General features: G+C 38.2%; 1 non-coding gene across 1 annotated transcript; it reads left to right on the forward strand.

The window, feature by feature from the left end:
- The first annotated feature begins 18,137 nt into the window (after positions 1–18,137).
- Positions 18,138–18,244, forward strand: LOC111753355 (U6 spliceosomal RNA). Its single transcript, XR_002788162.1, has one exon. It is a non-coding gene; the product is annotated as a U6 spliceosomal RNA (small nuclear RNA).
- Positions 18,245–72,089: the final 53,845 nt, after the last annotated feature.

Raw genomic sequence — 72,089 nt, forward strand, 5'->3', positions numbered from 1 at the left:
TTTTGTTGTGCCTAAAGGTATGGGTGCTTATTTTGAAGATACCAAGAAATAATATGGCAGCCATTGTAATTTCCTCTTATCTTGGTTTGAAGTCCTGCATCATACTCATTGTTTTGTTTTGATTATTTCTATTCTTTTATTTTGTTTGGTTTTATTCTCTTCAAAATAAATAAATAAATAAAAACACCAATCCCATGGGGTCCACCCTACTCCTGCATGACCTCGTCTTAGCTAATTAAACTTCAATGACCCTATTTCCAAATCAGTTCACATTCAGAAGAATGGGAGATTAGCACTTCAACACAAATTTTGGAAACATGGAATTCAACCCATAATAGGACATCACTAAACTACAAGTCTTTTGTTCTCTGCTCCACTGACTTGTGCACTGATTATCCTCCCTCCCCTCTCTTCCAGGCCCTGAAGGAGAGAGAACAATGCTGTATGTGACACGGAACATCTTAGTTGTGATTCAATTTAGGGCAGCTCAGAATTTACTCTCATAATAACAAATAGGTTAGTGACAACACCAAGGTATACCCTAGAGATGGCATGAAGTTCCACACTCCCAATGTGTCTTCCATGTGACTCTTCCTGAGTTTCTACAGTAAAAGTGTCAACATAAGCAAAAGATTTTCTCATGTTAAATGAACTGTGTAGAAAATTATGGACTAGGAGGGGCCAGTGGCCTGATTTGTAGCCAGTTGATCAGAAGTACAGGGGGCCTGGACTTGCAATTGCTATCCAAAGTGAGGACAGTCTTCTGGGACTGGCTCCTTAACTCATGAGATCTGATGGTAATGCAAGGTAGGTAATATGAGAAATGAATTGACGCTTAGGATGCCAACTGGTACCTGAAGAATTGAACTGATGTAAAGAAAATCATACTCGATTTACTGTCAGAAATATTATTTGAGTAGAACTCTATTACAGTAGTTAGAAGAGATATAAAGGCCTTGAGTACTGTGAAGGACCAGAGAAGATCATTGTAGGGGAAAAGCCTCTGCTTCCTTATGCTCTTCTAGGTTGTTTGGTTGGCTTATGAGTTAAATTTTCCTAAGATTAACAAGAGAAAATATTTTAGGTTGGGAGCATAGCTCACTATGATTAGTTGAAGTTCTTGCCTAATATGTGTGAGGTCCTGGCTTCAGTCCCTATGACTGAAAAAATGTGTACACATACACAAGAATCCTACAAAAGTAGGAGAAGGGGCCAGGTGATTGAGACTTATATACAATGCTGAGTCATAGAAGAAATAAAGGGTTAGGGCTTCTGGGAGGTAGTAGAGGCAAATGAGAGGGCGAGGCAAAGGGTTAGTTAAGATGAGATCATCAGGAAAAGGTTCATTGCACAAAGAATTTGTTATGCAGATTCAAGCTGACTCTTTCTCTATTTATTAAGAGTATCTAGAGTTTAGATGTAAATATTTTAAAAAACAGTATCTTTTACAGAGCTTCTGTGTCTGTGGGTTCCCCAAAATAAACCATACACAAAAGATGCATTTTATCTGACATTTTCTAGTCTCCTAGAGTTATATTTTGGGGTTGTATGTCCTGAATCCTAACACTATCTACTCTGACCTGAATGCTGATGTTCCCCAAAATTCATATGTTAAAACTTAATTCTGAATGCAAAAGTGTTAAGATGTGGATCCTTAGCACTCGGGATATAGGTCAGAGGGCATTTGTCTAATACATGTGAGGTCGTGAATTCAGTTTCTTAAACCAAGCAAACAAATAACCATAGCCAAGTATGGTAGCATGTGCATGTAGTCCCAGTTATACTGAAGGCAGGAGAATCTCACTGAGCCTGCAAGTTGAGACCAACCTAGATAATAGAGGGAGACTCTAGATAATCTACAAGCTGAATGACTTCTGAATAATTAATCATTTACAATTGTTCCCTAAAATAAAGTACCATGCAGGAGATTGTATTTTCACATCAATGCTGCAGGCATCAATTCTGCAGGAGGACCGATTACCATTTATAAGTACATCACTTCCATTTGTTTTTCTTGTTTGAGATTTCTTTTCAAAAGAAAAAAGTGGGGCATTTATGAGGTGATGAAGTCATGAAATAAGATTCATGTTCTAATAAAACAGACGAGAGCTGTTTACTTCTTCCACTATGTGAGGGTGCAGCAACGGTTACTGTTTTGAAGCAAACAGTAAGTCTTTATGGGACAGTAAATCTGCTGGAGCTTTGATCTTGGACTTCCCAGTCTCTAGAACAGTGAAAAATACATTTGTGTAGTTTAAAATGACCTAATCAAAGGTAATCTAGTCATACCAGCAGGAAACAGGCTAAGACACTGTCTGTCCTTCAAATACCAGCAAAAACCTGGAGAACACTCAAATTAGAATTGTTGAGCTGTGTTTACATTATCAGAGTCCACTTAAAAAAACGGCACTCAGGCCAGGTAGTATGGGGTATTTATTGTGGAAACAAGTTAAAAAAATGTCGGAAGAATGAGCAGTGGGGAATGTGAGGAGACACTGAGGTTAACAAAAACAAGAAACCACAATCACTCGTAGCCTTACACAGCATTCAAAGGCAATGTTCAACCAATTCTCAGTATTCTCTAAAGTATTAGGTTGCATGTAACAAGAAAAAAAATATGTAGTGGGTGTGGTGGGTATGCCTATAATCCCAGCACTCCAGAGGCTGAGGCAGGAGACCTGCCAGGAGTTTGAGGCCAACCTGGATTACACAGTGGGTTTAAGGCCAGCCTGAAGTACATACCAAGATCCTGTCACAAACAGACAAACAAACAAACAAACAAACAAACAAACAAAAAAAAAAAACTAAGAAAGGCAAGAGAAAGAAAAAGTGAGTGGAAGTATGTGAGGAAAAAATGAATTGTAGGCTCTGGCCTAATTGTTTGGATGTTAATAGTAGCTGGCAGGAACATGGCAGCAGCCAAGGAGGCGTGGCTCTGGGGAGGCTGCTCCGTTTGCTCAGTGTGGGAGGACTCTGGCTACCTTTGGTCTCCACCCTCTGAGGAGTGAGAATTTGGACTTTACTCACTGGGCTTAGCTGGAGTGTGAGGGAGAGTTAGCTGTGGTAATTCACATTGCCAGGGCAGCAGGCTCTCTGGGAGGCCATGCTGCTGTTCAAACCTCTGAAGGGCTGGTAGCAGCCTTTCTGGCTCTCTGGGTGGTGCTGGTAATTCATATCCTTCTAAGATCCCAGAGGGGATCAGTGAGGCTGTGATTGAGGCAGGGTGTGAAATAGTTTTGAGGAAAAAAATCTCACTGGGCTCCAGAGAATTCAATGTTTAGTTACTGGGAGTGATTATTTCAAGAAGCAATGCTGGACTCTAAGAACATGTTCTAATTCCCTTGACAACGTAATCTAACTTCATAGAAAGGACAAGATGGATCACAGTAAATGTCTTATGTGATTTGGGGGGAAACTTTTCTATCACTCTATTTGCAGTTCTGAGCTACAAGAAATAAACGGGGAAAATTTCAGATAAGAGAAACAAATGAAAGTGATGTACTATAAATGGTAATAGGTACTCCTACAGAATTGATGTGAAAACACAATCTCCTGCATGGCATTTAATTTTAGGGAAAAATTGTAAGTAATTATTCAGAAATCATTCAGCTCACAGATTATCTAGGCCATTTGAGGTCTCCCTTTCTCTACACATTTCCTATTCCATTAATCTCTCCACCAGTATTGGCACAATGATAACACTCTTGGGGAATGGTATTACATATCTGTACCACTGACCGGTTTTCTGCCTCAGTGTTATCTTCGATAAAATATCTGAAGTAGGACAAGTTGAACAGAATAACAAAAAGTAAGATCTAATTTTGTCATTCCAAATATGTCCTATTCTTCTCTAAACATCCATAACCAAACTAGGAATAATTCTCAGTTTCTATAGTTAAATTACTTCTATAATTTAACAATTTTTTACCTGAAGAAAAATGGGCTTTTATCACATGTTTCCACTTTAACAAAGAAAAAAGAGGGAGATAGTGATGTAGCTCAGTGGAAGGATACTTGAAATATATATTTATATACATACTTATGTATGTATTATATATATTTTTTTACATATACAGTGATATCTTTGTTCATGAATACTCCTGTTCATGAACAATTCAGTACAAAAGCAGAAAAGTTTGGTAAAATTTTGCTTCCATTCACAAAAGCATCAGGAAAGGAGCACAAATGTGACTATCTTCTACATAAACATGAACCGGCCATCTTCCCCAGAATCATGGAATGAATTAAGTTGGTGAGCCAAAGTACCACCGTATATATATGACTGAAGAAACAGATTAAAATTATTTAAATTTTTTTAAGATGACACTTGTGTTTGGTGCATCTTCTCAGAGTCAGAACGATGGTACAGCCACACATTAATGTCTCTTGGGGTAGTTTTGTCCTTGTGCAAGCATCAGAGAGGACTTACAAAGACCTAGACATCCTGGGGTCAATAATTCCGGAGATGTGGCCTTTTAATACAACCAGGAAACACGGCAAACAAAAGATACATGAACCCTTGGTGGCATAACATGGCATATAGCTTCATAGTAAACCTTTTTTTATTAGAAGTAGTATAGTATAAAATGATAATAGACAGTACAGTTTAGTAAATTTTCAAGTACAGTAATACCTTGGTTCATGAATGCTTTTATTGGCAAACAATTCAGTTCAAAGACAAAAGTGTTCAGCAAAATTTGCCTATGTACTGTACATAGTTGTACATGCTATATTTTTTATGGCTGGTGGAGCAGTAGGTTTGCTGTAAGCAGCATCACAGGAACATGTAAGGTGTTATACTGCAATGTGACAGTGGCAACCAGGTCACAAGGCCACCAGAAAGTTTAAGCTATTATCATCTTACATTTGGATACATGGCCCATCATCCACTGAAATGATACATTGCACATGACCATATAGGTAAAAGGTCTCTGATAAAAGGACTTTTAGCTAATAAAAACCTTCTTCCTAGAGAGGAAGCCATATAGAGGAATGAACACTTTGTCTGTTGGGTCAATAAGATCTCCACAGTCAGCCTAAATGCAATAGTGTAGGAGGTCCTGATTCTAAATCTGTCCTTGCTCTGGATTTCTTTTCCTATACAAGAATATCTTGTATTGATTCGCTGCCTGAAATTCTGCCAATTTGTTCTTCATTTGTATTAATATGCCTTATAACAGAAATTTCTGCGTGTGGGTTAACCAGTCACTACCAACTAAGAATTTTATTTTTATTTTATTTTTTTGGTGGTACTAGAGATTGCACCTAGGGCCTCTTTACTGAGCTACATTTCCAGTCTTTTTAAAATTTATTATTTATTTTGAAACAGAGCATCTCTAAATTGTTAGGTTGTGTAGGGAGGAATCAGACTCAAAATCTTCCTGCCTCAACCTCCCAAGTGCTGGTACTTCAGGCATGCACAACCACACTCAGCTCTAAAAGTTGATTTAATTGATCTCTGTCTAGACACTCTAAGGCTTCCTGGAGATTGTGATACAGAATAACAAAGGAGAGCATTTCCTGAGCTTTTGTGGAGGCAGGAAAGTACGAAAATACATGCAAGTGGCATGGAAGCACAAGGGCCAAGCTGGCCTTTGGAAGTTTTGTCCAGAGGTATGCAGTTACTGATTCAACTTCACTTCTAGGAACTTCACTTCTAGGAATAATAACCCCACTTTTGCAGAGAAGATAAAACATTTTTGAACCCTATTTCCAAATAACTAAATGAACATTAAGCTATAACTAAAGGCTAAAGATTGAGTAAAGTGGTTTTGGTGTTTATTGAGCACCTATTATGTGACATAGTTTGGCATCCATTATTTACTTGATCTTCTCATTAACCTACTTTTAAATGATGAAACCTAAATGAAGAAAAATGAAGTCACTAGGTAGGGAGGGGCAGAGCTGGGATTCAGATCTGGCTCTATATGGCCCCCATGTGCCCTGTTCTTGAAAGAAGTGTCCCTAGAATTGAAAATAAGGCCAATTAAGACTCTTTAACTAAATTTCTCATAATTTTGATATTTGACACCCCATTTCTGAGATTTTATTTGATTTGTCTAGAATAGAGCTAATATTGTTCTGTAATGGGGTCAGCTTTCTACAGAACACACAGCATTAAAAATAAGTAATCACATGATGGGGGAAACGCCAAAGCAGATCTGATGTCAGCTTCTGTGTGCATCCCTCGGGTAAAATTATCTTCTATAATAAGGTCAAGAGAATTTTTTAGATGCAAATAACATGCAGACTGGATGTGAGAAATTGCAGAACTCATAACTGATGCTCAGACAGACACTCTGCTATTTAATAACACTGAGGGGCATTTTGTTAAAATGATGAAGAGCAATTTTTTTCCCACAAACAAATATATTTAATGAAGATACACACATTAAGTGGATTATGAAGAGCCCATATTTCAGAATGAGTCTGACAGAAGACTAATACTTTCATGTAATTGAAGTAATTTTTTATTTTTTCCCATGATAACCTTTACATGCTAATGCACAATATGAGTAGCCTTGTTCCCTAATAATTGGAATGCATAATTCTGAAAGAGGCGTAGATCATCTTAATTAGAAATAAGGTTTATGATGTTGAGACAATGGACCTCTGTTTGGGAATTTGGAGCAAGTTCTTTTCAAATGGGAAATAGCAACCTATCCAGGACTGCATCTCCCGCTTCTAGTGCAGGTCTGGTAGCTCATATGGTTTGTTTGTATTCTGAGTGCAAGGCAGCTGTGTGTGGAGGAGATTGAATACTTGGGCCAGGGCTTCACTCCCTGAAGGCAGTGGTTGCATGACTGATACCTCAGCTTTGCCCTTTTTCAGCTATGGTCCATCTCATCTGCTTCCCCAGTGGTGAGGGCTCTAAAGGAATCCGGAGCCTTTCAGCCACTGGGGTATCTTCTGAGATGCTCCAGGAAGAAAGGCACTTACTGCCAAACCCTGCTGTCCGTCCTTTTTTCCCCTCTTTCTCCTTTTCCTCTTGTCTACTCTACTTAAACTCTTTTCCACCCAGACAGGCTACTTCCCCTAGTTAGAAGGAAAAGACTGTATCATGTCTGATTACCAGTCAGGGAACCAAAGATGTCATGTCTAGGGTAAATGTACCATTGCTCCACTGCGGAGATCACCTTACTGGGATTTCTGAACTTCAATATCAGTAAAGCATTAAAGATACAAAGTTTAAGGAAAGGAAAATACAAAAATATGCTAAAATATAAAAAATAGAAAATACAAAAATACTAAATATACTAAAATACAAAATATACTATTTTTTTTTATATTCTTCATTGGAAGTTTTCCTTCTTTTTTCTATGCCCTTCTATTCTTCCATCTGTGTCTTTAGAGGTGCTTAGCAATTCTTTTATTATGTTTCTTATATCTTCCTTTACCCATAATAGTATTTCTGTTCTAAGTTCTTTTATAGCTTCATGAAGTTGTTTCTTTATTTCAGTTGCTGTTGCTTCAAGAACTGCAGGTGTGTGTCTCCCGATCTCTTCTGTGTTTACACCTCCTGGACCAGTACTGCTTGGGTTAGAGGCCAGAGATGGCCTTTTGCTTCTTCCTCTTGTCATGTTCCTGGTTTCTTCTGGACAAGTGGGTAGTGGGGTCCCCAGCACTTCCTGTATTGGTTATAATTACTCTGAAGCATGTTGGCCAGGGATTTCTGCTGTTTGCCTGTTTCTCTGTCTGCTGGTGACTACTGGAGTGTAAGCAGGGGCGGGGCAGGCTGGTCCCTCCCTTCAGGGCTGGCAGGAAGTCTTCACCACGCTAGTGTGTGCCAGGTGGGCTGGGATAGCTTTAGGGAAACCTTGGCAGTGGCTACTGGACCACGCACAGCAGTGGGACTCAGTCTAAGTAATTTCCACAGTCTACTGTGGTCTAGGAGTGGCTGAATGAAGCCGGCTGCAGTTCTGGTTCTGGGCTTATCCTGACTGATTCCAAAATAGCATGTGGCCAGTCGCCCACTGTCTAGGGAGGACTGAATCCCCCACACTCACAGCCAACAAGTGCAGTTCTCTGGTCCACTGCTCCCCTCCGCCACCATGTCTCCCCATGGAGGCCTTCGGGCTTGCCAGCCACCAACTTCACTGTGTCTCCGGATCCCAGTGGTTCTCCTCGCACAGTGGGACCGGCTCTGGTGAAAGTGCTGTCAGTTACTGCCTTCCGTTTCTCTTTCTTTCTTTCTTTCTTTCTTTCTTTCTTTCTTTCTTTCTTTTCTTTTCTTTTCTTTTCTTTTCTTTTCTTTTCTTTTCTTTTCTTTTCTTTTCTTTTCTTTTCTTTCTTCCTTCCTTCCCTCCCTTCCTCCCTCCCTCCCTTCTTCCTTCCTTCCTTCCTTCCTTCCTTCCTTCCTTCCTTCCTCTTTTTCTCTGTCTCTCTCTTTTCTTTCTTCACTCCTTCATTTCTTCTGTCTCTCTCTTTTTTTCTCTCAGTGGGCTTCCATTCTAACTTTAGTTTCTCCTGGGTCCAGGGGACCCACTTCCTTCCTTCTTGTCTTCCCCACAATGCTATATTCCAGCATCTGGACTGTTCCTCTCAGAGGGGCTTTTACTCTGCTGCTTACTGTTCCACCATCTTCCCAGACTCCACAAGAAGGTGGTTCTTGAATCACTTTCCTCTTCAAGAACCTACACCAAGTTAACGACAGTCTTCATCAGAACATCACAGGCCTTCGAGCTCCACTCTCCCAGGGGAGGATAAAAGGGTAGCAAGCCATCAATACCTGAGGCAAAACCAGGAGTCTACATCTTTCAGCCACAGAATGCAGATGTGGACCAAAGAGCTAGAGAGCAAGAAAACTTTTTTGGAAAGGAAAATAAAGGAGAATGTAGAGTGCTACTCTGTTAAGAACCAGAGTAAGAGGCTCCAGAGATCAAGAGGGTATGTGGGCTCTTCATTCCTTACTGCTTTTATAAGGGGGTCAAAAACTCTCACACCCAGATGGAACTTGCTACAATTCAATTGGCTTCAGGGCACCTCTGACTATGTCACCTCTTCCAGTGTTCTATGTGGAGCATCTTTCTGTCTGTTTGTTTACATGTTCTTGACCTACTTTTCAGGGTCTTATCTTTGGGATGGGCATTGAATTGGCAAGGGGTGCATTATTCATGGTTAGTTTAGTGTTATACTAACACTAAATGGGGGCATGTGAATGTCTATTGTAGTCTATGATTACAGGATGAATTTAATGACTCTAGAGTGGATGATAGAGTGACTCTAAAGTGAATAAATGTGTTTAGATAAAATCTACCAAAAAATGTACATTCCCTTTAGCAGTTCACCATACTAATAAATGTCTAATAGCCACCACTTTGAGTAACATTTGTAATTGTGGAAGACAAAAGTACCTTGTATTCATCTCATGATGTCTCAGTGAAAGTAGTACTAGTATTTATATATTTTCCTTTTCCTGATGTATACATTTTTTTTTAAAAACTCCTATAAATGTCTGTGTTAGTACATGTGTGTGAGTACATATTTGTATGAGCGCTTTCCCCAAAGTATTGCATTGGAGGTGGAGAGGTACAGTTATCTCAACTCAGTTTTGTGTACATGGTTCTCACTGTGATCTGTATGTCAGCTCTCTCATGGTTCTCACTGTGATCTGTATGTCAGCTCTCTCTCTACGGTCTCTTGGTCTAAGTCCTAATGACATGTTTTTAAATTTGTTTTTCTCCTCTCTCTATCCCCATCCTTGATCTATTTCCTGGGGTGCGAATTGAGGGAATGTGTTATTAAAGTTTTAACTCCTAACAAGGATTAGCCACAAGACCAACGAGGTCCCTATTCTGTTCTTTTCCCTGTTTACAGACCATTCCATAGAGCATGATGAGATCTAGAACCACAGAGGGGAGAGGAAATTTTTAGAGTGACTGAGGTTGTGAGCTTTACCCACCACATGCTGCCATTTCTTCTCCTGGGGCTGCCAGCTGGTGCACCCTAGAGCTTTGTACATCTACCTTTTATACATCCATCCACCTGGAGACAGTTCCTTTCTGTTTTACACAAAGAAACCAAGGATCCTGGCCACTTGTCCCACAGATGAGATGAAACACTAGTAAGTGGGAGCATAGCTGAGAAAGGGAAGCTCAGGAAGGTTCTGTTTTGGTCATTGCAGTTATTGTAGTTCTGCAAAGCTTTTGCCTTAGTTTATCTTTGGAATACTCTTTACCTCATTTGAAAATTACAGTAGCCCACAATTTAAGACACATCAAGGATTATTTATCTCTTTTGTGCAGATAAAGAGTGTGAGGTTCCTATGGAGATTCACACTTTTCATAAGGTACTAATCCTTGACCTTGAATCTTCTTCTTATGACTTTGCATCTACTACCTTTCTACTCGCTCTGTGTTGAAATCTGTTCATACTGGAATGTGAATGATACTATTTTTAAAACTTTGTTATGGAACTGTATATGTGTATACAAAAATATAAGGAGTAGGATAATTAACTTATATATCTATTATACAGATTCAATTGTTATCAGATTATGTCCTATTACATATTTTAGCTTTTATATTCTAAGCAACAAGAATCTGTAGATTTCATTCATTGTGATAGCTAAATTAAATTGTCAACTTGATTGGCTCAAGAGCTGCCTCTGCAGTTAGTAAAGCATACTTCCCAGTGTGTCTGAGTGGGCCATGCGAGGGTGACCTTGAGTATTTATTTGGTCCCTGTTCCCTTCTCTGGTGTTGTTACCCTGCTGCTTCTCTGCCACCATGAAGTAAACAGTAGTGCCCCACTATCCCCTTCTACCATGTATCTGCCTTGGAGCTGAGTGATCATGCACTGAATTCTCTGAAGATATGAGCCAAATTAAATCTCCTTTTTAAGTTATGAGTGTCAGGCATCATGTCCCTGTGATGCAAATCTAATATGTTTTGCTTTTCTAGTGCATTATTTGCAAACCTCCAATCTCCCAAGTTATGCCAGAATACAACAAATGATTAATGGCAAAAATCAAATTTAGATCTGGATCTCTAAGGTCTAAATCAATATTCCAGATGTGTCTGAACACCCAAAGGCTTGTCAGATTTACTCTTGGATCAATCAGTCATTGTCCTCTTAGCTAATTTATTTATTGCCAAATATCTCAAGGGAAGGAGTCTGATCACTATAGCATCTCACCTGTGAAGTAGTTACCGCCTTGGATCTTTTTTTTTTAATTCTGGTACTAGGAATTGAATTTATACTGAGCTACACCCCAAGGTGTTTTTAAATTTTTATTTAAAGAGAGGGTCTCACTAAATTGCCAAGGTTGGGCTTGAACTTGCAATCTTTCTGCAAGTTTGACCTCTCAGAAAGCTAGGATTACAGGTATGCACCACTGTGCCTGATGTGGATTTTTGAATTTATGTAGTCATTATTATCTCCAGAGATCTCTGATTCTGAGATATGATGTTTTACAATTTTTTTCTTATATTCTCATATATTTCACATTTGGAATAAACATCAACATTTTCATATTACTGTGTACTTACTTGCTTACAAAACCTAAAAGATAACATCAGAAATAAATTCCTATATGAACTACAATGAAAACACTAATAGAACTCTACCACAAAAATAAGCTTTGCTACAACATCCACACCCAAGACAGTTTTCACACATGACAACTACATGTCTCATACATATTTTTTGTTTACTTTGATAGCCTGTATATTTCATTTTCCCATACTTTCTTGTAGGGAACAGTTAGCATCATTTCTGGTTTCCTATTGTCATAGTAAGTCTTCGTGATGCTGCACCTGCTTGTTCACCTGTCAGGTCACTAGTGTGCTCTACAATTTTTTCTTTCTTTCTTTCTCTTTCTTGTTCCAGTTCATAGGAATTTTGGTTCACATGGGCAATGTCAAAGTCATCACCATCATTATATACCAACACCAATCTTCTGTTATGAAAGCATGTATTTTACCATAATGGATCCTCTTCATCATCCATGCATCAGTAATCTGATGATTCACTGTTGATCTCCTCCAAAACTTGCAAATCTGGTTTTTCATGTGCCATAGTACTGAATTGGGCTACCGCTACCAGAAAAATCAAAAGAAAACTTTTTTTTAAACAAATCTTAGAGTGGTGGTATGGGTCTATTGGACAGCTTGTGATGCTTGGGTAAACACATGCAATGCAATGCAAAGTTACAAGGAGCACAGGGTGGGTAAAAATCTTGTTTGCCACTTTTGGGTCCATGCACACACTTTGCATCCATTGTACCAAGTGAGTAAACACATAGATTGCTTCCTGTATCCCTCATAGAAACATACTGAAACACACAGTCAGCTACTATTAAGCTAAAGTACAAATTTACAGTAGAAAAGTAAGGAATGGGCCTGCTGGACACAGTCTTATGTACCTGTTAAGGATGCTGATCTGGTGGTCAAGGAGCCACAAACTCAACTCAACCTCATGATGATGTGTATCCGAAAAGGCAATATACTTGTTTGTATTCTGTAAATTTTTTATTAGCCCACAAATAAATGTTTAAAACTTAAATATTTTACTAGGGAATACGCATGAAAATATCCTTGTTTAATCTGAAAGTGAGTCTAAAAAAATGCTCTAGTCTAAACTCAGCAGACTGTATGTCATAAAAAAAATACAGAGTTAAATCAAATTGCATCCAATTTCAAAGGTGTGATTTTTATAAGTATTTTTATTTCTAAAGGAATTCTCTAGTAACTTTCTATCAGATTTTAAATACAACAGGAAAAAAAAGGAAAACCTTGAAGAAATTCATTTTGTGCTAATTTAGCTTAATTTTTTTTTTTTTTTTTTTTGTATTGAAGATTGAACACAGGGCTTTGGTACTGAGCTACATCCCCAGTCCTTTTTAAAAGTTTTAATTTTTAAGTTGGGTGTGATGGCTGCATGTCTGTGATCCCAGCACTCAGGAGACTAAAGTAGGGGGATCACCATGGGTTTGAGGTCAGTCAAGGCTATGTAGTGAGTTCAAGGTCAGTTTGAATTACATAATGAGACCCTATTGCAAAAAAATTTTTTAAAAAAAGTGTTATCATTTTGAGATGGCCTTAACTTGCCTAGACTGGACTTGGACTTGATTCTCCTGCTTCAACCTCTCATAGTGCTGGTACTAAAGGCAAGCACCAACTTGTCTGACTAGTTTTTTTTTTTTTAAATATTCTATTAAAAAGTCTCTTTATTGAGGTATTATTTGAACTTACAAAATAGCATTCATTTATGCTTATATTATGCTTATATTTTAAGGAGGCTTTGATAAATATGTATGACTACATAACCAGCCTCACAATATAGAAAATTTCCATAAATGCTTTGAAGAAACCCACTTGGGCATCCAACTCAGACCTTTTACAACACTCTATAACAGCTAGTTACTTTCTTCCTTTCTTCTGCTCACAAGTCACAGGTTTCTGATTCAAGCATTTATATAAAGTATGTGACCACTACTATCTCTGAAATAGAGCATTGTAACGCAAACCTTGAAGACTTTCCTGATGGACTTCTTCACTTTCTGTTCCTTTTTCCATGGAGCCCTCTAATCTAAATGCAGAGGGACTGCTTTATTCTGGACATGTTGCTCTGTTGCTCTGTAAATCTGTTCTCTTCTTGATTCATATTTCTGAATGACTTCCTGAGAATTAAGGGTCTTCTATTTCTTTTTTTTTCTTTTTTAAATTTTTTGTCCTTTTCATTTTTATCGGTACCAGGGATTGAATTCACGACTGCCTGCTTGCAAGGCAGGCGCTTATGCCGCTGTGCTAAATCCCCAGCCCCAGGGTCTTCTATTTCTTTTGAACCCCTCAGAGTATCCTTTATAATATTTGTTCCATAATGTGCTCTTACTTTGCAAAGTAAATGAACTTCACTTTCTAAAGTCCTAGACCGAGATTTACTCCAAGCAACCTCTGCAGAACTCATTCTGTGCTGAGTTCTGAACATAAGCTCAGGGCACACATGGTGCCATTAGCTCATTCGGCCCTCAATATAATTTCATACCTGACTAGTAGGAGATTGTCTTTTACAAAGGCAGTGACCCATAGCACTGGCAGTATCTGTCTGTTAGTGTGTTCAGTATTAAATTGGATTTTTAAAGCCAATAATTAGCTAGAATAATATCTCCCTTGGACAGAAGCCATTTCATTCTCTCCTATGAAATATAATATTATTTGAGTGACTATCAGGGTCGTCATGAAAATAGAGGGAAAACTTTTGCTATTACAATGTTTTAGAAAAAAAGAAATTCAGGGTTCATAAAATATTTCTTAAAAATAATGATTATGCTGAAATAGCATTACAGTAGTTAACCCAAAATGATCCCACAGTTGAAATGCTATCAAACTTCCTCCTATTTTTAATCTAATGAGTCTGGGAAAAAACAATACCTGTCCTTATATGCATATTGCTAATACAGACATGGATAAGTTTTTGATATGATTCCAGGAAATCTAGAGAAATGTAATTAAAATTTTTGTTTAAACCCAATATCAACAATTTTATTTCATAATATGCTGTGGAAATGCTTGGTAAATCCCCACTTTGATTTCCCTTTTGGTCAGGGGTGACTGTAAACAACTGTGGAAATTAAAAAAAAAATCATGCAGAAAGTGGGAAAAGTAAAGATTTATGTAACCTTTGACCAATATAATTAATTGATAGTCAAGATTTGATAGGGATCAGGGTAGGAAATAAAGTAAGACATGAAAATTTATGAAGCACACACTAGCACTAGGTGATTTCCCATGTGGTATCTCATTTAATTCATTACTACTCTATGTACACATATTTTTATCCTATACTAAACATTATTTTAGAGATACGCAAACCTACCACTCAAAGCAGTTTAAATGACTATATAAGGGCAAAAAGAGTGAGTCAAAGCCCATATACTGTGACTCGAAGATTCAGGTAACCACAATTCACACTTAGGTCTTGATTTTTATCATAGAACAGGGGACAGCAAAACAAATTTTGCTTTTTATGTAGTGACTCTGCCAAAATATGGGTAAGATGTTCTATTACTGACAAATACAGATATGGTAGCCCTACTTTTGTATACTTCCTTTTGCTTGACAATGTAGCTTACCCAAAAGACTTCTTGACTGACTCCCACAGACTGCATAACACTTGGTGCTCTGAAAGTAAATGCCAGCCTGTTCCTTGAGGAGACGCCTTTCTGTCTTCCTGGCTGGGTTGCTGTTGACCTTTAGGAAGCTTCCTCCTCACATGAGTATTAAGATTACAGGGCTCATTTCTGGTTCCAGATTGACCGTGATAGACTTTGTAGTGATGGAAACCCAGTTAATAAACCAGATACACAGAAACGGTTTCTAAGCATTGAAAACAGGACCAAGTATTGATGACAAAGACAAATGGGGCTGGTTTGCCCTTCGGTTGTCAGGTTTGCCCTGTACTGATGGCTTCCTTCTCACAGCAACACTGTCTGTTTCCTTTCCTTTTTTTTTTAAAGCAGCGCTATTTGAATTCATAAGTGAGAGACAATTTTACAGGCTAGGACATGTCAGGAATATAAAGCTGTGGAGGTGGAATGTGTGTAGATGAGTTTTACCTTTTTTAAAAATAGCTTACGTGAAATAATGGTGGCAGTCATGTAAGTGATGACTTAAATCTGTAGGTCAATGTGAAATTAAGAATGTTGGATGTGTTATAAAAAACATCTGCTAGTATTGTTTAATAGTTGCAAGAATAATAGGAGTTGATATTTGTGAGTACTTAATATGTGCAAGGCACTGTGTGAAAAATGTTAATTATCATACCTTCTTTATGAGATACATACAATCGCATCCATTTTAAAAGTAAAGAAACTAACATTTGGAGAGGTCATGTAATCTGAAGTCACTCAGCTACTGAGAGGTAGAGCTGGGGCTGAAAGCCAGTTTGTCTGACATGGAAATCTTTATCTTCAAGGGAAAAAGAAGCACACACACATACACACACATGCACACACACACGTACACACACAGAAAGGAAAGTTAAGATAATTATATTACTAATTTCCCTTAGTTCATTGAAAATAAAGGTTTGTGCTGATAGTTTGACCAATTTCTCATGCCTATGTCTTGTACTCTGAGCAATATGCAATGTATTAACCTTGTTACTCTCCTATAATCTTATTTTTAAATTTTGTTTCATTGTTTTTATTGGTCTTTATCTATAAAATATAAACAAATAAATAAATAAATAAAAACAAGGAATCCTTTCCTTCAAATACTTTGTCATTTTATGGTACAAGGAAAGTGTAAATTGAAGTCCTTAAAACCTCTCAGTTGTTTATTTTCTCTGTCCAGGATCATTGACAGAACAAAAAATAGAATCCAGATTTAGCCTTGAACCACTGAAAGCTGATTGACTGGTTTGACTTTTTTTGGAATCAACTCGCTTTTTCACTGTTTAAGAAAATAAGATTTGACATAAAATATATGCCAATGGAATTAGCTTTAAAAACTGGACACAAAATGAAAATTGTGTTTGGTGGCTTTATCATTTACTCTGGTGAACAGAAATGCAGAATGCTCCAGCTCAGAACTGTGCCCCTTAATAGCCCATATGCATCTAGTATCAACATGGTATCAGCACACAGAGGGTGGATCAGAGTCCGAGACATCTCCCTATCGATGAGTATCGATTTGACCACAAAGATAAACCACAGTAGGAGTTCAAGCCATATCCAGTTCCACAGCACCCCATCTGCCTTCCTAATATTTTTCCTCATTCTTTTCTGATTTTCCTGCTTGCTTCTCCTTGCAAAGCCAGTCCATGTTACATGCATTAAATAGTTTTACTGCAGAGCTAGAGGGAGCTCAGTGGTATGGGATGTGGTTAGCACGCATGAAGCTCTGGGTTCACTGCTCAGCAGCAACAAAAAAAGTGTGTTACTGTTGGAGTAGCAGTAGCTCTTTCAAACTGCACTTAGGAATTACATTGAAACATATTTAAGCAGTATTAATTTGTCATCATGCTTGTTAAAAATGGTTCCCAATGACTGAAGGAAGTAAACCAAATATTTCTTAGAGTATCCTATGACTAATGATTTGTATTTCTGACTAAATTTACTAAATTTCCATTGCAAGAACTTATCAAATATTGCATACTTCTTGAAATTTTTATAAGATATTTGAATTTTTCAATATTCAATATTCCTGGGTTACTTCTAAAACTGTATTTCTTCACCATAAAAAGTGAAGTTTAACCTGTGAGTTAACACCATTAACAGCATTTAAAAATGTTTGCCTCACAAAGATGATTGTTTTATGTTAAATGGACAAACATTTTTCTTACTCAGTGATTTTCCTATATTTTAACAGCGTGGAAATGCCAGAAACACTTCACACACCCAACTCAAAATGACCTTATAAAGTAGTAAGTGTGGATTTGTACTTCGGAACAAATATAGGCTTTTAAAATCCATTTCTACATCCTAGTAAAACAGGGTGAAAAGATGAATAAGTAAGTCAAAGACCGTTTGTATAAGAAAGCCAAATCATGCATAGGATTTGGAAAGCTGGTGATTGGGACCTTTTTAGTAGTTAGGGAATCTTATTAGTTACCTGGTGCTAGGGTAAAAAATTGCTATCACAGCACCTTAAAACAATGTGCATTTATTTTCTTCTAGTTTATAGGTTGCAAGTTTGGGAATCTTAGTTTTTGGGTCACACAGGGCTGAAATCAAGAGCAAGCAAGGCTGCATTCCTTCCATGAGGTTCCTCTGAAATAATTCTGTAAATTATACATTCTTCCCTTCAACTACAGAACTGAGGCCTTCATTTTCTGTCAATAAGGGTGTTCTGCAGCTCTCAGAGGCTCACATTCCCTGTCTCCAGGTTCCCTTTTTCCATCTGCAAACCCACAGCGATGATCAGGTGCTTATCTCGCTTCATGTCTCTCTGACCCTCCTTCCTTCCCACCCCACATTTCTTCATATCTGCTGCTGCTGAATCTGCCTGATTGCAACCAGAATTGTGTATCTGCTTTAAAGGTGTGAATGATTAGACTGGGCACATCCCAGATAATCCAGATTAATCTCTTTTAAGATCCATAATCTTAATTGCATCTGCAAGATTTCTTTTCCATGTTTCCTAGCTTCCTTTCTGGCAAATAATTTTGGAGAAATCTTTTAAGAATCTTATTTGATGCTTGCTTCGGCAGCACATATACTAAAATTGGAACGATACAGAGGAGATTAGCATGGCCCCTGCGCAAGGATGACACGCAAATTTGGGAAGCATTCCATATTTTTTTGTATCTTGTTGGATTTTATTGTATGTGATAGTACAAACAAAAACTTTTATAGACAATGAGATAATATAGAAACCATTGTTCGTTTTCTGTTAGTTGGTTCTAAATACTCTGTAGTACTTTCATTCTCTTGAATGGTTTTACATTGTCTCAATATGTTTGATGCTACAGTATACTAAGTTATACTCAAAGATTTCAAGGAAAGAGACACTATGGTAACTACCTTTATCTTGGGATATCTTGTGGTGAAACATTATGTTACTTAAATTGTTATGTTCTGACCTGTGCTGTTTTGTTGTTATGTCCTCTTTTATCTCAAGCTCCTTTTTTAATTATTTATTTATTTTTATCTTTTTAATTAAGGGAAAAAATAAATAAAAAATAGCAGGATATATTATAGTAACCCACTTTGATTTCCTATTAACTTTATTTGAAACCCTGTATTGCTCTCACCATCTTGATTTGGCTGATTTTACTATATTCTGTTTTGCTTGATAGTACCACATTTGAGAGTATAGATAACAAATGTGAAGACAGTACGATTCATTATGATGCCCATTCTGGTTTGACTACTACATTCTTTTGAAGTCCTGTAATGTCTCCAATGTTTTGGTTTTATTGGTTTTGTTCTTTACTATTTTGTTCAATTTTATTATAACTGATGATATAGGCAACTCTTTTTAAGATAGCAAGAGGCATTATGGTAACCATTGTTGATCATCTTGTATTCTGTTTTTACACCATGTACTATGTCCATCCTTTTGATTTGACTGACTCTGTTTTGTTATGTCACATTTGGTTTTATTCTCTTCAAAAAAATAATAATAACTATGAGAATAATAAAACCCAAAATGTGTAATTGTCATTGTAAAAAAGGGAGAAAAAGAAAGTGCTCTAAAGGATATAACTGCATGTATATTAAAGCGTATAAGATAGATAACCATATTACTGAGTTTTGGTTGGATCATTGAACAGAACTGTTTGCAGTCTCACTGTTTGAATGTCCACTTTATATGCTTTAATTTTGTAACTTGAACAACTATTTCTAAGATGACAATATGTAATCTATTAACTATTGATTTCCTACTGTTTATTTTTTTTAATTCTGTATTAATTGTACCCTTTTTCTTTTTTTTTCTTTTTCTCCTTAAATAAAATTTTAAAAAAGAATCATGTTTGACTCAGATATGATTATAGCAGAGGCCATCAATACGTGCTTTTTGGCTAGAGGATGGTGGGCAGTGAAGTTTGATTCAGAATGCCGTAACATTGCTGCCTCCAGTATCACTAATTTGTGAGATGACCATTATCTCATCAGCAAATGGCATAGCTAGCTCACTGAAACAGATTTTGATACAGTACACAAATGAAATTTATGTACTTACTAACATGAAGAATCATTTTCATGTTTGTATAGTCATTATATGGTAATGATATCCTACATCCCACTACCCACAAGGATCAGTGTTATCTGATCTTTCTAAAACCTGCTTTCATTATCTGGCTTAGTTCACATTGTGTTTGAAGATGCTTCATCAGGACACTTATCTGGGGCAGTGGGATTGAGAAATTAAGGACCCAGACCTAAAGTTTCCTAGCAAATAGAAGTTCAACCTCTAGAAAGATGAACCATACAGAGTTCCTATAGCCAGACAAGTTTTTCTGGGTTCAGCAAAGGACAATAGAAAGGGGATCATGTGTCTTGAATGCTTCCTTGAACTCCTAATACAATGAAAATATAAAACTTTCAATTACCCCTGCCTGACTAATGCAACAAGGCCCTAAGATATACTCATTCTATACAAAAAATATAAAAACCAAGATAAGGTTGACTTCACCCAGCTACACAGTACTTCTCAAGTCTGTAAACACATCCTATGAGCCAGATAAATCTGGCTGTGCCCAGATGCACTGTCTGTACTTCCTGGGTTTAAAAACACATCCTGTCTCCAGCAACCTGTTCCAAGAGTAACTTTCTTTGTAACTGATGACTAATGCTTTTGTCTTATACTCCCATGCTCTCTGCCTTTGTACCTTCTGCTAAAAAACCCTGTATAAACCCTAGCCTGGCTGCAGTTTGGGGCTGATGCTTTGGGAATGATCTCTGTCAACTCACTTGTGTAATAAATTGCTGCCTTCCTACTCTTTAGTGTGCAATATCTTCCTTTCAGATCGGTATCAGTTCTGCAACATTCTTGGCTCCTTGAAGAGAAAGATGCTGCACTGACCATTTGAGTGACTGGTGGAGGCCTGTTGGTTGCAGTGGAGACTTCTACAGCCCACAGACGAGAAGGCATGCCCTCCAAATTTCTTTTCAGAATTTTCTCAGTGGTTTACTCTGGGAGTCCCTGCTCAACAGCAGAAACTTCATCAGAACAAATAGAGGAGATGGAATGCAACCTCCCATGGGTCTTTGGACAAGGTGGGACTACCCTGGGAATCCTAATAGTCAGTCTGTCAAAAATCAGTCCCTTAATGTGTGGAGGAGGGCCTGATCAACCTTCACTAGTGCCAGTAAGAAACTTCTCTGAGGTTGGAGATTGGAATATATTAACGTCCGTGCCTGTGTGTGAATGTGTGGACTGAATGACTGGAAAACATAAGCAATAGGTTGTTTTAGTTGATGAAAGTCCCCCACGGGGTCTCAGACCTACAGAGCTAAACTGGGCCATAACTGGCAATTCTGTGGATGCATCTAGCCAGGCAACCCTGGCAAACTCTCCTTAGACAGGACAAAACAGAGGCTTGAGAGAACAAAACAGAGAACTTACCATCACTTCTCCTATATCCAGTGAGTTCCAGTGCTGAAAATAGGAAAACAGCTAGGTGAGTGTCTGTGTGGTCTCTCCTTTGGGAGGGGAACCCACCCTTGTCGGTTGCAACACCATTTGACGGTTCACCACACACACGATAGGTAGTCAGAATGGGTGCAAGCCTGAGTAAAATCACCCCCATTGATTGCATGTTGCAAAATTTCAAGAAGGGATTTTTTGTTGGAGACCACTACGAAGTGGCTCTGAGCAGGAATTAAATTTTACTAATTGGCTTTCTATGTTTATCTGTGAGTCTGTCCTAGGCCTCGGCCCCTTGCCTGGTGATGGGAGCTGATTCATAGTAAGTGAACTTCTATGAATCACTGGTCATGGATGACAACTATAGTGGCCTGTGAGGTCAGAGATACTTCAAAGGGCTACATAAGGCTGCAACTTGAAGACACCTTGGTTCCAACACTAATTAAGTAAGTAGAGACTGCAGCTGTAAGCATTTCACTCCTGAAGTCTCAATCCTACCATAAATGTTATCGTGGAGATAAGATGGTTGTCCTAAATTGGATAAATTTACTACTTGGAGAAGTCTTTGAAGTGACTCCCAAGGTCTTGCTCATTTCCTGTGCTTTCGTCAGTTTCCTCTCCTTTTGTTTTAGTCCTAATAAAAGTGGACTAATCCAGAGAAAGCTTTGTCATAGCCCTTAGAGTTGTGAGCTCAACTAAAGGGCTTTGATTCTCCTGGAGCCCTAAAAAATCATACAGTTTGTCTCTTTTTATTTAACCTCTGTCATAAACTCGTTTGAAAGATCAAGGATCTAGGTCAGGACCCGGTACTTTTTGGTTAACTACAGAGTAAAATAAAACTCCAATTCTGCACTTTCTGTGAAGTTGATTGACCACAACTTTGTCCTGTTTGACTACCTGAAGGAACCCTGAATATAAAAGCAGACCACCAGGTCTAAAATCAAGTGCATGAACCTGGTTGGAAGGACTACACTGGTCAGGTCCCCTACATCAATGCTTTACTAAATCTATGTCAGAGTTTTGCACTCTAGCTTTGTGCCTGTTGCCTCTCAAGAGACATGAACTCTCCTAGTCATAAAAGTCAACTGACAAAAATCACAAACCCCCTACAAAGAGGGCCCCAGAGACTAAAAAGATTTATCCTGTTCTGCCTGGTGATCCTGATGATGACTTCTTTACCTGATATGTGGCCAACTACCCAGATCCTCCAGGACCACCACAGTCACCACCCGAGGAGGCAACTCCCAACCACCAGTCATTTCCCCAGATTCTTCTGCTTAATCCCCACCACCACTGATTGTACTACGCTTGATGCCATCCAGTTCTCAGGAGACACCCAAACCAAGCCCAGTCAGCCACTGATTCTACTTGACACGGTTCCAGATGCCTCTCCAGGGATATCATGATGATCAATGAGAACCAAACTAGTTTCTACCATCAGCTTTCAGCTCCACTGATCTCCTCAACTGGAAACATCATACTTTGTCATACTTGGAAAAGCACCAAGCCATGATTGATTTTCTAACCTTGACTTTTCAAACACTCAGCCAATCAGGGACAATTGCAGCAAATCCTTCTGACTCTTTGCAGCACTAAAGAGTGTGCCAGTATTTTCAAAGAACAGGTACATAGTTTAGGGGAAATAAACTCCCCTGAGATCTTTTCAACTTGAAACTCAGTTTGATTGTTTTTAAATTCATTATGGAGGAACTCACAGCCAACAGCTCTTGCTTCAGGCACAAAGAAAACAAAAACATTCCCAACAGAGATCCCTCCCCCAAGACAGAGCCTCTGTGGGAAAAGCTGACTCCCCAGGCACCAGAGCTGTCAGTAGCCACTGCTTGCAGGTGTTTGCAGGGCAGGGGAGACAAATTCAATCTAAAGGATAAAAAAAGTTTGCAGCACAAATCTATCTAGATACTTACAGATTCTTAAAGGAGTCACCACAAGCCAAGAGTGTGTGAGTGGCCCACTGTGAGAAAAACACTCAGAAAGTCAGAACTTTGGGGATAATCTATAAGAGGAGGAGCCAACAATTCCATGCCAGGATGGAAACTGGGAAAGAGGAGATGTCTGAGTGTGTGTAAAATAAAGTGCATGAGTTCAAGGTCAGTCACCTGGACTCAACTGGGAACTCAGAGAGGGAAGTGGTCTAATCAGTCTGAAAATAAAAGTAATCAAAAATGGTTTGCATTGTAGTGGTCAAGGATATACAGGTGACGTGACACAGGAAGGCTGAGAGAAAGAGAGAGAGAGAGAGAGAGAGAGAGAGAGAGAGAGAGAGAGAGAGAGAAAGAGAACCTGGTGGCAAGGCTATAACAGAGAAACAAGATCAAGATGCTAAGACCCAGCCATGTATTCCAAGATTGGAAGGGGAAGATGGGGGTTGACTTTTCATTTCAAAGTGAGCAAGGGCACAAGACCGAGTCCAAGCTCTCCTTCCAGTTTCAGAAGCCACAAGCCCAGCCCTTGCTTGATGTCACCAGCTTGGTGCAGCCTGCAGGCATCAAAAGCTGGAGCAGCTCCAATCTGGGGTGAAGACATCAAAGTCCTTGTGAGCATGAGAAAATTTTACAAGAGAAATCAAATTACAAATTTTAACTAATTGGTAAACATTTGGTTTTCAGTTTGAGTTGATGTGCATAAAACATTTCTTGTACATTATAAAGTTTTGAATTTTCAGGGTTAACTTGCTCTTTATTCTGTTGTTTTAAATGAAAACACTGCTTCAAGGTACTCAGGTCTTTTGAAAGTTGGTCAACTTTACTATCCGAGGGAAAAATGGGGCACTTTAAAATTCCAGTGGCTATATACAAGTTTGTTGTAGAAAGTTATAGTAAATGAGAGAGAAAAATATTAAGAAGGGTATAAATGTAAGAGATGTTAGAGGATTCTGTATGATGAAAGTCTTTTTTCCTGCTAAAGAGATAAAGAGAGATAATGGCAAGACTAGAAAGTTTACGTATGTTGAAGAAAGCTTGTGAAAATGATTGATTGATAACATAACTATGTTGATTACAGACCAGTGTTTGACATGGCTCCACTTTAAGATTTTAAGTAACTCCAAATGGAAAGTGTATGTAAAAGAAGATATTCTGGAGATTAACAATAGCTGGTTCTTTGCTTATAAGGTGGCAGAGACCTCTATCATGAATTTAAATAGAGAACCCTCCTACACTTTAGTGTTTGCCTTTTGTATTTCTTGCTTAATGCTAATATTCACTAGCATGTCCAAGTCCATATGCCTTATGTTTGTCAGTATAAATTTAAAAAACAAGAAACAAACATGACACATAGGAAACAAACATAAGGCAGTATTTTACACCAGAAACAAGGTCAAAACAGAAGAGGAAATCTTTGGATTGCCATTATTATATAGAACCATATAGTAATGGCCATTATAATCTGTTGAACAGATAGTATGTGCTAGGTGATATGTTTTGATATATGAGTTACCTTTTAATATAGATGTGAGCAATTTCCATCTGAAAATCCAAAATAAAACAATGCTCTAAAATCAAAAATTGGAGCATCCTGATTTTCAGATTTTTGGATCTATACTGGAATCTATATGATATTGTAAAACCCAGAAAAATATGTGAAATCTGAAACACATGTGGCACAAGCATTTTGGATAATTCTCAACCCAGAAATAAACTTCATTTAATTCTCATTTGATAGATGAGGAACATAGAGATTGGAGAGTTTAAACAATGGATATAGGATTCTGGTGATGGTGGGGGCTGTGCATTGAAGTTGGTCCCAACAGACAGTATATTTTAAAAATCTAGACCCTCATCTATTGTGCAATATTAGAGAAGTTATATGATCTCTCTATATATCTGTTTCCTCATCTTTAAAAATAGGTGTAAAAATAGCTGTTCCTACCAACTTTGAGGTCAAGGACCCAAAAATACATCAGCTAAATCAACATCCCAGTGAATGTATTCTTGATCAGTTCATCTGGGGCCAAATAAAAGCCTCTGCTGAGAGTGCAAATAATGGATTTTGTCTGCAATTTGGACACCTCAGCTGTTGCCTGTTGCTATTGTGCCTCCAGATTTCAGTATTTTTTGTTATTGTTGTGTTAATCTATACTTTTATCTGAGCCGTCTGTTTCTGTCAGAATTTCAATTGTAATACAATGAGGCTTTACCTAGCAGACTATGCTGGACAAATTAATACTGGAGTTTAATTTTTTCTTTTACTTAAAAGTGGTTATATTTGGAGTTTTAACTATATCTTACCTAAAAGAAATTGAGCAAACTATCATATGATTTTCTGTTAAAGACTGTTTATTTTTCAAATGTGCATAAGTAATATAGTAATATGGTCTGCTGTCAGAAGATTCTTAAACACAGAAGTGTGTAAACAAAAAGTGATATTTCCTCTTGAATTCCTTTTAATGTTACCTGCAGCAGCCAGGTCTGTAAGTAATCCAGAGACTAGCTTTTGTTCACCATTCCAGATTGTTTGCTGGGTAATTTATGTAGACATATATGCAGGTGTGTCTATTTTTCATGTTTAAACATAATATTTGACATAATTTAATGTTTTTATTTTAATGCCTCCACTGCCAAATGAAATGCAAGCTCATCTTTGTGTCAATAAAGTGTCTTCATTATGTTTTAATGATAATGATAATAAATATTTTATTGTTACCCTTTCTTCGCATTATCCTGATACCCCAATGATCCTTCTTTAGAAAAAGCTCCTGTATCTTCTGAATGAGACTTGGTCACAACCACTTATATAGATTTACTTTTGAGGGCTTTTAGTGTAGAATATGCAGTATGATCAACAAATACAATGGGTGTTTATATTTAAAAAGTTATTACAGTAACTATAACAGTCATTTATTCCCTTTGAGACATTCTGTCTTACTTCCCCACACATTTATCTCATTCCTCTTGCCAATTCCTGCAGCAGTTCTGTACGTCCTCTTTTGTAACTGTCTTTAGGCATGCAGTCCTGGATATCCATATATCCTGAGTCAGTTCAAAATACTCACATTTCACATTTTGACTTTGGGGAAGATCCAAAAATTGCAGGATGCCAGATCTGGTGAATAAGGTAGATAAGGACACACTGTAATATAGCCTGCCTTTCTGCTGGATGGCACTCGGCTGCAGCACTCAGTACTCCAGAACATGACAAGAATGATGAGATAAATGTGTTCAAAGCAACAGAGAGGACTTTGATTGTTGTATTCTAAGAAATAGCTTCATTATATGCATATTATAGCAAACCTGCAACGTGGCTTACTAAATGTGCTTTTTATCCTTTTTCCCTAACTGATATGTTAAGTGACCTAATTGATATGTTGAGCAATACTCTCCTCTGTAAAGAATTGCAAGAATCTCACCTAATTGATATGTTAACCATTGTTGCCCTCTACAAACTACAGAAGTTGTGCTAAAACAAGCTAACAAGGGTTGCTAATCACTGTTAGGCGCTTCTATTCTCCATTAAAGAGCTGAAGAAAACTAGAATGGCCCACTAATTTACACTTGTTTGAAGTAACTTGCTTGTGTGCAGGGAGATTTGCATATGAGTTTAACCCTTTACCAGACCTTGATTCCTTTCCCAGAAAGAAAAAAAAAAAAAAAAACATAACCGCCGTTTTCTGTTCTGTATGGCACCTTATTGCCTCCCTCTCCCCTTACCTATCTATCTAGGCTAGGCCATAAAAAATTTGGGTTTCTGGTGACCTCTTCCTGACCCGGTGATGATCTGTCATAAAATGAGCATGCCCCAATTTTAAGAACTGTTTAGCTTCAAAGAAATTACTGGGAAATACTATGGCCCAAACACCAATCAGTGCTTTCCTTTTGTTCTGTATGCATCAAATGAGTTAGATATCAGATCTTTGTAAAACTTAAGTTTCAGCTTCTTATAAATCTTGACCCCTTCGCACCCACTAGCGAAAATGAGCTGTCCTGGGATAATTAACTCTCTACTTTCTTCTCCAAATATTGCTACAGATGTGCCACTCCGAGATAATGTCAGTCTGTAGGAAGGGAGTAATTTGAAAAACACCAGGAACTCCCGAGATTGTCAGAACTAAATGGACAGCTATACAGTTTCCAGATTTGGGTCAACAAGTTTGATGGCTCTGCAGGTTTCTTTGTCCCCCCCCTTTTCCTCCAGCCTCTTTTTAAAGCCCTCCCTTCAGTCTCTAGCACGCAGTCTCCAAATTGGCTCCCGGAGACTCGTCGCCAGGCCTGGAAATAAAGCCTTTGCTACCTAAAATTTTCGGTCTCTTGCTTCCTTGGATTTTATACTGGGGCCTGAGTTATAACATTGATTGGGGTTAATGGCTAAATGTCTTTGTAATAGTCTTAAAATTTAATCATTCACCATGTATTTTGTTCACACAGTGTACCTTCCTGTTTTCTCTCCCTTTCCAATGTTAACCCACTATGTAAGGGCCAACCAGATCCTCTTTTCTCTAGGACCTTCCTAGGTCTTCTAACCTGCTTGATGTGAGTATTTTGTATTCTATTTAAGACTCCCAGGGCAGCTGTATGGCATTGTTATTTGTGTGTATTTTGTCTCCATAGTGGAATTCTGTCTTTAGTTTGAAGAGTATTTCTTAAACCACTTTATGCTCTTTCTGTGGTCATTGGAATTGATAACAGCCATCAAGGCATACTTGAAGACTTAAATTGCTTTAAAGGAGGGTAGATTGTAGAGCTGTTACCAAATAGCGTAGCTCCTTATCAGCAATGAAATACAGACACAGACATCAGAGATGCTACCCCACAGACAGGTTGCCCTGGACAAGAGACACGCCTCATATGTGTGTGGGTTCTTCCTGGTTTCCTGAACTTCTTGGCTTTTCATTTCAAAGAATATGTCACTTTGTTCCTTTGAATAACCGTTTGTTTTCTTTCCTCTTGAATCACCCAAAAGTATAACTGCCTGCTTGTTACCTAGCTGGTGGCCACTTCAAAGTCCTAAAGGCTCCCTGCCTTAGTATATTCCCGAGCTCCATAGTCAGGCCACTGGGATGCAAGTCCATGTCTGTATTTTGCTATTTGGCCTTGAGCAAATGAATTAATTTACTTTAATGGCCTATTTGTTCCATGCCTCAGAGGGTACTTGAATATTATGCCTGTGGTTCAAGATAATTAACAATTGTGCTTTAAGCAGCTTTTAATATATTCATTGTAGGAAATGTTGAGGGAGAAGTGCCTTCCTGAATGGACATTCCTAGGATGTCCATGTTGCAGGGGATGTGCATGTGTATGTGTGTGTGTCACCAGAGAGTTATGTAGTGAACTGAAATAATCCCTACATCTGTGAGTTCTGCATCTCAGGATTCAACTAACTCTGAATCAAAAATGTTCCAGAAAAAGAACTACATCTATGCTTCACATGTAGTGACTTTTTTCTAGCTATTTTTCTTATTGTTCCCTAAGCAATATAGTGTAACAACTATTTAAATAGCATTTCCATTGTGTCAGGGAAAGTAACCTAGATTTGATTTAAGCTATATGGGACAATATGTATAGATAATATGTAAATACTATACCATTTTATATAAAGAACTTGGGCTTCCACCAACTTTGGTGTCTTTAAGATCAATTCCCCTCCTATAGTGAAGAACAACTATATATATTTTCAATATTTCTCTGTAAATATCAAGTACTTTTCACTTTCACATATTTCTTTAGTGAGGACACATTGCCCACATAAACACTGAAATGAAACTGAATTTGGTGATTACAGCAAACAAATTGTTTGTTCAAGTATCAATCATCATTTGTGACTGAGAAGAAATGTGTCAGTCTCAGTGACCTTATCATTACAAACAAGGTTGTATAACTAAATCAGTGAAGATTAGCTGGGACCATGCTGAACTAATGTAATCATGGCAAATGAGTAAATTATTCAAAATGATTCTTAATTTTTATTTCTATTACACTATTTTTAGTATTTGAATGCTAGCTTAACCTGCCAATTTTCATAAATTACTGGTGACACTGAAATTTGAGATTGTTTCAGATAATAGTTACTTAAGGAAACATGTTTGATTTGATATGTTTACTAAAGATAAACCTTCCAGCAAGTATACTAAAGAGTTGGTTATTTTTAAACAAAAGCTATGTTCTGCTAATCCTATTATCAAGGTGGTGGGAAAGTCTTTGGACTAGAGTTTAGAATTTTTTTTTAGAGTTTAGATTGTAATTACTTACTTTATATGTGCCACTGGGGCCTGCACCCAGGGGCTCTGCACTGAGCTACATTCCAGCCCTTTTCATTTCTTATTCTGAGGCAGTGCCTTGCTAAGTTGCTGACTGAACTCAAACTTAGGATCCTCCTTTCTCAGCCTCCTAAATGCTAGAATTACAAATGTGTGTCATCATGCCTGGCTTTGACTGGAATTTAGATTTTAAAATATGAATAGTAAAGAAAAGTTTAGAGCATCTTTTTTCTAATCAAAATTTTGAATTTATGTAATTTTAAACATTTCTTTGTAGAATACCTAGAGTATTTTCCCATCTGGCATTGCTTTTTGCAGTTGGTACATGTAATTTTTTTCAGAAACTACTTATGTTCTTTTATATATTCCTCAATAATTAGAAATTTCTACATTAACTTCTCACATTTATTATTGGGAAGTTGTAAACTAGTATTCCATTATAAAAATAATTAGTGATTGATGAATGGGAGCTTCATAACCAGAATGCTGTAGAAACACATCATAAATTTTTCTCATTTATTTTAAAAAGCATTAAAATAAATGACAAAGAACTTACTAAATGTTTATGACTTTGGTTTATGCATGTGGGCTAATGGGATGAAAGGCTAATCTATTAGTTGCTCTTATGGTATTTAATTAGCCTGGATCACTTTCTGCTATTTTGGAAGTAATTTACCTATATTGTCTCTGCTCTAAAACAAAGTAAAATTAACAATACTGGGAAGTAGTTACCTGAAATTTAGTGTAATGGAGAGAAACGTAAGTTTATCATAGGAACCAAAGAAAGCAGTCCCCCACCTAGTTTTTGGATTACATTTTCTTCCTGTGGCATTGTTGCCCATTTATCTGTGACATTTATCAGAGATGCCCTTATAAACTAGAGAGAGATGATAAACTAGCATAAAACCCACTGGTTCATGTTCTTGTTTATAGAGCATAACTTTGTAGTGCTTTTATTTATAAATTATGCAGCATTTTATATTTTAAAATACTTTACAATCATTATCAGTTGTTTCTGTTGCAAATTTGACAATCAAAATATTGTACGTGAATATAAACTTTGCAGACTAACTGTGCCGTTTTTCAACATAAGAAACCCTACCAGGATGGTGGTGTTTTATAAGAAGCATATTAATTAGTTGCTGTATCAGATTTTGTGATATAAAGTGAAACCTATCTTGGGCAATAAACGATATTGTTTTGGATCCAGGTTTGTTTCCAGGATTCTGCTGCAGAAAGAGAACCAGGCTTTGAGAGGAAGTGGTTTGGTGCTATAGATACCTGGGTTCTGCTGCTGGGTGAGCAGCTGTCCAATTGTGCCAATTTTAGAAGGTAGTTTAACCTCTCCAGGGTTCATCTTTCTCGATGATAAGACAAGAGGTTCTTTCAGGATGAGTGGCTTTCAAGGAGTCCTTAGTAAAGATTCAACAGGCTCTTGTCCTCCTTCATGCCCCAGGAGATCCTGGGCTGGAGGCCAGAACAAGAGCAAGAAGAAGGGGGAGACAAGAAAGAAATGAGTCTCAAGACCTGCCGGGGGGCAAGAACACCTGCTTCTCTTATTTATTTATTAGGCTCCTTTTTATATTTTTCTTTTTTCCTTTGTGTGTGTGTGTGTGTGTGTGTGTGTGTGTGTGTGTGTGTATAGCAGAGAATTCTCTACTTAGGAGTAAAAAAAATAAAATAAGAGTTGACAAAACTATCCAAAATGAAACAAATCTAGGTTTCCTTCCAGTCTTTTAATTTTATAAAATTTTATACTTTGAACCTATGTAAAAACTTGCAACTTGAATAAAAAATATTTGTAATTTAAAAAATAAATGTCTTTAGAGAAACAGTAATTATGTCCATTTGTGTCTTCACATTTACAGATGACTGTGATTGATGGGCTATACTGCAGAGTGGGAGAAGGCAATTTTATAGTTAATAGTTAATTGGCATCCTCCTGGCTAATTGCTACATATGATATTTATCTCTGTGACTAACAAAGCCAAACAAGTTGCACTTGAAGTGACTCATATTGCATTTGGTGCATATAAACAGTTTTCTCAGTTCTAATGGCTATATCTTGAATCAATTTAACTATCTAATTTCATCGGGAAGATTTGGTTTTGGCAATTACAATTATCAATACATACTGATTTCTTCCTTTAAATTTTAAGATTTTAAATTTTTGTAGATATATTTAAAAGACGAAATGTCTTTTTAAAAATCTCAAAGTTTATAGAAATGGTAAGGGACTGAGAAAGAAAAATGAAGATGGCAAAAGAAAATTTAGAGTATATCTGCCGTAGAGCTGCTTGGTACCTAAGTCAGTGTGTGCTTAAAGATTGTCTGAGATGGGAGCAGGTTTGCACGAGCCAGCCTGACAGTTACTTACCTGGTTTGGAAAACTGATTCTGTGCCCTAGATTTGGAGAAGATAGTTACCAAAGGGAGGGTGTAAGAACAGAGAAGTTTGATGTCATTTTCCCATGATTTTACATCTTGCTGCCTGCCTTCTCCCACTGCAGGCTTCCCAGGGCCCCACTCTCCCTGGACTTTTCTGCTTTGATTTCTCTGACAGGTGGCAGGGCCAGCCTGTGTGTTTTTGTCAGCATGCTGTCCTAATGCCCTCACTCTCTTCTAAGAAACCTTTTCCTGTAAACTTGTTAATTCTTTGCCCCAGAAACTTGCTCCGTAGTTAAAGGAAGGACACCAAGGTCAAGATTTTCTGTGCTCAAGTTTAGAGGAGTCTCTACAGCTGACAATTGGGAAGTGTCGTTGCTGCTAAACAGGAACACTGCTGGACTCTCCCTCACGTGGAACAAGAGCAGGCCCAAATTGTAAATAAAGTCCTGTCACATAGCAGCACATGTCTTCAGGCGGGATAGTAAAAGCTCACAGAAATGACCAGTCACACATGTCCTATTCCTACTCCTATGGTCCTAGATTTCATTAATTAATTTTAGTATGGCAAATCATCCATATTTGTTGGACATGAACATTTTCATGCTGTGTGAAGATCCCCCAGGATGAAGTGGAGAAGATAAGAGGGGCTCCAGAGGTCTGAATTTTGTTTAAAAAGAATAATCCCAGAAACCCTTGAAGGGAAGAAGATTTTGATTTAGTACCTGTCTGTGTTGAATGGAATATAAGATAGCAATGATGCTTCCTTGGGAGTATAAAAAATCCTTAGAAAATTTTGTAACAAATCTTTGAGGATGCTATAAATGGGAAAATCTCCAACATGTTACAATAGATTTCATTTAAGTTTATTTATCCTAACAGTCCAGGGGTTATGGAGTCAAAAACCTACAGCCCTAATTCTGATCCTTCAGCCAGTTGGTAAGTATTTATGAAACTATCAGGCTGTAAAAATATACAGATGAATGAACTTCACTGCCGCAAAGAAGCTACAGACTACCTGGAGGAAGAGATATAAAAGCCCACGATTAAAACATAAATCCCAAGTGTTATAACCGTGTTTTCCCCAAAAGCCAATAAGAACACAGAAGAGAAAGCACCAGCTCCCTGTGAGACTTTGGGAAGACTCCAAAGTCTCCCAAGGAAGTAGTCCTTGCACAGAGAATGGGTGGTTTTCTTTCAGGAAAAAGAAAAAGGCAAGAAAAACATATTAGAAGAAGTTAAAAAAAACATGATAGAGGAAAGGCTGTGTGCAAAGACACAAATATAAAGAATGCTGCCTAGATGAGTAAAAGTGAGGATTTCAATATGGTGGGAGCTTAAGGCATAAATTGGGAAGTGGCAGAAAATGACACTTGAAAGGTCAAATGGTTCAGTGAAGCAGATTTGTCCATCCAGCAGATTTGTCTTGTCTCTGACAACTTGGGCCAAGGTCAGGCCTCTTTTATTGCTATGATACAACCCTGTCTCTGCAACCTGAGGCACTGTCACTGTTGCGATTTTAGGTTGATCTACGTGAGTTGTTTGATACTTTATTCAAAAACCTCCAGATCAGTTATGAAGTAGATTAGAATATCTTCTGTTCTTGTGTAGCTGTTCAAAGTCTTGTTGCTCCTTTTGAGTCCTCAAATAACCTAATTTTATTCCTGTCCCAAGCCCTTTGCACATTACCTATTCTGCTTGGAAAGTGCTCCCATGTCCATTCTTATGACTAATTACCAAGCTTCAGCTTACAAGTAACCTCCTCAGAGATTTTTCTTGACCACCACCAACTGAATTATCATCTCTCATCAACTGTTAGTTTACCAACTACCTATCTTTAACCTATAATTATTTCATTTATTTTAAAAATATTATTAGTCTACAGTTTCATGAGGTCTGGGACCCCTCTCTTGTTCACACTATGTCTCTAACATTTGTGACACAGGAAATACAATCTGATCTGTTGATACATTAAATGAATGAATCCTTGCATTCAGATCAAAATATCTAAGGAGGGAAACAGGTCCTGAGAAATCCATCATAGCATTTTCCATCCCATTTGAAACCAGTAGGAAGAAGCTCTGTGGTTGTTTGTGTGTCTATGTGTCCCTTTTGTGTTAACCTTAGCCATTCATGTGGGACTCTGTGAATATTTTAATCCCTGCTCTTATAGCTGGATATGATAGACCAGAACTCATGTTCTGTGCAAGTCAGGAATAAGCAATGATGTTCCTTCTAGCGGTGAGAGCTCAACTTATGGTGAGGGAACACTTGCAGTGTAGTTCTGAAAGCTTGCACCTTCTCTTCTTAGCATTTACTTATAATAGCTATAAAATAAAATCTGCTATCGTGAAGTATGATAAAAAATACTCAGCCTAGATTTTGAAAACCAATGGCTTTACAAAAATACAAAATAATATGGCCAAGATATGAAGCAGAGATGTATGAACAATCTTCCTAATGACTTTCTTCCAGGAGTTCACAGGCCATTCAAAGAAGCTGGTCCTATGCTGTACTCTGAAAACTATCACTCTTAACTGCTGCCAAATAAAAACAATGGAGAAGGTCAAAGACAAGAGTTTCCTCTAAAGCACACTGTCATTTGAGGAATAGCTTATGATCAGAATTCAAAGCAAGAAAATTTTAGCAGAATACTGACACTGGTCTAGCCGTATGAATGGTGCCTAAACTAATGTGTGTGATGTCTCAGCAAATTGATCAAAAAAAGATTTCAAGCAATTCGATTATGGGTTTGTGTCAAAATTTTATTTCTCCCTGTTGCAAACAAGGAGCTCTTGCAGGCCAATTTAATGATTCACTTTTGAAAAAGATGTTTTATAGGAAAAGGGAATGGTTAAACGTGGTTAGATGTTCTTTGTTTGACTGAAAATTACAGAAAGTTATTTGCTTAAATGTAAATAGAGTCCTTGGAAAGATGCAGCAGAGTATGTTCAGTAAATTCCCAGAAGGTCTTAATCTAATTAAAGTTCTCAGAAAATTGCTTAGCTGTTCTACTCAAGAATGGACATTTTTTTTCCCCAGAAGGTGGATGTAAATAACCTTACAATGAGATTTCATCCCAAGCTATGTTTGGGACTTTCCCCACTATATTAGTAAAGAAAATATGTTTGCAGTTGCATTTGCATGCTGAGATATATAGTGTATATATATCTTTAAGTGAAAAGCAAGCGGTCACATGTCCATGAACCAGTTCCGTAATTAGAAAAAGAACGTCATTGGTAATCGCTCTGGTCTCAATGCTAGGTCATCATCAAGTGTAAGTAGGTACAGTAGGTAAAACCTTACTGAAAACTACATCTTGAGTCAGTTAAAAACAATTAATGGTAAAGGAAAAGGACGGTTTATGGAACCTAGGGCTACAGTGCAGCGGTCTTGGCAATATTCAAGAAGTACTGGGGACGCAGGAAACATTTTCGGTAGTCTCTTGCTTCTGTTTATGTAGCCATTCTTGGAGAACAGTTTCCCTGCTCCCAGACCAATGGAGAGTGGCAGCCAAAGCTCTCACATTAATGAAGTTGAGACACACTGAGGAACTAACTTTCTTCCTTGCTCCCAATTCCAAATTTCGGAGGGGTTTTCCTTATCATAAATCATTCTTACCCCATTAAATTGGGGGCAGGGGAACTAGGTTTTATCCTATGAAAAAAATCTCCTGGGTGCTCTTGTTATAGACTGAGAAACTTTTAGAAAAAGAAGAGTTAATAGTAGATTCCTGTGTTAAAAGAAAAAATTTAGGCACACTGAATTTATCAGAGCTTATTTGAGCAATGGCATGATTAATGAATTGGGCATTAGTTCAGACCAACAATGGTCCACAAGGCTCTGCCCTGGACAACAGGTGCAGGTAATATAGACAGCCAGAGAGCAAGAAGTGACATACAGCAATGTCCTGATTGACTGCAGTGGCATTAGCCTAATATGGTGTATTTTTTTTTTTTTTTGGTCAGCTTTTCAGGTATTATGATTGATGAAAACTTGGGTCCTTGTGTACAGTTCCAAGAGGGGTTAGAGTCTATTTACACGTAGTTACTGTAGATTACTATGTTTGAAATACTGTAGATTACTATGTTTGAAAAATCTTTGGATCAAACTTGAAATGTATGAAGGCAGCTTTAGACCAAACCGAATTCAGTTTAATAGCTGATGATACCAAATTTATGACTTTAGACTTGATCAAAAATAGGGACTATTTAACAATTCAGTGTAGTGAAAGGGAAAGCAGTTGCTACTGACCAGCTTTACAGAACAAAGAAATCTCAGTTCTGGAAGACAACATAGCTATGGTGCGCTCCTGTGCCTCCTACACCATCCAATCCACATAAACAGCATTAGTGCTTTTAAAAATAGATTTCATGGATTTTGCTCATGTGATTCTGATTCATTAAGACTTAAATCTGCATTTAAAATTTATACTTATTGATTATCAACCAGATTTGGGGATCAGTGACCAACCATATACTCTGGGTAAAACAAATTTTATTTCAAGGTATTTTAGGGAAAGATTTAATATGATTATTCTTAGCAGTAGTTTTGGTCTAAGAATTACTAATGTTTTTATGAAATGCAATAAATTTCTCCCTACAACTGAAACAGACAAGGCACATTTTACCTTTTACTTATTCTTAATGCCTGTTCCTTCCTAGTTTCTATACAAATCTTTCTGCACTTTTACATATTTTCAATTTTGAAACTACAGTCAAGCTTTGATCATATATATGCATTATTCAAATTCACCTATATATACCTGAACAGAAATATTTTCTTTTAGCATGTACTAGAAATTTTGCTGCCCATTGCCCTAATTTCCTCTTCAAGGATCGAGACCCGTCCAGCAGTAACTGCAGTTACATTGATTAGGTGCAACCTGTTTGGGGAATGTGCTGGAGTATGTTCTCTAGAGAAACTTTAAAAAATGTAGATTGTGACAAAACTGGGAGCACAATGCTTGCTGGTTCTCATTTACTGAATTTGATGTCCTGTGGCCTGATTAGCAAAGAATCTGGGAGACCCTCTAGCCACAGAAAGGGAGTTTGGAAGAACATGGCAGATAGAGAGCAGCAGCCTCGGAGGCTCTCTGAGAAACCGCACTTGAAATCCAGGAATCATGCCAGGCAGGAAGTCCTAGGCAAGGGGGGATATTCTTTGCTGACCCAGGAACGAACTAAATTAAGAGAAACCAACTAGAAACGCAATCTCAGTGATACAACAGGAACAGATAAGGTCTCAGCACAGAAGCCGGAACTCACGCCACTGGAAACTGCGGTCTGAATTTCCTGCAGCTGCTGTTGCATCCCAGTTGGCACAGTAGGGAGAGAGGCGTGAAAGTTCGGAGAGTGGGAAGCATTGAATGGAGTTGGGAGCGGGGCTGGCCGGGTGCCCTGCATCGACCTGAGGTGAGTGAGTGGATTGGGACCCTTCCATAGAGAAGGAGGCTTCAGTGGAGGACATACTCGGAACGGGAAGACTTCCCGGAACGGGATGCTGTAGTGACTTTAGTCACATATCCCCCTCTCAAGCGGGAATGGTGGGGAGTGCCTGGCCTGTGAGACACCACTGGCTGAGGTTCAGTAGGCTAGCCCAATCCAGGTCCCAGTGCCTGGAGGTGCACCCTAGCGGTGAAGCCTTTGGTAGGTTGACCTGGAAGGGCGGCCCCAGCATAGACTGCCCAGGTCTGTGTCTCCCTGGTGTGCTGCGGTGGGTGGGAACACCTAGCTGGTGCAATTCAAACAGACTGTGGCTGACAGAGAAGGAAGCTGGGCCTCCTATATATGCTTATATATAAGGAACAAAGAATATGGGAAGAGGGAGCAACAAGAAAGGGTCCTTGGCCCCCAATCCTGAGAAACATGCAATAGCAGACATGGCACCAATAGACATAAAGCACTATCTCCAGAGCCTCATAGACGAGTTCAGGAATGAAGTTATTAATGACCTGAAGCAAGACATAAGCAGAATAGTTAGAGAAATGCTAAGCACCGCCCAAGAAAAAACAGATGGTGGAATGGAAGAACAGAAAAAAAAGAGGAGAATTGTTTGATGGAGAAAATAGAGAAAGCATAGAATACATGAAGCAGGTTCAAAGAGATTACCAGGAAACTAAAAACTCTTATCAAAAACCGGCATAATAGCTTGAAAGAAACTAAGGATAGATTACCTGAACTGGAGGGCAGATTTGTAATATGGGAGCATGAAATGAAAAACTTCTTAAAAATAACAAAAAAAAATAAATAGCAACAGTACAAAAACTAGAAGATGATAAGAGGATCTATAACTTAAGAATTAAGAACGTAAGAGAAGAAGTGGGGACACAAACAAATGGACTACAAAAGCTATTCACAGAAATAATCCAAGAAAATTTCCCTAATTTAGCAAATGGTAAAGATACTCAGATATATGAGGCATACAGGAATCCAGCCACCTACAACCCAAACAGAGCTACACCCAAGCATATAATAATCAAAATTCCAGAAATCCAATGTAAGAACAGAATATTAAAAGCCGTCAGAGACAAGAAACAGGTCACTTACAAGGGAACACCCATCAGAATTACAGCAGACTCCTCTACGCAAACCATCAAATCACGAAGAGCATGGGGGGAAATAATTCAAGCTTTGAAAGATAATAACCTTCAGCCAAGATTGATATATCCTGCACAACTGTCCCTAGAAATTGATGGAAAAACAAGGTGCTTCCAGCATAAAGAGGAACTAGGGGAATTTGCAACCATTGATTCAACTCTACAGAGAATACTACAGGATAGTCTAAAAAAGGAAAATACCAAGATTCCAGAAATAGTGGCAGAGAGGCCACAATGAATGGAGCAGAAAACAAAATGAAGAAGACAAACTGACAACAAATGACAGAAAAAGAGCTCAACAGAAATGAGGCAGAGAAGATTGGAAAGTAGGAACAGCTATTTTGGAGAAAACAAGACATCATAATAGCTAGTGCTGATTTAGTATCATCTTGTTTTGCAGTCCCATCAAACTTGTATTCTTCTGTCTCCATTGGTCTTAAAAGATTGTATCTTTTTGGATTTTATTATATATGATAATATAAGTAAAAACTGTTATAGACAAGGAGTTTACATAGAAACCATTGTTCATTTTGTGTTAATTGGTCCTAAATACCCTGCAATAATGTCATTCTCTTGAATGGTTTTATAGTGTCTTGATATGTTTGATGCTACAGTATACGAAGTTATACTCAAAGATTTCAAGGAAAGAGACACTATGGTAACTATTTTTATGTCAGGATATCTTGTGGTGAAACACTATTTTGCTCAGATGGTTATGACTTGACCTGCGCTGTTCTGTTGTTATGACCTCTTTTATCTCAATCCTGTTTTTTTGAATTATTTACTTTTTTCTTTTTATTTTTTTAATTAAGGGAAAAATAAATAAAAAATAGCAGGATACATTATAGTAACCTACTTTGATTTCATATTAACTTGATTTGAAATCCTGTATTGCCCTCACATCTTGTTTTGATGATTTTCCTCTATTCTGCTTTGCTTGATAGTATCAATTTTGAAAGTATAGGCATAACTGTGAAGACAATAAGAATCATTATGACGCTCATTCCGGTTGACTATTATTTTTTTTAAAATCCTGTAATGTCTCCAATGGTTTGGTTTTATTCTTCAAGGTTTAGTTCAATTTTATTATAACTGCCAATTCTTCTTAAAATAGCAAGAGGCAGTATGGTAACCATTGTTGGTCACCTTATATTTTGTTTTTACATTATCTATTATGTCCATCCTTTTGATTTGACTGACTCTGTTCTGATATGTCGCATTTGGTTTTATTCTCTTCAAAAAAAGTAACAAGAACTGAGGGAGTAATAAACTGAGGGTGTAATTGTCATTGTACAAAAGAAAAGAAAAGAAAGTGCTCTAAAGGTTATAACTGAATATATGTTTAAGTGTATAAGATAGATAACCATATTACTGATTGGTTTTTGGATCATTGAACAAAACTATTTGCACTCTCACTGTTTGAAAGTCCACTTTATATGCTTTAATATTGTAACTTGAACAACTATTTCTAAGATGAGACTATGCAATCTATTAACAAGTGATTTCTTGCTGTTTATTTTTTAAAATTTGTATTACTTGTACCCTTTTTCTGTTTTTTTCCTTTTTCTCCTTAAATAAAAAAAATGTAGATTGTACAGTGAATGTAAATTCTTGGGAAGCAAGAATTTGGTTTAGTGCCAGAAGAGAAACAGTATCAGACACTGGATAGAGGGTGAAACAGGAGAAACAGGAGCTAAGCAGAGAGGCTAAGAGCTCCATTACTAGAGCAGGCTGAGAAATACACATGGGAACCATATGCAGACAGAATGAGCCAACAATGGGCAGGGAAGAGAGGAGATTTCTCAGGTTGCCTCCCACTGAGACTGTGAGGTGGGGCAGGCTGGCCTGCTTGAAAAATGGCTAGATAGCTGGAAAAACACTGGTGCAAAGCAAGTTGGATCTTACCATTTGGTTGTTTATGCACATACTTGCATGATTTCATGCATCTCTTCCCTATTAGCAAATTCACTTTCTACTCTTCTATTAAACTTCCCTGTGACTTTTCTAGTTTTTCCTTCATGTTTTCAATATGGCATGTTAATTAGTCCCCCTGTGCTCCATTCAACAACACATGAGTTTTTAGTGGCAAGGCTTACAGCCCTAATTCACTTGATTGTTTTCTTTCTTTTCCAGGAAGTACAGAACTACAAATGAGTAATGGGTGTACAAATAAGGGGAGAATGAACACGGGCCATAATGCAGACATCCACCATCAGTAGCTCACTGCAGTCCTGCAGTGAATTTTGAGCATATGATGTCAGGATTAAGTGAACAGTAAGCTGGAAAGGACTTTGGAGAAAGATAATGAGAAATGTAAAGAATTAAAAAATTGGGACCTATCTCTGGAATTTCACAGTTGATTTAAAAGTAAAGAAGCCTGGTAGGAGGAACTGACATCAACTGAAAGCATAATCTTAGGGAATATAATGTTGGAAGTGATCTTTGCAAAGAAAAGACACATCTTCCTGGAGCATTTATTTATTAAAATATTGTGGGGTAAGGAGGAGATTGTTTTTATTTTTGTACATTGTTAAGACAAAATAAAATTAAAAGAAATGTCAACATTTGTCAGAGCTATGATTTAGCATTCTGAGTTCTGGATATATTCATTTCATTTCTTTCTTTCCTCCCTCCCTTCTTTTCTTATCCTTTTTTCCTTCCTTTCTTTCTTTTTCTTTTTTTCAATCTTTTTTTCCCTCCCTCCCTTTTTCTTTTTCTTTCATTCTTTTTCTCTTTGGTATTGGGATTGAACCCAGAGCCTTTGCACTGAGTTATATTTTTAAATAAATATAGCCTCTCTAAAAATTGTTTTGAGACAGGGTCTCACTCGGCCACTAAATTGCCCCGGCTGTCCTCAAGCTTATGATCTCCCTACTTTGGCCTCCCAGTATGATGGAATTACAGGTGTTTGTCGCCACTTAATTAATTTCTTTAGCTGCCAGGAGGCATTTGAATTTTCAGTTGCAGTAGGGGAGGATGGTAATTAACTTTCTATCAACCCAACAGAATTAGAATCATGGCTTGCACAGAGCATTTTAAATTAGATACAAGCAAAACTTTTGCTGAAGGCTATTATAAATAAATTAGACTATCAAAATTGAAAAATCTTTAGGAGCATGTCTTATCCTAGAGAAAAACTAACATGAAGAGCAGCTGATAGCTTGTCTTCAGCACTTCTGAGTGAGCTTCTCTGAGGTAGAACCGTGGTCGCTGTATGCTTCTTTCTTTTGATGAACTTTCCTTTGCTGAAGTGTTTGCCATGGCTAACAGACCTCTTGCCAAAGATCTCAAAGAACAAGACTGAGGTAGATTTGTCCAAAACATTGTTTTGTTTAGACCCATCTGGACACAAATTACCAGACTTGGATTCCTCAGGATTTCTGTACCAAAAAATTAACCAATTTCAATTATAAAAGAGATACAATAAATTTTAGTGAAAGATAAATGTTGTTCTTCTCAGCTTTATTTTCCAGAAATAACTATAGACAACACTTTATTATATACCTTTCAGTAAATTTTCAATGCACATACTGTACTAGGACACACACATATACATACATACATTTGATAAAATTATCTAACTCTCTCTGTATCTATCTTGCTTTTTTCATTTAAAATTTACAGATTTAGCATTCTATTTTCTAGTTGGTTCTTACAGCAACAGACAGCTGCAAATGTCCTGTCATGTGATTGTACCATTTGTAACAGCTTTTATTGCAGGGTATTTTAGTGGGATGGTAGATGCAGGAAATTGTTTGTAACTATTTCTTGCTACTTCTTTCTGATGGAGATAATTCTGACTTTGTTGAGCATAGCAAAATCCAAAATCCAGCCAAACCTACTTGTGCCCCCAAATGTAGGGGTGGGTTGCACAATTTGAGCTTAAAGAAAGTGCAATATTCCATTGTCTGAACACATCATAGTTTATTCTGCCAATCAGAAGAGGCTAGCTAAGTTTGGACAAGGAGATTGTTTTGAATTGTTGCTATTACAGTCAATCTGCAATCATTCCCTATTCTGCTTCTTTCCTTAGACAAGAAAATCAAGTTTATGTGGTCGAATTTTGAGTAGAGTTCAGTGTGTATATGGAGGTGGTTTGGGGTGGAGAGCAGCCGGATTTTTGGCTGGCATATTCTGCAGATGCTGGCATTTTATTAATAATAAAGGCAAAACCAGTAGTACATTGTGCATTGCCAATACTGTGCTTACAGTTTATCACATCTGTACATTTCCATGGCATCTCCTTGGCAACTTCATTGCCTACTTCCAGCATCTGTGGTCAGAGTTCAGTGTCTGTGGCAATCTGGATGTTACTGGTATTTGCATTCTGCCTAGGTTGATTTGAATTATTTCATCGTGACTATGTTAAGAGGGAAGAGTGAGTGAAATTGGTTCCTCTCATGGGGAGTAAGTTCATTTAGGCTGTGGGCAAATTTATTCTGTTGCATCTTGCTATCCAAGGTAGAAGAAATTGAGGTCATACATCATAGGCAAATAGAAAATGGAATTCAAACATATTTCAAAGAAACTCTACTTTGTTGAAAATATGATTCACATAGATATGGGTAGGAGGGGAAATCAGCAGATGTGGTAATCAGAAAATGTGTATATCGTTTATCGGAATGGATGCTGCCTTAAGTAACTAGCATGGCTATACTTGTCTGTACCAACTGACTACCAGCAGAGGTTCAGGGAAATGGTATTCTTTTTATCCCAAGGTACTAAATGGAGGGCCAGCTAGGCTCATTCTAGTGGGCTCTTATCAATCTCAACCAGTTGGTGAGAACCAACCTTCCTAAATCTCACCTTTTTAAAAAGATCCATCTGATTATATCACCAATGATTATCTATTTCTTAATGGCCAAAATTATGAACTTGCATGTATTTGTTACAAGTCTTTGAGATGCAAGTGTCAGAGTCCAATTCAGATTGTTAGTATAAAAGGGCAAGTTTTCAGTTTAGATGACTGGGAATCCTGGGATGGATGACTTTAGATTTAGGCTTGATGGAATTACTAAGACTTTTAAATAATTATTGCTGTTAATTTTTATTTGCTAGCTTTATTCTCTTCATTAGCAGTTTTTTCTAAATTTTTGGGCTGGCCAGCTTTATAGCATGCAAACTTTGCACTCAGAGTCAATTTATCTTGATACTTGGAAGGCCCCAAAATGTAAACATGTGAACAAGCTGAGCCCAGACTACCTGAGTTAGACTCTGATCAGCAGAAACTCCAACCTGATTTCCAAACAATATCTCCTTGTTGTGTTTGAGTGTTGGAACTATTTGTTACATAGCATTAACATGGCAATAGATAAAAAATACTTATGATTATTTCTAATCTCCTAGTGCTCTACCATACTAAGTGAGCTCCTAAGGAGCGTGTGATACGTAGTGTTTATTGTTCTTAAAATAATACTTTTTCTTCGTACTTGGCCAAAAAATTTTTTTGATGGGGCAGGGGAGAACAGTTACTCTCCAGCCATTTCCTAATTACTTCACTTTTTATCTCACTGAAATGTGTTGTGACTTCAGTGAAGTCACTTTAAGGACTTTAATGACTTTCACCCCATTTTATTTAACTGCTGACCCCGCTGTCCCCATTGAGATTGGTTCAGAACTGCTCATCAGCGGCCTCTGTGCTGTTGACTATGAGCCACACTTCCTTTCTCCACTTGACAACTGCATAATGGTGGAAACAGTTGCCCAGGCCCCTCTTCATGGAATATTTTCTTTTTCTGGCTTTGTGGCACCAAACTTGCTTAGTTTTTCTTTTACTTTGCCAGCTACTTCTTTGTAGATTTCTTTGAAGGATCTTTTCTATTCTTATTTTAAATGGTAGAATAGTTCAGGGCTTTTAAGCTTGGATTTTTCTTCACTTTTCTTTCTGCCTTTCTATCCCTATATGCTCTCACTTGTTCTCATGGCACCAACATGTCCATTTTGATGATCTTCAAATACTTTTCTCTATCACTGACTTTCCCAATTTATCTGCCTACCTGATATCTCTACTTGCTGTGTTATTACCGACTCTTTCCAGTTAGTGTCAGCTATTGGGATCCCAATCTCCTGCTAAGTGTTATGGCATATGTTCTCAGACAGTAAAAGGTACCCAGAACTTTGATATTTATTAAATACACCTGAGTCAAGGACAATGGGTGAAGGTAGTGGATGTTTCTGAGAACAATAACAGTGACTATGTTGGGTGTCATGGTTTATGTCAGTGGCCCCCAAGCCTCATGCAATTATGGACTCAACCAAATCTAGCTTTTCTGATTGGTTCATTGTCTAGCACTTGGATTGGTGGTGTGAGTGCTATGCCTGCCTAAAGGTGGAGTCAGTATACAATGTAATGGTGGGAAGAAGGTGCCTCTCTCTCTCTTGCCAGTTTGTACTTTGCTGTTTTCAGCTGGCCATGAATAATGGCCAGTCAGCCACCCTGCCACTTGGAGCCACCCTGCCACTTGGACTGAAATCTCCAAAATTGTAGGAAATAAGCCTTTCTTTCTTTCATGTTGGATGTCAGGTATTTTGTCTCAGCAGTGAGAGTAAAAAGTAACTAAGACAGTGGGCTACTAACAAGGACAAAGCATTCTTGCAAAGACAAGGACAGGGACAAGGACAAGGACAAAACAGGGGCCCAATGTGAGGAAACTGTAGTTTCTCCAGATGCCTTATTGTCCTTAGCAGGTCTTGTTTTGTTCTGTGAGCACCACAGCAGTCACTAGCCCTACGGCTTCCAGCTGTGACCATAAAACAGCAAGGAGTTTCCGTGTTTCAGTCTGGCTCAAGGGCAGGACAAGGACAACCATGGACATCCACTAGACTGAGTTTACAAATTGTGGTCTCCAATCTTTTTCCCTTTTTATTTATTTGATTGTGTAAGGCAAATCAGATTGAGCTGTGATTGCAAAGCCTCTAAATGCCAGTGAGTTTGAGTTTCTCTGTGATGGCTAAGAATAAAACCAGAAGATATAAAAAAATCACCATGAGTATAGCACTGTAAAATCATGAATGAGCCTTGAGATATTTATAAGAATTCAGCTGGCTGAGCATATCAGAAAATTTATCCCAATTCTTTATTTGTTCATCAAAAAAAAAAAAAAATTTTGTACCAGAAATGAAACTCATGACCTCAAGCTTATCAGGAAGGTGCTGTCCTGCTGAGCTACATCCCAGACTCTCATAGAAATTTTGAGTTTGTTGAAACACAGGCAATATTTCTTTTTGTAAAATCTCTGGGTTCAGAGTTATATTTCTGTATATATCCCAGGACCATTAAAATATTTTTCAATAATTTTTCCTGCTTGAATGCAATAATATACTTTGTACATGTATAGGAAGTTTCATTCTGGACTGTAAAGGAAGTTCCATAAATGAAAACATGAGGATTGTAAATGTGTATTGAAATTCTTTGGCTACCACTCTGTTTAGCCACCATAATACAGTGTCCTTAGTGGGCTGGATATTGTGACTTGTTGTAGTCAGGGGTTGTATGGAGAGCAATTAGAAACAGGACACAGAAATTATGATATTATTTTATGGTGGTCACTCAGCATTTAACACAAGAAAGTGCAGGAAATCTATCCACAACACTAAAGACAATATTTGGCCAAGGGCCTAGATCCCACAGCAATGTCCTATATGAGTCCAGATGAAAACCTAGGACCATGACAATGTCTCCCACAAGTCCAACTGAAGGTCTAGAGCCCACAAGCAGGACTCACACCAGTCTCTTTTATGAATCTGTGCTGGGAAGGCCCAAAAGTGGAAGCTAGGAAGTCCATGCCAGCAGGGTGAAGGAGCTGTGCTGGTGGGTCGAGCGTTCTATGCTGAGGACGAGAAGTCATGCTCAAAACAAAGCCTGGGCTGTCCTGAAAAGCACCACAGGCATCCTCAGGGACATGGAGGTCCTGAGGTCCTCCAATGCTAAGAACAGTACATGCCACAAAGCCAGCAAGATGAGTTTGTCCTGGAGATTAAAGGGCATATTCCTAGCCCTCTGGAGTAGGAAGTGATGCTCGATATAAGGACCAGTGCTCCCCCAAAGTGAACCACAGCCACTTTCACCAATAAGTTTCCAAAATCCTCTGATGACAATGGTCAAACTCACACTGAGGAAGCTAGTCATGCCAAGGTCCTCAAGGAGAACCAACAGCTCAAAACAGCAACACATAAGAGAACCCACAATGCTTCGCTTCTTCTCCACATCTCTATTTATGCTGGCAAATTTCCTCAGGTGGAACATCTATACTCAGCACCATGCTGATTTAATTTAGCTGGCATTAAGTTGATCGTCAGTTTTTAATCCATAACACTTGTCCTTATTTCTTCGACAGCCCAGGGCAGAGCAAGTTTGCAAACAGTAGTTTGTATAGGCTCAGGCTTTTCACTATTCAAACCCATGGAATTTGTAAGCTAAATGCTGCCTCTGTAGGTAAGTTTCCCTTCAGGAAGGGTCTGTGTGGCTGACGTGTTAACCCATTTCCAAAGTGACTCCTGCCAATTAGAAGCATTGTTCGCTCTTCCTTGTAGGAATCCTTCAAGTCACCAATCAACAAAATTATATTGGCCCATGGACATTTTTCATCCCTTTTTTCCCCTTGCAAGTGTTCCAAAGAAAAGGGGCACCTTTGTGTAATTATTCCAATAAGTAGGGTTTCCACAGAAAGGAACATTAGGAATAAAGGAATCAATCTCTTCATTACACAGATTGAACTGAGGGTCAAAAAGGATTAATTACCAGTCACAGTGGCATGTTCTGTAATCCTAGCACTTAGGAGGCTAACGCAAGAGGATTTCCATGAATTCATGGCTAGCCTGTGTTACATAAAAAAAAGACTAATTGATCATGATTATGTAGCCAATTTTGGGCACCAATAGTAAGACAATAATTGGACTTTATTGTACTATATTCTACACACAATAGGGGTAAGTGAAATAAGAAGTGTAATTTATGACAGTCTTATCTTGCATCTCTAATAATGATGAAGGACCAGGTACCAATCATCCTGACCATGATAGCTTTTTGATTTATGATAGATTTCAGGAAGAGAGTTTGAGCAGGGGTGGATTAGACACATACCCCCAATTCTCTCATCCTGTCACAGGGGTTATGCCTTCAATGCAGGCTATGATAGCCATCATAGCAGTGAACACATTTTCAGAGGTATGTGGCAGGCCCTGTTGTGTCACTAGCACCTAGCTTCTTGCAGAGCTTCTTCAGTTTTCCTGCTATTGGGCTCACATCTGGAGCAGTCAGCAGCGGGAATGGAATTGGAGACTCCTCCAGTGAGCTCCAGTGTCATACACATTGGATGGCAGCCATAGTGTCTTTATATTATGTATGGAAAAATACAAGCAAACCCTCCTCCCCAGGTTATCACGGGCCCATTCCATTGACCTATCTGACGGTCAAACCACAGGACTTGGGGCTTTCCAGTCTCGGCTAAAGGGGAAGAGGAATGTTGCCAGAGGGCATGGTGCAGGGTGACGAGGACTCAGGAGATGGATTCAAGAAATTTAAAACATAAATTGCTAAGTCTAGTGCATCTGTGGCAACATTTGGTGTGTGGATTCCCCCTTATTAATTGTTGTTTTAAGGTTAAATGAAATCTTTTAATAGTTGCTTGTCCCTGAGGATCGTAGGGAATTTTGGTTATATACTTAATTTCCCAAAGCTGAAAAATATTATTGAGAGGCTTTGCTTATATAAGTTTCATGGTCTGAGGCAAAGGCTGATAAACACATGTAAAACAATTTACCTCTAAAACCAGAGTGCAATTGGATGTGTTTGGCCAAATTGAATTATAATAACTCTTTAATAATTTTTTAAGCTTAAACTATACATACACAAGTCAGAACTTTTGCAGGTCAATTAACAGGGAGCTATGGTAATAAGAATCAGAAGCAATAAAACTTTTTACACCCGTGAAAGTGAAGACAGCTTTTAAAATAGGCCTTAGGACAAGATTGGGTATTTTATTTGTTTATTTATTTATATTTTGGTGCCGGGGATCGAACTTATGACCTTGTGTTTGCCAAGCTAAACCTCCAGCCCTAGGTATTCTATCCAGTCACTCAGGTAAGTTTTCTTTATAGCAGTGTTGGCTAGGCTCTATTTAAATTTATTCTGAAAATATGTATCCCTGGGTGTCTGTAATACACTTAAGAAGCCCACCTATTAAGGTTCATATTCATTGTCTCTCATTAGACAGCTTTTAAGCATTAGGGTTTTCTTTTTCTTTTTCTTTTTCTTTTTCTTTTTCTTTTTCTTTTTCTTTCTTTTCTTTTCTTTTCTTTTCTTTTTTTTTTTTTCAATGTGTTCTATTGGTCAACATGCATTTTGTCTAAAGAGTTTCGGCATCTCCTTGCCTTCCTCCTTTATTAGTCTCTGGTTGTCATCTCTGTATCTTCTGTTACCTATTTAGACTTTCTTCCTTTTTTTTTTTTTAAACAGAATTTTTGGGCTCCTTGTCTGTTAACATAGCTTGAGTTAATGTTCAATCCAGGAGTTCCAGTAAAAAGAGTTGTTGCCTGCTTGTGGGGGGCGGGTGGGGAGCTCAAGGGAGATTTTTTTTGAGTGAAAGGTTAAATAACACACGTGTACAAGACATCAGCCACAATAGCTGGCAGGATGGAGCAGAGCAGAGCACAAGAGCCTCCACATCTTTACCGTATAATATATACAGGTTGTTAGCTCATATTTGCATTCTTGCATAGTGCCATAGCCAGCACATGTGTGCTGATCTGTGCTAAGTCATGGTTACATAACTGTGTCCCACTGTGTGCCTGCACTAGACAAGCGGGGTCACATCCTTAGACACCCCTGAGTTCTGAAGCAGTCAGAGTGATTGTCCACAAGGGTCCATGTACTTAAGCATTTCTCCCACCGCAGCCTCTCTTGGAGCTGGGAGTACAGATGTGTGCCACCATGCCACTATGGCTGAGGGAAGTAGGGAAGGGGAAGCCGCTTCGCTGTTACATGGCTTTGTTGTGGACTTGCACTGGCTGCCTTATTCTCTGTCTGACCCAGGCTCTACATGACCACTGGAGGTCATTTTTTATTGCCACTACCCCTGAAGATGACCATGCGGCCATCTTGGGTGTGCTGCGTCAGCCTCTAGAAATTCTAGAGACGTGAGCTGAAGAATTTTACACGGCTTCACCTGGCTCTGGTCTGCCCCAGGAGCAAGCAGCACGGGGGGCAGTTATTCTTTTCCTTTTTTTCTTTTTTTTCTTTTCTCTTCCTCATCCTGTTTTAAAACAGAAACTTTGCAGGGTGCTAGTATTTAACAGATGTAAAGCAGATTTTACCAAGCTGTAAGCTAAGAAGGTCTCAGGAGAAACAGATTTTTTTCTTTCCCACGAGCTTTAAGTTTTTTCTACCTTGTCCCAGTTTTCAGGATCTAAGGTTTCCACCTTAGGGAACCAACGATTATACTTAATTATTTCCTGGAGTATTTTGATGATACTCCACTGGCACTGTGTACTTTATACCTTCTTTAAAAGATAATTTTGAGAAAGATATTTTAAGAAAAACTATTTCTTTTAAAAAGAAAAGAGATTACCCTTTGTTTTAATCCTAGCCAAATTATCACTTGAGTCAAAAACACTTATAACTCCACATCTGTGTGACTTTGGAAATTGTCACTTGAGACCTGAACACTCAAAAAATTTCCACTAAATCCACCAGGCGGGCAATAACACCATGGGGTAGACCATGTGGGCATAAGTTATTAACAACACCTTCCACTATGCCAGCTATCAGGGACCCCTGTAGTGAGTGCCCAATCTTCTGCCCAGGTTACAGTGCATGATGAGAAGGGAAAGAAAGAGGAAGAGACAAAAATAGAGGGGTGTATAGTAGGGATCTGTGATGACCAGTTCCTCTCTAGGAACAAAAGGCCATGAGGCACCTAGAGTGTGGGTATTTATCCATTACATCTGAGTCAAAGGGCGAAGGGCAGTAGATGTTTCCCAGAATATTAATCATGACTGTGGTGGGCTAGGAAGATAAAAACATTCTTGCAAGGACAAGGATAAGGATGAGACAATGGAACAGTAAGGAAACTGTAGTTTCCCCAGGTGCCTTACCCTCTTGTCCTGCCCTGTGAGTGCCACAGCAGTCATTAGCCCTAGGTCTTCAAGCTGTGACCGGATAAGAGCAGGAAGATTCCTTATTCCAGCATGGACATCTCCTAGATTTGATTTGCAATTCATAGTCTCCAACACTGTAGCAAACTTAACATCCCTGTGATAGTTAACTGTGGTGTCAACTTGAATAAAAATGTCCAACTGATTGGTTAAGCATAGCTCTAGGCACGCTGGAATAATGTTAAATCAGTAGTTTTTGTTGTTGTTGTTGTTTTGGTGCCAGGGATTGAACTCATGACCTCAAGTTTGCCAAGTAGGAACTTAAGCTACTGAGTTAAACCCCCAGTCCCGTATGTGGGAATAATGGATTTGCTAAAGAAGGAAGACTCACCTAGAGTATGGGTGGCATCAAAGAGTAAGATTATAACCTGGAGGGACCAAAAAGGGAAAGAGGGAGGTTTTGCTTCTCTTTTTTTGGAGAAGCTCTAGACTCCACCATCCCCTTTGGAGAATCCTTCTTTAGGCTTCCAGCGCAGATGGACTCTTCAACCTTCCAACACAGACCCTTCCACTTCACAATATAGACTCAGACAGGACTCTGCAGTGAGATCCAGGCCTTTGATGTTCAACTGGATCCTTCATATCTCTAGTATACAGATGGGCTTTTGCATTCCACCACACCTGACTGCAGATGGCCATTGTAAGTCCACTTTGTAGATCCTTACATATATATCTTATACTGAATCTCTTCTAGTGAACACTAACTGATTCAAACCCTAAAACAATTTTTATTCTTTGCCATTTTGCTCTTATTCAGTAGGCTGCACTTTGGGAAGTAGTAGCAACCCCTGCCCCCACACAGTTAATCAAGACGAACAGCTAGACAGTAGTGTTGTTTCCTTACTATTGTGTCAATCCCTCAGCACATTCCACCACTTTTAATTTCACAATGGAAGCCTGTTTTTGAATTTTGTTTCCTACTTTCAAAGTCTGTTTTAAATTCTTGCAGTATTTTTCCGTCTTTACTACCATCCTAATCCAAACCATTCCCAGCTCTTGCCTGGAGGACTATAAGTTTCTGTATTGATTTTCTATTCTTATCACCTTTAAAAAATGCATCTTCCTAAAGCAGCCATAGCACAGCTTCTGAAATGTAGGTCAGGTCATGGTCATGTTATTCTCCCTATTTAACTCCGGCTGTAGTTTGGATGTAGTTTGAAATGTCCCCCACAGGTCCGTGTGTCAAGGTTTGGTCCTGAGCCTGTGGTGCTTTGGGAAGTGGAAACTTTTAGGGATGGGAACTGAAGAAAGTTATGCTGAAGGAAGTTAGGTTACCAGGAACATGGCCTTAAATGGGAACTGAGACTCTGGCCCCTAAACTTTTCCTTCTTATAAATTGATTATTTCAGTTATTTTTTCACAGTGACAAAAAGTTGTCTTACACAATCTTCTTCTTTCATCATCTTCCCATCAAATTTATTTCCTCCTTCTGTCTCTCTAAGCAGCTCGGGGCAGCGGCCAGTGAACCTATACACAGCATGAGCTCCACTGCTAAGCTACATGCTGGCCCCATCAAACTTAGAATAAATTTTTAAGTCCTTTTCCTTTCTTGAAAAGCATTAACTATATGTCCCTTATCTCTCAGTCTATGCTTGTCACTTGCCATCTCACATCACCTGGAAGGCTTCAGATGCAACCAAGTTCCTTTTTGCTCTGTGACCTTTCTACCACAGGTCCTTTGTATGAACACCTTTGGACTGGAATGTGCATATTTTTAATTTTGCATGACAATTTCTTATTATCACTACCAACTTTAACTCACTTTTCCAAAGAGGACTTTCAATCAAAACACTAGTCAATCAAAATGTCTTGAGTCACTTCAAATCTCTGAGTCACTCTTTTCATGCTCTGATAATGCTCTTATCTGAGGATCTCTGTGTGATAGATCTAAACTGGAGAGCAAGACAGAGCCTCTCTTCACACTGAGTCTTTCTCTTGTATATTGTTTTGAACCCAATAGTCTTTCAGTAGTAGCTGCTGAATGAAAGTAAAAAATGTGGAAAGAATGTTATGGAAAGAATGTTGTAGAGAGATGGATACTTACCTAATTTATCTTCTTCACAAATATTATTTTCAACTCAAACCTGAAAATAGCATTTTGACAATCTTCCATATAATATTCCCTTTTGAAAAAGAACAATTCCATGTCAACTAAGTCTTTTATTCCTAATAAGTTGCTGAAAAAAAGAAAAGTACACTTTCATTAACTTCACTGCTAACATTAGATGAAAGAGAACTAGTGATGAAGATGGTGTGCTGTTGATTCTTCTGGAGAAGCTTGCCATGCTGGTTTTCCTGGTATGGGTTCAACTGTTCTCATTGTTGGAGGAGCTCAAGGTCCTTGCTGTAAACTGAGGATGACTGTAGTTATTTTGATAGAGCTCTGGTCCTTACTTTGAGCGTCTTTACTTCCTGGCTCCAGTGCGGATTCCTCAGCCTGGAGTCACAGATCCTTCATAACCCTGGTATGGACTTTCTAGTTTCTACCACTGACCTTTGGAGCTTCCCAGTGTAAATCCTTGATACAGGCTTGCGTGAGACATTGTCATGGGCTTCAGGCCTCTAGGTGGACTCATGAAGCACATACCTAGGGGCTGGAGGTCTTCAGCTGGATTTGTTCAGGACATTGTTGTGGCATTTAAGCCTTCAGCTTAATTCTTTGGGTCTCTAGTGGATGGACAGATCTCCTGAATTCTTCAGCATTTAAGTTTTTAGGTGAATACTATAAAACAATCCTATAAATTATGTGTCCTGTATTAAATTCATGGCCTTGTAAACCCTGACTGCAACAGTCACCCAGGTGGGTTACCAGAGCATCTGGATCCATCCCTTCCCCCCAAAAGCCTTTGTTTTTCCCATGTACTTTTTCTACATAGCCCACTTACCTATTGAACTAATATTAGCTAAACCGCCATATATGTAAACCTATGGATTGATTATAATTTGACCTACATTGCACCACATTGTGACTTTGCGATATACATTACCCCTGACAAAGGACCTCAATGTAAACCGATGTCTGTGACTCCTGCTGTCTCTCAGAGCTATTCCTACTCCCTGGTAATTCCTTTTTAGTCTTGATATCCTTTGTCCTCTGGAATTCATTCTTCTATTTCAGGGAACATGTAATTTGACATCTAGCAGGTTGAGAGTAACATTCTTTTCCCTCTTTCAATTCTATACTAGGAACCATACAAATTAGGGGATAGAAACACACACATTCTCCCTGGTACTGTTACCACACAGTGGAGTGTTGAACCACTTCTTCTAGAAGTGGTTTCTAGGTTCTTTTTTTGTCCTGAGCAAAGAATTGGTCACGATAAGTGCAAACAGTAGCAAGGTTTACATTATTAAAATTCAAAAAAGAAACAGGCTGTGCAAGAGTGAATTTAGGTCAACAAAAAGTAGAAAAAGAAGTACACCCTGTAGAATGAGTGGGGGCTACTGTGAAAGAGCTGGTGGCAGACAGCATAATGCTGACTGTCTTTTGCTCCTCAGGCTGGTGTCAGGTCTGGAGCTTCTTATTGAAAGTCCATGTGCAGGGCTTTAGAAAGCGTTCTGTGCATGTATCTTGGGATTTTGTAATTAATAGGTCATGTCTATTTCTCCAGGACACCCTAGACTCTTGTCTCAAACAGAGAATAGGCTAAGGAGAAAACTCCATTGTGTTCAAACAGAATGTCATTAATGAGTAATCAAAACCTGGCAAATGCCATAATTGAATAAAATATATACCGTTTACCAAGCAAAGAGATGTCTGCATGACAGTGATTTGAAACTAAGTCAGGGAGTGACATCTGTTGGAAAATGTGGAAGAATTGTGAGTTAGATAACGTTATGCTGTAACATTCACAGCATAGAATCTCTAGGAGCAACAGAAGGTGATGCTGCTTCTTTAAAATCCTTTTATAGCCTACAAACCAGGACCAAGCCAACAAAACTTTCTTCTGTATTTCAACAAAAGACAGATAAGTTCTTCCACTGCAGGTTGTGCTGTCTCAAAACTGAGAATGAATAAGGCCTTCTCTTTGAGTGCCCCCAGGTGATCCTTGCAAAATGTTCCTCAGACCTTTTTTTAGCAGAGAGTCAGAGAAATTACCAGCTCAGCCGTCCTTAAGCAGGTGGCGGTTCAAGGGCCACTAATGAACTGACCAGCGCACCTTGTAATTAGGCATTGGCTCTGATCTTCACAGGGCATGCACAGGCTTTCCAGAGGTCGCAGGCCTCACTTTGCTTTGATTATGACAGAAACACAAGAGGGCCCTTGGAAATGTGCCCCTCCCTGTGGGAGAATTAAATGTAGTCGAGTGGGCATGTGCACTTTACTGGAAGGAAGGTATAATTAGTCATGATATTTGTTGAAGGACAAATGGATCCCCAATCACCCTCTGTAATTAAATACCTGTTACGGACTGTTGGAGAAACTGGATGTGACAGGTGACTCAGAGAGGGCGTTCCCACTGAGTTGCTCTCTTAGCTGTTTAAGTTGGCCAAAAGGGATTGAGATGGATGACACTGTCATTTGTTTCTCCATTACAACTGGGTTCTTCACATAAGAAAAGAAAATATTTAATTCTGTGAACATAACCAGAACTTTAAGAAAGTAAGCATGAACTAATAAAAATACAATCTTATTTTTCTCTGTCTTGGCCATATGAGGTTTATTGACTCAGGTGACAAACAGTTCTATCTATGGTCATTTTAAGACAGAAATACACACTCAGTTCAGAAATTAAGTATGTTGGGCCTAGGGTCTCGGAATTGAAGTTAATATTTGCTCCTCCCACAGCTCTGTCTCCTCAGACTGGAAGCTTGTTGCAAAGAAAGGGTGTGGACCAGTTGATTGCTGCTTCTGCGGCTTTTCCTCTTCTCCTATCCCAGTTTGTGGCCAAATTCTAACTTCTCCAAGGTAAGAATGAGGTGAGTGAGGAAGAGACAAGAGTACAAGGCTTCAAGCTCCAGGCTCCCAAAAGCTGCTTTGCATTCTGCAGGCTTGGTAGGATGTGAAAATGAACTTGAGTTGCTTGGGCTTTTTCATAGCGGGACTCTGCTTTGCTCAACAACTCTTCCTCCTCCTCCCCCTCCTCCTCCCCCTCCTCCTCCCCCTCCTCCTCCCCCTCCCCTCCCCCTCCTTCTCCTTCTTTGCTCTGGAGGATACATTTAGAGCAAAGATAGTAATAAAGTAGAGCCTGCAGGCTATATCTTATTTGCCACTTGTTTTTGTAAATAAAAATTTTCAGTTTTATAGCTTTATCCATTTGATTATGGATTGACTATGGCTGTTTTTGTGATATAATTGAGGAACTGAGTTTTTGATACATAAACTATACAGCCTGCACAACTTAAAATATTTACCACCTAGCCTTTCTAGAAAAAAATCTTTTGACCTGTCTTTTTGAGTTTGGTAGTCATTTTCAGTTTCTGAAGTTAGCAGACATCTAACTTTCCCTCCCACTTCTTGCTGCTAGGATATATTAGCTTCCTAGGCAGTGCTATATGGCCAACCTGATAATGGCTCTTTTCTATGGCCCAGTGTGTTCAAAAGAAGTATTTGTATTGCCCTGTGGCAGAAGCACACATGTATACATGACTTTTACGTGGGCTTTTCTTAGGACCAAAGTGAAGTCTTTTTTTTTTTCTTCAAAGTGAAGTCTTAAGGGTTAGGATGATGAACAGATGTTTGTAGCTCTATGCAAAAATAAATTTCTTTATAAATTTTTCACCCTTACTTGCCTGGCAGGGCATCTAAACATCTTGCACTGGGTTTTAATATTTCCTTTGTAAGTCCTCTATACTTGCAGTGTATCACCTTTACTTTGGTATCTGTGCCTATACTTTGAGTACCTAAGTTCAAGCTGTAAAGCAAACATCCTATAAAATCTAATGACCTTCACTCCTGAGAATGTCCCGTAAAGTTCTTGTGCATTCAGAAGTAGGCCTTTGGTAGGTGACTGGACCATAAGGATGTTATACTCATCAGTAGGTTAATCCAGTGATAAGGTCAAAGCTAAATGTGACTTTAGGAGGCAGGACTTGGTTAGAAGCAGGTCACTGGGGAGGAGGGCATGACCTGAAAGGGTATATCTTCCTTCCTGACTCCTCTTCATTCTCTGTATCTTTGACACCAAGGTGTGATTAGCTTCCTTTGCTAGACCTTTTCCTCATGCTATTTCTACGTTGGATCCAAACAACCATCTATAACAATGAAACAAAATAAACCTAACTTCCTTTAAGTTGTGAGTGTTGGCTATTACATCTCAATGAAGAGGAATATTACTAAGATTTTTGTACTAATAGTGAGTTAATTGCTGTTACAACTGGACCACGTGATTAATTTTATTTAATTAAAAAGTTTTTATTGGTACTTGCTTGCAATGCATAATGATTACATTCATTGTGGAGAGTTGGTGCATGTGTACAACACATTTAATTCTTTTTACATCGACTTTCCTCTATTTCCTTCTTTCTCCCTCCATCTCTTGGTCCCATACCCATTTGCAAAAGATTAATCTCCCTGTTTCTTATGATCTATCTTTTATCTTACTCTTTAAATTATTTATACTGTGGGTTTCTCAAATTTAAAATGCAATGTTCAAGTTGTGTGTCTGACTTTTGTCACTTCATATTATGGTCTCAAGGTGCACCTAATTGTACTAAAAATGATTTAGCTTTACCCTTCCGGGAAAAATAGTACTCCATTGTGTTCAAATGCCACATAATCTTTGTCTGTTCAAATCTTGATGGACATACAGTCTGCTTTCAACACTTAGATACTGAGAGTTGTGCTGCTATAAACATGGGTATAGCATATATCACTGAAATATGATGTCTTTAACTTTTTCAAAAAGATACCTAGAAGGAGAAAAGCTGAGTCAAATGGAATTTCTATGTTTAGTTTCTTGAGAAATTTCTGTGCTAATAGTGGTTGTACTAATCTGCACTCTCATCAGTAGTATTGGCTCACCAACATGTACTATTATTTCATTTCTTGATGGGAGCCATTCTTTCTGGAATAAGATGAAATCTCAGTATTGTGTTAATTTGCATTATTTAATGACCAGCGCTGTTGAACACTTTCTCATGTGTTTATTGGCCACTTTTACTTTTTCTTCTGAGAAGTGTCTATTCATTTCAGTTGCCCAACTTTGGATTTGGCTTTTTGAGTGGTCTAATTTTTCTGAGTTCTTTTTATATTGTAGATATTAGTCCTCTGTTCAAGGAGTAGCTGGCAAAAATTTTTCCCTGTTCTCTAGATTGTCTCTTCATTTTGTTGATTATTTCCTTTGCTATGCAGAAGCTGAAAGAGTTCTGACCTAGAATAAATTACAGGGCAGGATGGTGGTGAGAGGCCAAATCGGGGATGTTTACCCTGAGACCACTTCCCCCTTCTCCTTTACAACTTCCCTTTTTCTTTCCCAGTGAGGGCAAAGAAAATTCCAATCAGCTCCTTGCACATCATCAATGCCCACCCTAGGCACCACCCCCGGTCAAAGATAACATATACCCCATACCCCATATTCTGTTGAAGGAGACAACACAAGCTGCCAGGGGCTGTGTGCTCCTTTCCACATCCTCAACTCAATAAACCTGTTTATTTTGTACTTTTGCTTCTCTATGGTGCCAGACTAATCTAACAGAAGCTTTTTAATTTGATATAATCCCATTTCTTGATTCTTGATGTTATTTCTTATGTAACTGGAGTTCGGTTCAGAAAGTCTTTGTGTGTGCCTATGTCTTCAAAAGTTTTACCTATTTAATCTCTCAGAAAATTGTTTCTGTTTAAATGTTTAGGGTTTTGGCCCATTTTGATTTTATTTTAGCATATGACAAATGATATGGGTCAATATTTAACCTTCTGCTTTTATATAGTCTGTTTACCCAGCATTTGTTAAAGAGACTATCTTTCCTCTGGTGTATGTCTTAGGCTGCTCCATCAAAGGTCAGCTGACTAAGTGTACCTCTGATGGTGTTTTGAAGGCTGACTGAAACTCTATGGGTATTTTGATTGGAATTGCATTAAACCTATGTATCAGTTTTGAAAGTATGGCCATTTTGGCAATATTAGTTCTGCCTATCTAGGAATAGGGACTATTTTTTCATTTTTTCACATCTTTTTCTATCTCTTTTTTCAGACTACTATAGTAGTTTCAGACTACTGTAGTCTTAATTATAGAGGTCTTTTATCTCCTTTGTTAGGTTAATTCCTAAGTATTTAATTTTCTTTGTTACTATTGTAAAAGGTATTCTTTTTCTAATTTCAGTCTCAGTGAGTTCATTATTGGTATACAGGAACACTATTGATTTTTGTGTGGTGACTTTGTACTCTGCTGCCTTCCTGAATTTAGAAGCCTTTTGGTTGACTCTTTGTGTTTTCTGTATGAAGGATCTGTCAACTGTGAGTAAAGATAATTTGACTTCTTTCTTTCCTATATTTATTCCTTCTTCCAGGTAAAAATTTCTTTTACCTGGTTGCTCTGGCTACAGTTTCCAATCTTATATTGAACATGAGTGGTGATAAAGGATATCCTTATCTTGTTCCTGATTTTAGAGGGGAAGCTTTCAGTTTTTCCCTATTTACTATGATGTTAGCTGAAGGTTTGTCATAAATAGTTTTTATCAGATTGTGATAAAGTCTTTTTAACATCTATTTTTGTCAAGGCTCTTCTCATGAATTGATACTGGATTTTTGTCAAAGACTTTTTCTGCATCTACTGAGATGATCCTATAACTTTCTGTCCTATGTTTATGTGACATATTACATTTATTGATTTTTTTATGTTGAACCATCCTTGCAACCCTGAGATGGTGTGTACTTGGTCATGTTGTGTGATTTTTTTTCTTGTCTTTTTGAGACAGGGTTTCACTATACAGTTCAGGCTAGACTTAAGTTTACTTTGTAGCCTAGGCTGGTTTCAAACCTGCAGCAATACTCCTGCCTCAGCCTCCTGAGTGCTGGTATGACAGGCATCTGCCATGATATTCAGATTTGTTGGATGATCTTTTTAATGGTTTGTTGCACTGTTCATCAGTGTCTTGACTGTGCTATTTAGAAGCCTGTGGTTCATGGGAGGAGTTTGGAAAGACTTTGAGATGCTGGCTGCAGAACCCTTAGAATGCTGTAAACAAGCTTGATGGGAGAGTCTAGTCAGAGCTCAGAAGACCAGAATGCTGAAAAAAAAAAATACCAGTAGTAAAGAATAGGCTCAAGATGTTTCCCTTGGGAACAAGGACTCCATTGGCAGCTGGACTTGAGATAATGTGTGTTATGCTCTGGCAGAAAATGTGTTCATGTTCTGAGATTTTTGGGAGACTGAGATTAGTGGCAGTCAACTAATTAATCTTAATTCAAGGCAATGCAACTTTCAGTCTGAGTCATATGATCCATTGGTGGTTTTTAGTGAAATCAACACTGAAAATTAGGAATCAAATCAGAACAAAATGATGTGAAGCTTGGCTAGAAAGGAAACACAAGAAAAGCTGGTGCCTTAGAAAGCTTGATTGCTAAAAATGATTAGCATTAAAAAGACCCAAAATACTTGGCATAAATACAAAAAGAAAGATATCTTGAAGGCATCTCAGGAATCAGCAAGACCTCACCTTTCACAGCCTCAACCATGCAAAGTGAAGGGCTGATTTGAGAATTAAACTTCAGAGCACACTACTTGAAATGGGCCACCTAGGAACTTGGTTCCCTAGGATTTGCCTCACAGTGCTCAGGCATCCAGGTACTCACAGCCCTCTTCAAACCATGGTCCAAAGTGGCCTTGCTGCTGCTGGAGCTGGTAGTAAAGTTTGGCATTATCAACATGGTTCCAGTTTTTGTAGGCATGTAAAATGCAAGAGTTTTGGGATCAGGGAGGCTTCCATGCAGATTTCAGAAGAAGGTCTAAGAGGCCAGAGCTGTGCCTCTGAGAGGGCAGTGTGTGAAGCTGTGACAGTGAAAATGAAAGTACAGTGGGAAACCCAAGAAATTTGAGAAGCTGTGGATGTGAAATATCTGCTGAGGAAAGGTTCAGGCAGGGAGCAAAGACCTCAAGAGAGACACCTTGAAGACGGCAACTAGCAGTGTCGTAGGGGCTGGGCTGTCTGGACTGAATTTGGAGTTCACATCTTGATATAACTTGCCCAGCATGGAAGTACAGCATTTAATGTTTGCCCTGCTACCTTCAGTCTTGTTTCAGTTACATTCCTTTCTCTTCCTCTATTTCTCCATTTTTGAATGAGGATATTTACCTTATGTCACTGAATATTCAAAGTATTTAACTTAGTTTTAAATTTTTACAGGGGATCACAGCTAAGAATTTACCCTGGGCCTCCGAAGAAACTGGACTTGGATCTTTCAGCAATGCTAAAACTGTTAAAATTTGTATAACTTTTAGAGATGGACTAAACATATTTGTTTTCATAAAAAGATGGACATTTAAAGGCCAGGGGTGGAATGTTATAGTTTAGATTTAGAATGTCCTCGTAAGACCTCATGTGTTCAGAGGTAGAGTTTTGGAAGATGATTTGTATCATTAGGGTGCTCTCTTTATCAGTGCATTAACCCTGGGAAGAGCTCAAAGCTAAAGGTGGCTTTAACAACATTGTATCCAGTTGGAGACAGGGCCCTGTGGGCATCAATCTGAAAAGTATATCTCCCTTTCTGGCTCTTCCCTTAACTCTCTGCTTCTGGTTACCTTTCCAGCATGCCATTTCTTTGTGAAGTCATCCAACCAGGGACTGCAGTCATGAGCAAAATAAAGGAAACTTCCTATAAATTGTGGGTGTCAGGTGTATCTCACCTACCAAAAAATGACTAACGTACCTTAGCAAGTAAATATTCACCAGTTTAACTGAATTAAAACAATTAGATTAGGGTTTTAATGTCCACAAACACTTATTAGAGATGGACCATTCACTCTATCATTTAGAAATCTGTTTTCAGTTCTTTTTCCAGTGTAACAAGGTTTTAAAGAACTATGTTCCATGATGCATGAATTCACATGAAAGAGAATTTAAATGGTTTTAAGTTCTAAACTCTTTTCAAATTAATTTGTAATCTTGAGAGCTTCCTTTTCAATGAAAACATTATATTGTATAGCATATGGTAAAGAAGACACTTTCTAAAAAAGTCACTGTAGACATTACAGTTCAAAGTTAATTTTATATAATTTATTGAATTTATAAAGACAGATTTTATTTTTCCAATCTAATAAAATGGTGTGAGATATTTGATTTCCCTTCTATTATTAATATAATAAAATGTTAAAAATTAATTTATATTTTATTTAGAGAGCAAATTTTTTTCAAAATGTAGATTGAAAGTTAAAACAATGACAACTTTAAAATTTGATATCCAGATTTTTAACATTTGGCTGTAAACTTAAATTGTAAATTTTAAAATAAATTTATTCCCCTTCCTTAATTATCTGACATGAAAGTCTCAAACTATTTTTTATAAACACGACCCTGCAAATAATGTATTTTAGATATGCAAAGTCCTTATTTCCAAATTAAATTTAAAGCCCAATTATGTATAATACTTGCTGAATTTTACTTTTTTGACATGGATTTTTTTTAAAAAGCACGAGAGATATCTTGATTTGGTGTACAACATTTTAATCAGATGCATGCAATCTCAAAATTTAATAAAAAGCATTTAATAATGAATTTGCTGACTTACTATAACATAATACTATGTGATAGCTCCATATTAATTTCAATTTCAATGATCTTTGTCTTCAGTGAGTAACCCATTTGGTACAATACAAATAATCCATGACCAAAAATGAACACACTTCAAAACCATGCAGGGATCCTCTCTGTTGTAGTGGACAGCGGATTCAGCTTTCCACTGCCAACACAGCCTGATTGGGTATGTCTTAATCTCATTGATCTAATCTAAAAAAGCAAAACAACAACAACAACAACACTTAGATCAGAGTGCTTGTTTTCTTGGAGGTATGGAGAGGTACGGTTTTGAGCCAGAGAGTCAAAAGACTTACTACAATGTGCAAATATTTCTGAAGCATGAGTTTTACACAAAGACAAAGGAACAAGAACAAAATCCATATCTAAACAGATTGAGCCTTAATCAAAATTCTGAAATCTGAAACTTGAGTGTCATGCTGAGCCATAGACTTGCATTAGAAATGCTTGTTGATAAAATCTATGCAAGTAAGGCTGGGAATGTAGCTCAGTAGCATAGCACGTGCCTGGCAAGCGTGAGGTCCCGAGTTCAACTCCTAATCAAAAAAAAAATTCACATCTAAAATCTATGTAAGTATTACAAAATCTGAAAACTATCATTTGAAGCACTTTTGGGCCCTTTCAGATAAGGGACACTCATCCTATTTTACGACAAAATGTATCATGAAATAGAAAACATTTGTATAAAATTGCAAGATAAAAATCTCCATCCTAGATCTCCTGCAGTTGTAGTACTTGCTCAATTTAGAGTACTTGAGTAGAAAACAGAGACTCTGGGAAACAGACTTCAGAAAAAGGACAATCCTGAGTCCAGATTCCATCCATTCCTTAATAGTCAAATCAATTGACCCAACTAGACATCAGATTCCTCCTTCGTAAATGAGGATTGCCTCATTCTTTTCCATGTAATGATCGGTTTCCCCGTGTATACCTAGCCCCTTATCAGGGTTAAGAGACAGTGTACGCCAAGGCTATTGATGGGTTAGGAAGTTTTCTCTTGACTGGGAAGTTACTACAGTGCCAAAGAATGAACTTAGCCAAGAACTGAGAAGTCCAACTCAATTAGAGGACAAAGGAAACAGGCCAAACTCCTGAATGAAGAGGTCAAGAGGCCAGAGCACTGCTCTGAAAGTTTAGAGTGATAAATAAATAAAAATGCAAAACTACAGAGCGCACTGTAACAGGAGAGGTTGGACTTCTGCCTGGACAAATATTGCCTATAGCTTTTTATTCTCATTCTTTGGAAAGCAGGAGATAATTGGTGTCTGTGTTCAAAGCAGATGATGAAAAAGAGTACACTGGGCCAGGGGATTTGGCTCAGAGGTACAAGCACCTACCTGGCAAGATTTTGAGTTCAAATTCCAGTACCAAAAAAAAAAAAAAAAAAAAAAAGGTTGCTAAAAAATAGTCTGTGTGTCAGAGCCAGCTGACTATGTGCTTTGTTTTTAATGGAATCAGCTAGGTATATTTCTGATTTGAAGATAGTTTCATTAAAATCAGATTTCCAGCTTAGAGACTAAAGATTTGGCTCCTCTTCATCATTTTCTCCATTCTTATTTATCTGTTCTCTACTGATGACTTACCAGGTGTACTAACATTTCTCCTTGTCTTAGTCCCTCGAGGTTGCTCTAACAAAAATGTCGTGACTGGGTAATTTATAAACTACAGAAATTTATTGCTTACAGTTATGGAGGCTGGGACATTCAAGACCTTGGTACAGAAGGTGGAGTATCTGGTGAGGGTTTGCTCTCTGTTTCATAGAGGGGGCCTTCTCACTGTCCTCAAAGTAGAGAATGAACAGGTTCCCTCTGGCATCTTTTAAAAGAGCACTAACCCTTTCATGAAGGTGAAGTCATCTTGACCTAGTCACCTCCAAATTTTCTCACATCTGAATGCCGCTACACTGGAAAGAAAGTTTTAACACGTAAGTTTTGGAAAGACATAAACATAGGCTATTGGTTTTATTTTTCTCCTTTGCTTTTTGTCTTACCTGTTTGGTCTCAAAGGCATTTAACTTCTTTTTTTTTTCTTTTTCTTTTGGTACCCAGGGATCAAACTCACAACCTCATGCTTGCCAGGCAGGTGCTTACGCCACTCAGCTAAATCCCAAGCCCCAAAGGCATTTAACTTCTTACTGACAGTTTAAAGTGAAAGGCAAAGAATGGATAGGGCAAATAATATCTTAAGAATTTCCATAAAAAATGCTTTTCAGAATATACAAAATACCTAGGCAGAATTAAGCAAGTACAGTATTAAACATTCAGTTAAGGTAAGACCCCCTCCACTCTTTCTTCTGTGGTTACTACTTGGCCTCATTGTACATATTTTAGGACTCAGAAAGCCTTCTTTGGCTTACATAGTGGAGAAGAGATGTTTAGCTTTATATACCAGCGGGCATTTTACAGGAGACACAGGCAACAGGATAGTGTCTAGCTACCAGGATTAACTACTAGATTCAAAAGATTAAATACTTCTTGGTGATAGATCTGAAACCTGAGATACGGCCATCGGCCATGGGTGATGTGTGTTCATGCCAGATAAGCTGTTCAAATAGAACTACTCAGCAATCACCTTGAGCTTGTTCATTTTCAGGGGAGACAAAAGGACAAATGTTAAGTGGAAACTCAAACTTCAGTTTCACCATGTACTTCTTGGTTCTATCATTGAATTTTACACTTTGCTTCAATCAGAGAAATGAAGAAAAGATCACTCTGGGTTTTCTGTTATCAAACATGAAATAAGAACCAAAAATGGATCTGTGCTAGAAGTCTCCTTTAAAAATGAAATAATATACCATATCAATCTCCCCTAAAGGCCCCAGAGGGACAGAGGAGCCAAACTAAACTCTCAAGTGTCTGATATAATTCTTTTCAGTATGGAAAGAGGAGTTTATAAAATTAAAAAGAAAACAACAATTGACGTTCTAAAATTATTTTCATATCTCTAGATTTTTATTTCCAGATTATAAAAGAATAGACCATAATAAAGCTACATGTATCAGCAACCCTTTACCTCAAGTTATAAAGCATGTAAATAAAGAAATATAGTATACATATGTAGATATAATGGAAAATTATTCAGTTTAAGAAGAAAGGGAGTTTTACCACTTGAGATAACATGAATGAACCCGGAGAACATTATGTTAAATGAAAAAATTCTGATGAAGAATGAAAGTATTATATAATCTCACTTATGAGAGCTAAAATAGTCAAACTTACAGCTGCATAGGGTAGAATAGTGATGATCACAGGCTGGGGAAAGTGGAGATGTTGGTAAAAAGGTAAAATGTTCCGTTATGCAAGATGGAAGCGTACAGCACTAGGACTGTGATTAGCAATACAGTATCACACAGGTGAACTTTGGGAACAAAATAGACCTTAAGTATTCTCACTACACACACAAAAGATGGTATCTATGAGCTGATAACTATGTTATTAGCTTGATTGTGGTGATTCACAGTATCTACCCACATCAAATAATCAAGTTGTATAATTTAAATGCATAAAATTTCAATTGTAAAAAACAAAATGCTAAGTTTGTGACCCAGTGCACCTAAAATAAAAATACAGTTGAAAAACAGAACAACCAAAATCTGGAAAGGTGAAAATATTTTCCTTTTAACTTAAGATTCTGCTTATTTTATCATTGCTAGTCCTAGCTAATTTTTAGCTAATTTTAGGGTGGAAATGTAAGCTTTTTTTCTTGCGTACCATTGTCTTAAAATATCCTAAAAACATGGTAAATCTGGTGATTATGAGTTTGACATATTTTGGCACATATCTTCTGATGATGTCACCTACTTGTGTTATCAGTGGTTCTCAAACTTCAGCGTCCTTAGGATCACCTGGAGGCAGGCTGAGGGACAAATGTCTACCAACCAGATGCTAGGAAAGAAAAACCCTCTAGATGGTCATGTCTGCCGATTTTCATGGAACCAAAACTCCCCACCACAGCAAATTTCAGGCTTTCATTGTGAAGTGAACTGGCTCACAAACTCCTAAACTCCAGCAGTTTTAGCAATCTGTTCTTAACAGGTGATGTCTACTAGATCCTGTACACCACTGCTCAGAGGGTGTTGAAATTAAACTATTTCTGGACTCCATTTTCAATGTAAGTTTGGGATGGGTCAGGAAATTTATTCTTTTAAGGAACTCCCAGCTCCTCCCAAGTGAATGATGTTGGGAGGTATACATCATGCTCTAAAGCACAACTTCAGGTATGTTTGGTGGAATCCTTGTTTGGTAAGTGTTAATGTGTGTTTCAGAGGAAAAAACATTTCAGTGATTGAATGTTAAGAAAGTTTTAAGACAAGTCAAATTGTGTAGGTTTCCCTTAGCAAGATTTTTTGGGCTTAATCACATTTGCAAGGTGATACATTAAAGAAGGAGTGCACTTGTCCCACAGGGATTTGGTTCCAAGACCAATTCCCCATTCTTGTTCCTCTTAGAGCAACAAAATGTGCAAATGCTCAAGTCCCTATGTAAAATGATGTAAGGGTTACATATGGCCTATGCATGTCCTCTTGCATACTTTAAATAATGTCTGAATTACTTCTAATGCCTAATACAAAGTCAGTGTTACATAAATAGTTACTGTAATGTACTGTTTAGAGAATAATGACAAGAAAAGTTCAGAATAGATGTAATATTTTTTTCTGGAATATTTTCTACCCTCAGTTGAATCCTCGAATGTGAAACTCACAGATATGGAGAGCTGATTGTATAGTATTTTAGAAATGGATTTTTTTTTAAGACACAGTGTTCCTATGAATGACATTAGGATATAGCCATTCCATATATGCCATGAAAGTTAGATCCCTGGGCCATGGGATTTTGTAACCAAATTTATTTTTACAGTACCAGTCCTAAAATAAACACTATACTGTAGACTTTTCAGAAGAAAGTTTGAATTCCATAAGCAGCAAATGGAAATTCCTGCATGTAAGTGAAATCTTTGTGGCCTCTTTCAATACCAAATTATGGCTAGGAAACAGCACCTGAGCTCCTTAGCATTCTGGAAGCCTGCAGGCTAGCAGAATCAGAATCTTTTCAGTTGCATAATTTCAGAGCAAGAAGAGGCCATAGACATTGTAGTTGGAGAATTTCACAGGTAGAAGAGATCTAAGAGATCAACTGGTCAAATCCTCTTTTTTTCAAGGTAGAAGGAAATCAAGCCCAAGGAGTCTGGTACCTGCTCCAGAGCAGGGGCTAAAATTTTTCTATTACCATTGGTTGCTCTTTTTACTATACTGAAATTTTTTTCTCTTGGAAAAAGCCCAAGATTCAAGCTGCCTGTGATGCCTGTTTGAGCAAACAATTATAGGCCAGAAGTCCAAATGTCCTACTTAGAGTTTTTGCAGAATAATCCTCTTAAATTAAACTGATATGGCATCCTTTGAAATTCTGATTAGTTGAGGGTGTTTGATTCTGATAACCCACCAAGGAGGAAATTATGCTCTCAGGTCCTGCAGCTGCCAGAAGTCAAGCTGTCAGCTTAATACTCCCTCTCTTTCCCTCCATTTTTATCAACAAATACCAGGGAACAAAGGCATGGAGCATAGAGAGCTGGGTTAGAGAACACAAGAGCATAGAAAGTTGGCATGCACAGAGCTCTGTTTGTATACAGGTAATAACATTTTATGATGTTGCTTCTATATAATCAAATATAAATATCAAGCAACATGCTCATGTTGTATAACAATAGAAGGTTATAAATATGGGTTATCAAAGACAAAATGTTCTTTTCTACCCTTAAAACAACATTACTTACTTTTGTTTTTATACTCAACATGCCATTGAAACATGATCTGAAAGGATCTGGTCTACTTCATAGAATAATTATTCTTAATTTTATTTTGCTTTTTTTTGTGACACAGTCTCATTATGCAGTTCAGGGTGGCTTTGATCTCATTTTGTAGCCTGGGCTGGCCTTGAATTCAGAGTGATTCTCTTGCCTCAGCTTCTCCAGTGCTAGTATTACAGATATGTGCCACCATGCCTGGCTTTAAATTTCCTTTTTAATATTTATTCCCTTCATTCATGTAGAAGCCACAGGTGACTCGGTAAATTCTAAATATGGGTTTGAGGTGACACAGTATTAAAACCAACAGTGAGGCTCATGGCATTACTCTTTCCATGTATTAATTAGACATTTTTAAAAATATTAATTATGTCCTAATTATTGTGCTCCATAGTAGGATGTGATATTGAGCAGTGACAAGTCTGGTCACTGCTCTCATGAAGCTAACAGTTTTATGGGGGAGAAAAATGATAAGGGGAAAAAATTCACAAAAATGTGGATAAAACTACCCAATGCAATAAGTGCTTTGAAAAAAAGGCATAGAATACTGTGAATGCGTTTCATGTGACAGAGTGACCTAGACTCAGTGTGGACTTAAATACAGCTTCTTACCTATTTTTTTTAACCCTTAGCTGTTGTTGTGGTATGTTCTCGCACAATGAGATGTGTAAGTAGACCACTTTTCCTCTCACTCTGCCAAGAATCGACACTGGCATACAAATTGCATGCTATACATATTCTCCTTGTGAATTTGACAATGCTTGAATTGCTCCTAACCTTTTGTTCAGCAAGATGAGCCTACTGGTCACATGCTTTGGTGTCAAAGTGATAATAAATACTGTAAGTGTTCTGCTTTCTCATTTCTCACTTTCATTACGTAACAAATTGTGAACAGTTTGTCAGTCAGTACTGATCTGTGGATCACACTTTGAGGAAACCTGATTTATACTGTCAAATCAGGAAATCTTTTCTGAAGTAAATAATTCTTTTGCAGAGCAAACTGAGGGATAGCTAGGCAAAACCAAGACGGGAAAGAGAATTTCAGGTAGGAATACAGGAGATGAGTGTGGCTGGAAAGTGCGAATGAGGGAAGATGAATGAGGATGTTAGATGGATGAGATGTTACACAATATTATATTCATGCTTTTGACACAGCAAATGCTCTTGGATGGTTACACTAGTATGACTTCATCAGGTTCAAGATGTTAAGATCACCTTACTGCAGTGTGAATAATATATTGGGGAGTGTTTTATTCTCTTTGGGCTGTTTCACCAAAATACTTACATTTGTGAGTTAATCACCCCCCAAAGGTCTTACCTTCCAATGCTATTACTTTGGGATTTCAACATATTGATTTTATGGGAATAAAAACATTCAGATCATACCAGGAAGACAAAAGTGATGGTAGGAAAAGCAATTAATAGACCATTGCAGTAATCCAGGTAACATGATCAACGTGGGTGTAATGAACATGTAGGAGGTGAGAGCCTGAGAGGAAGTGAGGAAGGATTCCTGGTGAGGTAGGAGTGCCTGCCAGGTTGACAGAATGGGAAAGAGCCAAGGTGAGCCTTCTGGTACCCTACTACCCACCCCAGCATTCTGCTCTACAGGAAGCAAAGACCATACTTCTTTTCTGTGTAGTCAAAGGAGTATCTTACTCCCTAAGGAAGCTTCTTGACAGGGAATGGAGCTCCATTTCCCAAATCCTTCACAGGCTTTGCCTATAATTTTTAAGTGTGCTTCACAACTGACATTCTTTCTCCATTTAATTTTCCATTTATGGAACTAAAAAAATGAGTCTACTTTTCCTTTATGGTGTGTCCCTATTTTCCCTGTGTCTAGAAGATCTTAATAAGTACTAGATGAAAAGGAGACTCATTGCAGAATATAATTGTGAAACGCTGGGTTATCTGGGAGTAAGATTTATATTTTCACAATGCTTCCCACGGGTGTTTTGTTTAGTTTTGTTTTGTTTTGACAGGCTTTCCTTATGTAGTACAGGTTGGCCTTGGACTTGCTGTGTATCCCAGGCTAGTCTTGAATTTGTGGCTATCTTCCTGCCTTAGCTTCCCCAGTGCTGGGATTATTGGCCTGTGCCACTATATCTGGCCTTTTCAAAGTATTTAATATGCTAATATACATCTTTAATTTCCAAAAGAGGAGTTAGAAAATACAATGTTATCAAAACATGTTTAGTTATAAAGTTGTTTCTGCTAGGAAGATCTATAATGCTAGGATTCTGTGGATTAATCTCTGGGAAAGAATGCTATATGAGCCCTGTCCTCAGCACTGGAAGTTTGGTTCTTGCTTTGGTCAGGGTTTACAAGGAGAACAAGACAATACAGGACATGTAACTTATAGTATTATTTTATAATGGTCACCCAAAGAGTCAAATACAAGAGGAGAGTGCAGGCAATCTGTCCACACACTAAGATCCAGCTGAGGGTCTGGATCCCTTAGCATCATGCATGAGTCCAGCTGAAGACTGAGAGCCCATGACAATGTCTCCCATGAGTCCAACTGGAGGCCTAGAGTTCCCAATAATATTTCATGCAAGTGTGTTCACAGATCTGCCCTGGGAAGGCCCAAAGGTCAGCGGTGGAAGCTAGAAGTCTGTGCCAGTGGGATGAAGGATCTATGCTAGTACACTGAGAGTTCTGCAATGGAGCCAAAAGTAACACTCAAAATAAAGACCAAGGATTCCCTGAAAAGTACCACAGTCATCCTCAGTAGCAACAAGGTCCTTAGCTCCTCCGACAATGAGGAGAGCTGAGTTCATATCAGGGAGCCAGTGTGACAAGCTTCTGGAGATTGAGCAGCACACTGACTTCCCCTCTGGAGCCGGAAAGTGGTAAATAAAGACCAGAACCCACCAAATAAACCATAGTCATTCTTAGTGACAAGTTTCCAATGATTTTCTTTAAAGCACAGTCTCCTAAAATAAAATCCTTGTGGTCTAACCCAAAGGGGCCAAATATTTAGTGTTATCAGATTAGCCCAAGTCTAACACAGTAGGAAAAAGTAGAATGTGGTGGGAATTATTGCTACCTAAGGTGTCTATTAAGTTAAAATGTCTTAAGACCACTGTACTGGCTCAAGTGGTAGTGACCTGCTTATACTCTCAATACCTACTACTCTCTGCCTCCCCATGCCCACTATGATGTCTGATACCTCCCAACCCATGCAATTCTCCGTCCATAGCTCTTTTTGTTCTCCTAATAGGATACTGTACTTTGCCAGACAATACAACTACAGCCAATTATCATGCCAGTGGGGGAAATCTATCATCTAGTTAGACAAATGAATAAATGCTGGCTATCAATGCCAGGTGGGCTGGTGAGATTTTAAGACTGTTAATTACATGGAAAAACAATACCTTTTTAACTCCTTGCTTGTGTGTTGTTAAACTGGTTTTTGTCAAGGATCATGCCCAGACAACTAAGGAGGTGGCCCCTGGAGTTGGTGTTCAGTGGTCCCTAGGAAAACGGTAGCCAATGTTAATCCAATAGCGTATTGCTTCCCTGTGACTAACATAAACTGCCTTCTTTAGAGAAGCATTCTTTTACTGTCTTTGTGCTTTAAGGAAGTTGCCAGCTCAGATGTCAGAAACTTGACCTCTGCTAACCTGGAATCTGGGGCATTAAACGACCATTGGCATAGACAAGGCTTCTTCTCTTTTTTCTTTTCTTTTCTTCCCTTTTTTCCTTTTCTTTCTTTCTTTCTTTCTTTTTTTTTGAGATGGGGTCTCGCTGGCCTTGAGCTCACTTTGTATTCCGGGCTGGTCTCCAACTCGCAACGATCCTCTTGCCTCAGCCTCTCAAGTGCTGAGATTACAGGTGTGAGCCACCATGTCTGGCTCGAGGCTTCTTTTCAATAGTAACTCACAAACAATACGCAGTATTACCTCTTAAGTGACACCAGTCCGTGGATTCACAAGGTCCAACCTGAAACTGATGGCCAGGTATATTTCAGACATTTTTAGATTTTAGAAAAACCATGCAGACAATAAACTATGTATAATGCAATATCTTAGTAAAGTCTGGGGCCACACCTCAAAACCAATAGCATTAAAATGCTGCAGCAAATCTATAAATATGCACAACCAAGCAGGATGATGACTAAGTACATTTTCTTAGAAATTCTGATTAGGGTTTACAGTTTATAGCTCCCTGACTTAGGATTTCATTTACTTAAAAAAGAATTGTGAAAAAGCTTTGAC

Source organism: Cavia porcellus, unplaced genomic scaffold (assembly GCF_034190915.1).
Source record: "Cavia porcellus strain 051 isolate PalLab524CR breed Dunkin Hartley unplaced genomic scaffold, mCavPor4.1 scaffold_8, whole genome shotgun sequence".
Taxonomy (NCBI): Eukaryota; Metazoa; Chordata; class Mammalia; order Rodentia; family Caviidae; genus Cavia; species Cavia porcellus.